The sequence below is a fragment of the Gossypium raimondii genome, chromosome 11 (assembly GCF_025698545.1).
Source record: "Gossypium raimondii isolate GPD5lz chromosome 11, ASM2569854v1, whole genome shotgun sequence".
NCBI lineage: Eukaryota > Viridiplantae > Streptophyta > Magnoliopsida > Malvales > Malvaceae > Gossypium > Gossypium raimondii.
In genome coordinates this window covers 30,749,838-30,821,926 of record NC_068575.1, presented here as the reverse complement: position 1 = coordinate 30,821,926, position 72,089 = coordinate 30,749,838, and the positions used below count along the sequence as shown (strand labels likewise).

Below are 72,089 nucleotides of genomic sequence, written 5' to 3'. Positions count from 1 at the left end.
GAATTCGAATAATGAAACAAAATAGTAAATGACATTATATTGAATTTGGATGTATTATTGATAATATATGGACAATGATACGGAATTGATTAAATGTTGATTGTAAGTGTTTGAGAATATTATATGCTTGAATTACTATACGATGTGGTATATGTTGATACTCACCTTGCTGATATCTGGTTGCCATGTTTAGGCATACTCATAAGCTAGTTTGTTATCGAATTAAGTTGTAATTTGAGGTAAGCTGTTGTTTAAATACCTGTGAACTTACTAAGCATTTGATATGTTTCCCCTCGTTGTTTCTCTTTCCCTCTAGATCACCGACTTACAGAACGTGTCTAGCGGATCGTCGAGTATCTCACACTATTCTGTTACTGATTCGATATTCTTTCTATCGTTCTAAGCTCGGTTCTGTGGCATGTACATAGGTTTATGTGACTATTGAGTTTGAATGTTGAAACTTACTTAATGTTGGATTATTGGTAAGTAAAAATGAATAGGTTGGAATAGTATGTTTTGAATAATGTACATAGGTATTTACATATGTAACATCTTATGGGTGTATGGTTTAGTTGAAATCTTGTTTAATGTTTGTTGGTGGGAAGCTAATATTAATAAATGCACCAATGTACATAACACCCCTTACCTGTCAAACCTGAGTAATGGGATGCTACAGACAAATAGGAAACATTTACATACAATTCATAGTTCAAATTTTCATTGCAATATTAATTAATCACATATAGAAAGTATATCATGTAATACAACCAATTTTGGGTTTAAATCAAACTTACGAAAGCTCTGGAATTAACCCAGTATCAATCAGGGATCAATTTGAAACAATTACAAAAAATAAGAAACTATCGTAAACAGGGGTCACACGGCCATGCCCGTTGACTGTGTGAAAGGTTGAGGCCATGCGAGGATGGGACACATGGTCCTATGGTCAAACCATGTAACAAGATGACCCCGTATGGGCTGGAGTCACACGGCCGTGCGAACAAACTGTGTAACTCACTAAGGCCGTGTGAGTCAAAAGTGTAATTATTCAAAAATTGTCACATGATCGTGTCGTTGGGCTGTGTGACAGGCTACGGCTGTGTGCAACCATGCAGGCACAAACTGGTCACACGGGCTTGTGTTAGCCCGTGTAACATTCTGATGTCGTGTCTTGGAAACGTGTGTGGCATAAAAAATCATCTTTAGGTCTCAAAGCAACCCTAAACATTTTTCCATATACCAACATGATCCAAAACATAATCAAACCTACTTATAATATGCATGTAATTTACTAATATATCAACCAAATGTCACATTGGAACCATTCCAATATGCCTCAAATGACACCTCTACATAATCAACATGGCACACATCATTTAACCATTTACAACACCTTATAATGATTCAATATCAACCATGCAACATACACCAAGACTTACCAAATTCTTTCAAACTTAGCATTTGCATACCAATCATTTTACCAAACCTATTTTAAGGCACATTACCTAATCACCATATAAGCAATTAAGCACACATGTCTAAACTATTCAACAAGATCATCAACAACAAAGATCATTACCAACATTTATTTATATATATACACATATAACATTCAATATGCGAATTTCATCCAAAGCATAACATTATAAAAATGTATGAACCTCCTAGGTACATGCCATTAACAAGTAGAAACATCACGAATACTTCGAGTCTGAAATTGCCTTTGGATGCTTATGTTGGCAATCAAACCAAAAAGAACCTAACTTATGCACGGAAAACAAAATCGTACGTTGAGTATAACTTAGTGGTATTTCTATAATCTAAAAATTAATCATATTATAAATCATAAGAAAACATAGATTAAGTTCATAAGATGCATATTCCAATTAATCTTAACCGACATTATCAATTACTTGTTCAAACACAATTCGATACTTGATAAATTCATCTCATAAATGCTACTTCAATGATTTATTATCATATTTCTCCTTTGAATTTCAAACTTTCTATTTCAATCAACATAGTAAAATTTCATACTGAATCTCTTCATGATTTCATTCATTTCACTTCCATATTTTAATTCTCTATTAAACTGACTTGGACTTAAACAGATACGCGGATCCAACCATCACACCAATTTGGAACATAGTGCATATAGGATAAATCTGAAATAATAAGTTACGCTTAGCGCTGGTCGGTATAATCAACAAATAGGGTGCCCAACACTCCCCGACACGTAGTCGTATAACCCTGAACTTTTCCTATCCTATGACATGCCAATATACCTGACCCTGCCCGAACAATTAATAAGGTAATTATTTCGAAGTTACATTTATAATTCAATCTTAAACCAAATCAGTTCAAAATTTTTTTCTCAAAAACCAATTGACCTTATGATCTTACATGCAAACAATTCATAATGCAACAAAATTAATTAGTTCGGATTATAGAAACACAAACCGCAAACTACAAGTTATTTGTCAATGACTTTTTCTTGTCCTTTCTTTTTCGTGGAATCTGGGTCGACGTTAGCAATTGAAGATTGAAAATTTTGAACCCTAAGGCCGTGTGTTGAGATTTCTTATTCTCTAACTTCGATTGAAAACATGAAAGTTTTCATGTTTTCTCTTTCTCCCCACTTTCATATTTTTAGTACCTAATGTTTTGTTTATTTTATTTATAATTTTATAACATTTTTAACAATTAAAACCTATGTTGCCATCCATTATTACTAGAATAATAGTTTAATTGCCTCATGAGTGCCTTCGCTAAGTTCTACATAATGATTCATTAACAATTTAACTTTTGACACTTTTATGATTTAGTCTTTGTACCCTAATGAAGCACTAATTCGACAAAATTACCTAACAAAAATTCAATTCACTTCTAAAATAACTTTGTAAATATTTAATAAAAATATTTATGGGTTTGGTTTACAAAAATAGGGTCCCAAAACTGCATTTTTCATCATCGATGAATTTCGGGTCGTTACAGTTTTGGACAATTTGATGGGTTATATAAGGGAATCAATATTAATAGCAAGTTGAAAGTTCAATGATATAATTTGACTATGAATAGGGCAAGGTTTTAACTTGGTTGAATGGTTGGAAACATGTTAAATGAGTTTGTACAACTTATTAAGTTGTTTGAATTGATTTGGTGTCAATTTGAGATGTTTTGAATTGGGAATAGTTTTATGGTATGTTTGGTATGCATTTGGAGTGTTTTGTGTAGGCCTTGGTGCTGTATTTAATACACCATTTGAACTCAAATTTTTTTTGGCTTGGAAAGGAACCAAATGGTAGATTTTGACATTTTGGTACTTAAGTATCAATACCTTTACCAGAGTATCGGTAGTTTGCATTTTTAAATCCATTTTCAAACAAACATAATGCAAAAATGGTATTGGCACCAAAAGAAAGTATCGATACCTAAAGGTAAGTATCGGTACTATGAGTTGAGTATCGATGCCTTATGATTTAAATCAATTTTTTTGAAACATAGAAGCTCATATCAGTATCTGTACTTATAAGGGGTATAGATACCTGGTCTGGAAATTTTAAAAACATTGCAATTTGGTCCTAACTCATGCTCGAGTCTATAAAAGACCTTTCATAAGCTCAATTAAGGTTTGAATTTAATTGTGTATCTTAATATCTAGGTATTTATGACATGATTGAGTATTTGAAAGATTGAGTAATTGTGTATCTTAATATCTAGGTATTTTTCATCTCGGGTTGACTTTAAAGCATTCGTATGCTCGTATAAGGCCCAAAAATGAATGTTTATGTATTCAGTGTTGTGTTATTGTTGATTGCTAATTTGATGATGCGAAACGATGATTTTACTATGAATTTGTCAGTAGTTGCTTCGTCAACGAAAATGACTTCCACTAAAGTATAGTGACTGAGCTCTCCCTTATTATATACCATTATGAAAGCTACTTAATAAATGCTCGTCCAATGACCTTGTTATAAGTGTGTTACCCTCATAGGATATACTTAATCTCTTTAGGATAAATTCTTTCTCTCAACGTGATCCTATTTTATCTCATGATAATCATTGCATCTTTCTTCATGAAAAGTCAGTTACTATAAATGGTAATTAAGTCATTTATCACAAAGACATGGCTCGTGACCATTTTTACTTTTCATTTATCATGTAATGTTAATAAGAGAATATCATTTGTGGAATGATGCTACATCCTACAGAAATCATATACCCAACATACCAACTATTGGTTTCTAATCTATTTAAACTCAGGATTTCATTTAAATCAAAGTAAACGAGTCATGCATACATAGTCTATAGTGTATCATCCACTTAGGATTAAGGTATTCCACACTATGAGTGTTACAAGTGAATAAATATGTTAATAGATCTAAGATCAATTCTACTTGGGTCCTGTTCAAAGTACTGTCAATCCAGACATCCACATTTATATCTCTATCTTATGGGAATCATCCGTTCCAATACCCAAGACAAGGTATCTGCCCAATTAGACTTGATAGACGACATATTTTTCTTTGAATCAGTTGTCTCATACTAAGTACATGTTTAGATTATCTACTAATATAATTTGTTTTTTCGTGTTACGATCTGACCACATAATACCGCTCAGTATTAGTTAAACATTATATAATCATTGAGCCAATATTTGTTTTAATTTTGTTTTGCGTGCAAAAACCATTGAGGAAAATGTACAAAGGATATTATTGTAAGTAATGTATATTTTATTAAACCAATTATTCGAAAAGTACAAGTGCATATAGATGAAAATACTACATTAAGGGCACTACATGCCAAGATTAAATTCTTCATTATCCAATCTCTGCATCTCAACTAACTTCAATTTAGGCATTATCATAACTTTGCTCTAAAAAATGTTTCTCTATCAACTTGAAATTAGCTCTTTTGTAACATTCCTCCTCTTTTGTAACACTAATGCTCACTATGAAAGGTTTTTATCTTGTAACATTCCTCCTCTTTATCCCAAGTAGCATATGTAACACCCTCAACCCAATTTGATTCACCGGGTTCGGATCTCGGGTATTACTTTACATTTTACTTAGCAAATTTTCAATACATTAGACTTGTTACAACTTATTACAACAAAAAAATTTGCTAAAGACAGACTTTCTATAGTGTAATCCTACAATACACCACTTTTCCAAATAGTCCACTATATGTATAATATCTTGGGTCGCCACTTCCTTAGCGTATTCCTGGAATCAACCCTTTTGGCGTACTCACTCTTCGACAATACCTGAAACATAAACATAACACTTGTAAGTTACACAGAATTAGTGAGTTTTAATACAGAATACCTTGGAATCTTCTTAGTTGAATTACTTATATCAAAGATTTGATTTTGTCTCTGTTTAGGTGAACACCTTCATCGTCTTGGGCTTGCACCTATACGCCAACTACTATACTTAATGTACCGATTCCTACTTAATTGCCCAACTGACCTCAGATCTTTCCAAACAATATATTAGTGTCTTCTTTCACTTAGAACAATAAAAGTACTTTTCGAAAGAATATCTCTTTAGAGCCCACTTCATACAAACCATCTCTTTACACAAACACTTATTCCAAAACGGTTTTTCACAGATGCTATTCACTGGCGAATACTTACACATTTGGCGGATTCCAACAATGAGTTGAATACCATCAATTTACCAATCAAGTCATATTCTAATTCAAACCCAATACAAGCTTATACTAATAGTGAACTATTCAGATCATACAGAATAATTACACACATCTTTGTTTCGAAACACAAAGTTACCCAAGATTCCAGAGTGAGACATGATACTATTCAGATATGACGGATACCAAATACTCAGGTTTTCGCACTATATAACACAGACAAACTCAAAATGACAATTGCTTATGTCTTTCATAACTATGAATACACCTATTCTAAACTAATAGATTACTATGGTGGATACCCTCTCTGAACATAAATACACACTTCTTTTTATGAAAGTTCTCTTAAGACTTATTCGATTACATCATTAGACTAATTCAACGAAATTAACGTCAAACATATCATAACCTTATCATAAACTTATCTATCAAAGAATTCTCAGAACTTATCCAGAACTTATAACAAGGGCAAATAACAATATTCTACCACATAGATATCATTGAATATGCCAATAAAATGATACAGAACTTGTGACAAAGGCTTAACAGATCACGCCACAAAGAAAGATATATAGAATCACGTTTTTACTATCCTTGTGGACTTTCATAGAAGGTGTCATGGGTTTTTCCCTCATGGACTTATACATAACTTCATGTCGTGATCTACCAGTTCGATCTACACATTACCGAAGGTATCACCATAAATATTCATACAGTCATATCTTGTCATAGGCTTCAACCACATGAACTTGCAAATTCTCATGTCGTGATCTGCCAATCCAGCCTCCATCTTACTGGAGGCATCACCATGAGTGTTTTCATATCATACATTGCCATGGTTATCAACTATATGGTCTTGCAGCTAGTTTCATATCGTGATATGCCAGTTTAGTAAGCAATGTACTTGCCCTACTAAAGCATCACAATGGATATTTTACCTTGAATATACTTACCTAGATTTGCTCACACTTCTGATTTATTCGTATTTTTTCGTACCATACTTTACCTGCATACTTACCACTCAACTTCCTATTCAGTCAATATTTCATACATATCATCATTACACAAGTAGCATCTTTACTTTTCCTTATATTCTTACTATTCAAACGAGATGTCATAATCATTTATATAACTCTACTTGAACAATTTACATGCAAGGAGTCATAATAGAGACTCACCTGGTACTCACCTAAACTGTAGCTCGAAACTCCAAGCTCGGACATGCATCTCAACCCAACAACAACAACTGCTTGAGGAACACAAATTCACCATTAAAACCCATTTACATACAAACTACTAATATCTCAATCGTAAATAACCCTCATACAAGGCCTTGCATTATGACTTACTGTTCATATAACTTTTAACATTCTTACTCTACCAAAACTTAACATGCGGAGCTATAATACTTACCAGGAGGTGGAACAACCACTAATTAAATTAAGGATATTCGCTTCCAGCTTAATGAGGAAGAGATACAATTAAATTTAAGAAAAAATAATCAGAGGGTAATATTGAAGGAAGAAGAAACTTCCCCCACGAACCCTTCTCATACATATATATAACCTCAATTCCCTTTAATGGAAATTGACAAGTGTCAACCATAATCAGTAGCTGTTGGCCTACAATAACCGGAAGAATTATAAATGAGAGTCCTGATCGTAAGCTCTTTGACCAATCAATTTAGTTATAACACCCTAAACCTACCCTAGATGTTATGGATGAAACTCGATAGTCACATTAAAACCATTGAAAACATTTACTTATTGAAAATAACTAGGTTTCAATTGTTTTTATGAAAACTCTAAATTTTAAATACTGAGTTATTTAGTATTCGAAAAACACTTATTAAAACTCAAGTATTTAAAAACTATCATTATTATATCGAAATCTCTTCTTAAATCATAAAACTAAGAATTTGTAATATTTTTAATTATTTCTTAAAATGATTTTGGTAAAAATCTTTCAATGGACTTTTGAAAATACTTAGAAAAATCACAAAGTTTGTTTAAAATCAAGTAAAAATCATAAATAATTTAAATAAACTCAATAATTCAAAATCATTGTAAATCCATCAAGCATGCATGCATGAAAATTTAGAGTTATAAAGTAAAGGAACAACCCAATAAAAAGTCCAATGTCCAATGTCCAAAATAGCATCCCGAATGGTTTATAATCCATTTATTAGAGTTCCATTCGAGAATCTCTTCCGAATGTTGAATCCAAGCCCTAAGTTCTTGAATAACCTAAAACGTTATGAAAGTAAAGGAGTAAGCTTTTAAAGCCCAGTGTGAGTCTTATAACAAGTTAAATAACAATAAGCACATACTTATCACACAACATAATCAATTTTATGCACATGATCATGGTAGTGGAATTTTTGTAAAATAATTATGCATTTTTTTTACAAAATATCCTACCCATCACTACTATACTTCAAAAAGAGTTCCCCAGAACTCACTCATCCAATCACACCAGTATATGTGGTTGAAGCCACCAAATTCGTAGACAAGCTACCATGTAGGTTGTGGACGAAGCCACAAATATTCGCAAACAAGTTGCCATGTAAGTTGTGGATAAACCACCATTATTTGAAGACAATCTACCATGTAGGTTGCGGATAAACCACCAATTTTGCAAACAAGCTGCCATGAGGTAGTGGACGAAGCCACCAATTCTTTCTCCTTACAAAGTCTCACCCCATACATTGATATGGCCACAAATATACATATTTTTCATTTCAAGATATCACTTGTCACATTGGGCATGTTGAAACATGTAAATAAACTTTCTCAATATATATAATATCATGTAAGTCATGTTTAACATGCGTTTCACGTATTGCTTCAAGATATCGAAATATCACAATTTATTTGTCATGTAAATCAATTATGCCATACTATCACATAACATGAGAATGAGAATAACATACTTTTCAAATAGTGAAAATCATAACCACACAACATACTTTTCATAAGCTACTTGATTTGGGTTACTTACTTGGTATAATACATATCGATGAGTTTAGTCTCTTTTTTTTTGGATTACCTTATGTATTCGCATAAAACACAATACAAATAATAATATTTATTTAAATACTAGAGTTAATGTATATATAATTTTATTTAGATTAGACCTATACCTAATAGTAGATCCAAACTTGGATCTAATCAATAGGTTACCTACTTATCAACAAAGGTGATCTTTCATAAAGGAGGTCGTTTTAAACGATTTATGTGATACGTCAATTTAAAAAAAACTCTCATCGCACTTACTTGTATAATAATCAATCAAAAATTGTGATCTCATTTTCAATGTTAAGGGTTTCCCAGGATGGTATCAATCAACCCTTTATCAAAATAGATCATACTCAAAGGAAAATACACCATAATCATCTATAGACATTCAGCCTAAAGGAAGAAATGAAGATAAAATAGTGATTTTCATTCAACCACTATATTTACTCTAACTTGATTGAATTGAAAGGATCAATGGGTCTTGAATCAAAGGGAAAAACGAGTCTAGAGAAAATAATCATTCGGAAAGGAGAGTTAAAAGGTATGATATCAAAATAATTATAGAACTAACTAAAATTAAGAGAAATAAATTTTTGTTTACTAATAGAATGGTAGAGATCGGAAAATGGTGAAGGAATAAGGAAAAATCACCGTTAGTGGTGGTGCAACAGCAATGGTGGTGGTAGTATGGTGAGAGTTTGACGGTGGAAGAAGAGAGGAAATGATGTATTGGCACTTGAGGAAAAAAGAATATCAAAGGGAAAAATATAGAGGAGTGGAGAAAAAAAGAAAGTGCTATCAACGATGGTGCAATGTGGTGGCCACAGTGGTGAATGGTGGTGCAAGGGATGGCGTTGAGCAAAATAAATAAGAGGAGTGGAGGCAAAAAGGAGGTTCGGTGGTGGTTCGGTTGGGAAAGGGTGGTTAAGAAGGGGAGAAAAAATAATGTAAATGTGGTGGTTGGTGGCTAAAACAAAAGAAAAAATGAAGAGAAAGGGAGGAGCAAAAGTGGTGGCGACAATATGGAGAAGGAAAATGAAAGATGAAAACCAAAATGTGTAATTCACATTATCCAAGTTCAATGTACATCACACAAGGTAAGGATAAAAAAAAAGAGGCTTGTTGAGGGGATAAAGGAGTAAAAACGGGATCAAATAAGGAATTTAAAGAAGGTTAACTTGTCAAGAAAAAGATGAAATCCACCTTATGCAAGGCAATTTAGTTGGACGGCAAGGGGGGTTAACCATGCTAAAATTGGCTAAAAAATAAATAAAAATTTTAAGAGTATGGAGACTTAAACTTAGGACCCTTAGGAATTTATTTAAGCTCCTAACCATTAAGCCAACTTACTTCCTTTCTCATACTCCTACAACAATTATTTAAAAACATGGTGTGACATTTACTAAGGTTTGATGCAAATTTGCACCAAATAGAAATTAATTAGAGGGAAGGGATTCGAACTCAGATCATCAAGGACAGCTCCACCACCACTCAATCACTATACTTGATACTTATCTATTGAAAAATGTACTAAGGTCATCTAAAAAATATTTTTGAGTGACACTCTCGGTTCATTAACCCAATTTCTACTAACCTAGTTTTTGGGACGTGATATTAGTTGGCTCTTAACCAGTTCACATTATGAAACCAAACTAGCACAGTGCTTAGAAAAACTAGGTGTACTACACATTTGGCGATATCCCTTACCAGACTTAATCTTTGCTTATAATATACTTTCTTAACTAAGAGAATAACTTGAGATAGAATCTCTGATTATTTAAGCGGTGGGTACTTTACGCCAAAAAATTATAAATGGGTAGACTACACTAGGCCAAACAAATAATTTCACGCTTACATGCCTTTAAATCAGATTCGCCAGATCTGGGGTGTGACATCAGATTCGCCAGATCTGGGGTGTGACAGCATAAACCTTAGATAGACAACCTACTGCCTTATACCTAATTCTAGTCCTCTCCTTTTTATTGGGAATAAACTTAAAGTCAAACCTATGACCAATTGTATAAGAATATAGATCTTCTATAAATTTTTAGGAGCTCTCAAAGATCATCCCCAATTCAAAACTTGGCTCACCACTACAAGCATCGAATAAAACATTCTATGATTTCTTGCAGACAAGCTCACCATCAGAATCACTATCATAGCATCCCACATTTGAACTATCTAAGTAATTAGTCTCTTCCTCTAAACCTTCACCCTCTGCATGGTCTACATTTTTACCCTTAAAAAGGCATACAAACTCTTCATCTTGTTAGATGTTATTTCATCATCAGTTGCCCATCTACCCTCCCATAGCTAATCCAAGTAACTATTATTTGATTCACTATTATAAATATCATTCTACCCTTGCTACCCTCTTACTATCTACCCCTTGAGCCCTACAACTAACAAAAATTATTAGCATCTATAACCCCACCACACTTACCAACATTTAAGAAGGTTGGATAGTACTTGTTTGTCCTTCTAGACCACTAGTTTTATTCATCTTCCATATACAATGGTCACCACAAACAAACAAAAGCAAACATAAAAAAATATCAAGCACAATAACCAATGTTAATATACTATAAAAAAGCTAACCAATATAATATTTGAACAACCTTAAGTAACTACAGTAACACCCCTTACCCGACCCGATCGTCATGTCTGAACTACAGGATGCTAGATTCATTGTTGGAGCAACTAAAAACATTTAACATTTGAATCAAGCCATAATACATGCAAACAAAAGCATTTCAAACAATAGACATTATATATAATCTTTCTCGGGTCGATGTCGCGATGTGAGGGAGTTCCTCATTGCGACGTAACATACTGACTTAGTTGCATCATGACGACAGGGCTCCTCGTCATGTCATGGCTTGAAGTCCAGAGCTTCTCAGAACAACCATTGTTCGACGTTGTAACATGGACTCTGTTTTTGGTACTAATTAAGCCATTTGGTAGCTATTTAATGGTTACCTCACAATTCATTCATTTTGTGCACAATACAAAACTTTACCTACCCAAAGTCACTTCAATTTCATACCCAAACATGTCCAAATAATCACATTCATTATGAATTTAACTTATAATGTCTACAAAGCCTTTAAACATATAATTTCTTTATCAAAGTATACATATCAACCATTAACCATTTATCATCTTTATCATTATCAATACGCATCCAATATTACCATTTCAGAACCCATAATCACAACTCAAACAATTTAACAAAAGCATACCATCTCAACAAGCATTACCATTAGGCAAAGTCATACATAAAATAGATTTTAAGCTAAGCTATCATTCAAGATTAACCAAATACAAACACCTATATACATGCCACAAAAATAAGCTTAAAACGATTCAAAGACTATCGAATCAATAACAGGATAGTGTGAGCTAGTCAACGATGCACTTAACACATTCCACAAGTTGGCAATCTATAAGAAAAAGGAAAACAATGGGGTAAGTATACCAAATGCTTAGTAAGTTCATAGGCATTAAACAATCAGGATGTCATCAATAAATACCACGAAAAAACAATCTAAATATGGCTGAAATACCCGATTCATCAAGTCCATGAATGCCGCAGGAGCATTAGCCAAACCAAATGACATTACTAGAAATTCATAGTGACCATATCTAGATCTTAAGTTGATCTTCAAAAACACTGTAGCTCCTTTTAATTGATCAACCAAATCATCAATACGAGGTAATGGGTATTTATTCTTAATGTGGCTCTATTTAGTTGTCGATACTTTATACATAGTCTTATTGATCCATCTTTCTTCTTCACTAAAAAAAATTAGAGCACCCCAAGGTGACACACGCGGTTGAATAAATCCGCAATCTAACAACTCTTGGAACTGAACTTTTAATTCTTTCAGTTCTGTAGGGGCCATCCTGTATGGTGTTATCAAAATTGGAGCTGTTCTAGGCGGAAATTCGATCATCAATTTTACTTCTCGTGTTGGTGTCAACCCAAACAGTTCTTCAAGAATAATATTAGCATATTCTTTGACTACTGGCCCTTGCTCAATTTTTTATTCAGCCACTTTCGAATCAAGAACGTAGGGTAAATAAGCTTCACATCCCTTTTTAATCAATTTTTAAGTTGACAATGCTGAAACTACATTTGTAATACAATCGGCCCCCTCTGCCCTAACACATATAAATTTACCATTCAGATGCTTCAAACTAACTTGTTTCCTTCGGCAACTCACTATCGCATCATGCTCAGACAGTCAATCCATTCCCAGAATGAGATCGAAATCATCAAAAGGTAACAACATCAAACTAGCTGGAAAATCATAAGCCCTTACTTTCAGTGGACACGATTTACAAATCTAATTAACTAATACACATTGACCCAGTTGATTCATTACTTTGACAGTATATTTAGTGGACTCAACAGGAAAATTATTTTTTTCTACTAATGCAATGCATATATACGAGTGCGTTGATCCAAGATCAATCAATGCATATACATTAATATCAAAGAGAGAAAAGGTACTAGCAATAACATCTGGGGTAGTAGCTTCCTAACGAGCTGTGATTGCATAGGCTCTAGCTCAGTCAGTCCACAATGGAAACAAGCTCCCAACTTTGACTGACACTCACCAAAATGCCTTTTGTTACAATCATCACAAATAGGAACTGTTCTTTCTACATTTCTTACACTTCAAACACTAGTCACTAGAGAATTAACAGACTTAATATTGATTTGCCTCGATTTGTCTCTACCAGTGAACTTTGAAGGGGCAATCGATCAACTTGTGTCATTTTTAAATTTCTTCGATGGAGACGTTTGAGCAAACTTAAACGACTTTCTTTTGTTAGAATATCAAATTTTCAAATCTGTCTATCATTTACTCTTGAAAATTTCTTCTATTTTCTAGGCTCATTCAGAAAGTTCTACAAATTCTCTTAACTTTAACGCTGCCACAGACATATGGATATCATCATTCAACCCGTATTCAAATCTAATACACATTTCCTCTTCATTTGACATTATGTTACGGGCATACTTGCTTAACTGTACAAATTCCTATTCATACTCAGCTACAAACTGATTCCCCTATTTTAATTCAAAAAATTCCTTCTTTTTCTTGCCAATAAACAATGGACTAGCATACTTCTTCTTGAATTCAATCTGAAAGAAATCTCAATTATTGCGATCATTTGATGTCATCATGGTCAAAGTGTCCCACCACAAGTACACTTCATCTTTTAACAACGATACGACACATCTCAAACAATCTTTAGGAGTGCACACCAATTTTGCAAAGACTCTCTTTGTACTCATTAACCAGTACTCGACTTTTGCAGGATCATCATTAACATTGCCTCTAAATTCTTTCGGTCCACATTTTTAGACTTTATCTACGGATACTCGAGCAACTATCATAGGTACAAGATTTTGAGGACCCAGGGGTGCCAGTGGAGGCACAGTAAGGGTGGAGGTGGCGGAGTTGCAAGATTTGTTTGCTTTAACTCATTAAACCACTGGTTCATCATCTCAAGAAACACCTTTCTCATTTCATTACCAAAAGACTGTAGAATCGACGCACTATTACTTGCTTCAGGATTCGAAGCTTGAACATTACTCTCAGCTTCGTTAACTACAGCCTAGTTAGACTGAGCTGACATCTTGAATCAATAAGAAAATACAATATTAGAGCGAATCAAAAGCATCACACTATTACAGGGTATATGCAGCATGTATATACTAAACTCTACTTCACTCTGTTAGTCCTAGAATTGACTAAACCATAGCTCTGATACCACTAAATATAACACCCTTAACCCTTCTCTATCGTCAGATTAGAGTTTCAGAGTATTACCAAGCAATTCCAAACAATTTATATCAAAATATGTCATTCAATATTAATTAACAAAAACTCATTAAGAACCTATAAAAGAATATGCATTTTGGACCTTAAATCAGGCTTTCGAGGCCCTGAAAATAGTTTAGAAACAATTCTGAAGTAATTTGAAAAAGATCAGAGGTTTTAAGAAAAAGTTGCAAAAATGTGAAAACAGGGGTCACACGGCCATGCAAGATAGCCTATGCCATGTAACAAACGAACAAGGGACACACGACCGTGTCCCAACCCGTGTCCCAGGATATGTGCACAAAATTTGACCCAAAAATCATGCCATTTTAAGACCAAACCATACCTATTCCACCACTCCAATTATGCATACATTCAATAGACCTAGGTACTACTCCAACATAACTAAATATGCCAAATCAATCTATATCATCCAACCAATATGCCATTCAAAGGCACCATATTCATATACTAAACATTTAGTCTAAAAAATGCTCAAAAGACCTCCTTTATATGACATTAAGCAAATAAGCATTGCACTATGATTAAAACCATTTCATTCAACAACTAAACATCAAGGTGTTCATCTATGCATTTTATATGTATACTTGTTTCACCAATACAAAACATACCCTAAACAAAGCACACATCTCATTCATGAACTACTTCTATCAACATTTCAAAACATGCCACTACCCAAAAGATACAAAAGCTACCAACTTAGATAGATAGTGTGAATCCACGAAACCGATAAGCTTACATAGCTTAGTAAGGACATAGTATAACGTTTGATCTAAATACAATTAGACACGATTCACATATTATTTGATTACTAAAATAGGGGTACTGAAGTAAAAATAGGGGCACGTATGTGCATTCAAGGGTACCGAAGTATAAATAGGGGCACGAATGTGCATTCATACATTAATTATCTATAAACATATTAACTAAAGAACAATAATATAAGAATACAAGTAGAATTTTATTTATGTATTGAAATACTATGTACTTACCGATGATTTAAGTCCGGTCAACATGCAGGGACTATTCTGCTATTTTCCCTTTTCCTTGATTCTTGTCTTTTTGATTCAAGTATTGATCTATATAATAATTAAATACAATATATTAATCTTATACACATTTCAAATTCCATTCAATGCATATGACCCTTGACTTTTCATTAATTACAAATTTTCCCTAACCTTTTACAGTTTTTGCAATTTAGTCCTCTAACCCGAAATAATCAAATTAACCATTTTATCAAGTTAATAATAGTTGAATAATCTAGGCCTTTAAATAGTCCCAATTTTACTTCTAAATCACCACCAAACCTTAAATTTTGACATTTTAACAATTTAATCCTTAATAAAAAACTAATAAAAATTACTTCTCATAACAACCAAATACCACAATTAAAGCTTCAAACACAAAATTATAATAATAAAAAACCAAGATTCATCAATGGTAGCTTCTAAAATTTTTAACAGATTTAAAAACAAAGGTACAGGCTAGCTGGACTAGTTGCAACGATCTCAAAAACATAAAATTGACTAAAAATAGGGTTCAAAAACATACCATGCATGTAAATATACCTTGACCGAAGCTTTTCTCCTACTCTTCAATGGTGTTTTGATTTTCCTTCTCTCAAATGAAGAAGATGGTGATTTTGGCATATTAATTTTATGTTTTAGTTACTAATTTACCATTTTACCCTTGTTAAAAATTAAAAATTTCAACTAAACCTTGTCCGTAGCTATCCACTAACATATTATATGGTATAATTACCATCTAAGTCCATTAGGTTAAGATTCCACATCCATCTGATCCTTTTAACTAATAGAAATCAACCTTTGCACCTTTTTCAATTTAGTCCTTTTTCTTCAATTAGTTATCTAAACATTAAAATTTCTTAACCAAATTTTAATACAACTCTAATGACTTCGCAAATATTTTATAAATAGTTTTTACGACTTGACATGAAGAAAATTTGTGGTCCTGAAACTATCCTATGGCATCTCAACTATATTTGATTGTACCCGAACAGATAAAAGGGTAACAATTTATTAAATCATCATTTTGTTCAATTCTCATCTCATCAATTCAATTCATTGTTCAAATCATCAATTTATCACGTAGAAAATTCTATTCCAACCCAATTCAAAGTCAATCCCATAATTTCATCTAATTTTACAATATTCAATTCTATTCAATTTAGTCCTCCATCTCAAAAATCAAATATTTACATACCAATTCAATTCAAGTAATTAATCTCAAATTGTAATTCATCATATTCAATTTATCAATCAATTTATCATTTCTTTACAGTTTAGTCTATATCTCATTTTTTGTATCAAATTACATACAATTCAAATTACTATCAAACATACACAAAATCATAACTCATGTAACACCCCAAACCCGACCGAGTAGGTTCCACCATAATTTCGCAAGCTACATTAGCCACCAAAACACAACATGCATTTTTAACATAAAAAGTGCTACGTTATAACATAGCAGTGGAATAATGTCATACATAGAATGTAAACATGCGAACTTATCAAATAGAATAGAGGAAGGGTTCGCATGTCACCTAAGTAGCAAAACTTAAGGGTATGCCTGTAAGATACAAATAGGGTATTTAACGTATGCAGTTTCAAAAATAATTACAAGTACATAAAAGTTAATATTAAGATTCACACCACAACTTAGGTCTACATACATCATACAACATAGGTTCACATCACTAAGTAATATATGACTTTGCATAACAACTTGGAGCATGAGTTTGCACCAAAAACACAGGTTCGCATAATATAGTGGTTCGCATGCTTCCTAAGCTCTCATATCAAATTACAAGATGGGTTCACATACAAACGGCTTCGCAACAATAGAAATCATTCATGGAAGGGTTTTCGATCTTAGGTAGCGTTCGCATGAATATAAGGATAACAAAAAACAATTCTTCACAGTTAAACTAGCATGTATATGATATTAATGCATACTTTAGTAAAGTCGAAAGAAAACAACGTGGTACGCATGCATGGAGAAATAAAGAAACATCAAACTTTTGTTCATGCTGAGAAGAAATTAGTAACAAAAGTTTTACTTCATGGTTCACAAAATATTAAAAGAATAAACTTAAAATTTTAGGGAAATTGTCCCAATAACAGGATCAAATAAATCTAAACCCACAGAAATTAATTTTCAAGCAACCAATCCTAAGTTAACGTCACCTAATCCATTATCACATGTTATAGGTGTATTGAAGAATATAAGCTCATTATTGAACATCACAAGTATAGATTTACTCCTCTTAGGCAAACAATACGTAATAGTTACATTGTTGTGGCAAAGCAGATTCAACTAAACTAAAATGATCATACATACTAAATATAAAATGTAGCATAAATGTACAACATACCCCCAAAACTAAGGGATGCATTGTCCTCAATGCATGACTAGATATATATGAGAACAACCAAAAGAGAAATTTTTACAACAAATGTCATGACAAACGAAAAACGAAATGCAAAATGCATGAAATGCAAAATGCAAAATGCGATCCGTGTGGCCTTAGGTGATCCATTCGTCCAAGCTCGCCTAAGTCAGCCTTTACTCAAGTGAGGATTCCTTAAGAACTCCTCCAAGGTACCAATTGAAGAGAAAAAGTGATTTATGCCAAAAGAAGCTAAACCAAAGAACAATAGAAAGCCACAGAAAAGAATGCACACAAGGTGTTTGAGTAAATGCTCTCAGAATTCTATTACCCTTAAGAATTCAACATACAATTGAATGAGTAAAAATGGGGAGGAGGCTCTCTATTTATAGTTGAGCTCCCCCAAAACCTACGGTCAAGATACATTTACATCGACCATATCCCTTTATTTTAGGGATTTACAAGATATGCCATATCAAATCTAATCTAATCTTTACCAGATATGATTCCCTCTATCTTCTAAGATTAGTTACCATATTAGCCTAAGTTGCCATGTCTTCATTATCAGGCCAACCAGGCTTCAATCTGACAGGTTTCTCTAATAGTTCTCTGAATCGGGCTAGCTCTCATGGGCTAAATGTTCCCCATCTAATCGATAGACCTCTATGGGGCGCATCTTGTGCAACAGTCACGGGCTTTGCACTTTGGCCCATGACATTCTCCCCCACCCATTCCCGCAACGCCCTCGTTGCGACTTCTGAATGGCACTAACTTGATTCGCCTTTGAACCCTCTTGTTGCCTTGGCTTCTTCCTGACTTGCCTTGCGATCAGGTTGGTCCTTCCTTCAGAACCTTTGCCTCGACTTCCGTCGCATCTTCGCTTGAACCATTGCACTCGTTGGTACATCTTGTTGGTAAGAAGTCTCTGCTCTTACTTGCCTCAACTTTGACTTGTTCTCTCTTGAATCATCTCGATTCTGACATCTTGGCTTCGTATTGCCCACAGTCCCTTGGCCTCCTTGCTCACGAACTTTGAAAGGGCCCATACGACCTTGCCAAGCCAACAAGTCAGAATTCAAAACACTATCAAAGTGTTCACAATATACCTTACTCGCAGCATTTACTCGTCCCGACTGTTTTTGCATCGCTCCCCTTTTCTTGAAGCCCGATGCACAACCCATATTTCCCAAAGGTGTCGGACCCACAGTCGAATCTGCAGGCTTCACATCGAATTCTTGCGCCACTAACACTTTCGAAGGAGCTTTCGTAACTACCTATTCTATCGAGTCAATGCTCCTCCCATACGAAACATCCTCGACTAGTTGGATTGACGACAACACCTTTACCCCCACTTTCATATCTCGATGCATCGGCACAACAATCTTTGTTAACGGACCGGTGATAATATGAATTTGATCGATCCATAGATACAGAACTGACTGAATCTGGTCAATGAAGTTTAAACTAAGAACATAATCGTAATCATCTAATTGGATTACCTCAAAGTCTTCCTTGCCCTTCCATTCACTGATTTGTAGCTCCACACCCTGAACTACTCCCACAGTTGGGGCCTCCTCAGAATTTACTGTCTTGATCTTCTTATTCAATTTATTAATCGACAGACCAGGCTTTCTTGCAGCCTTTTCTGATATGAACAAGTCTGATGCTCCCGTATCAATAAGAGCACTCCGCTTCTGACCCGCAATGTTGATGTCTATAAACATCAACCCTTCTTTACCATTCCTCTTCTTAGGAATGAGCACCATCGAATTGACCCTCGATGGCTTTCCCTTAATAGGCTTTGCCTCTTTTGGCTCATCATTTCTCTTGATAGCCAAAACTGAAGATACCTTTGGGCAGTCCCTCTTCATGTGCGGTCCCTTACAAAAGTAGCATCGTAAATTTCCCCTCTTTCTTTCGGGCTATTAGGTCTCCACTTCTCATTTTGTGGTTTCCTATCATCACCATCGCTGCTACTATCATTGCCATCATAAATTTTCCCCTCTTCATCCTCCTTATGGTACCCACCATTGCTCCTCCTGTTGGGCTTGGAAGATTCAAACCTGTCCCTTCTCGGAGCAAGTTCCACTATGTACTCCGCTACCATCATGGCATTGGTAAGTTCCTGAACTCCATGATGTTACAATTCTCACTCAAATCAGAGATCTGGAGCCTGAGTTCACTGAACTCCCGCACATACTCCCTAATCGTGCCTCGTTATGTTAGCCATCGCAACTTTGCTCGAACTTCATCCTCGACATACTCGGGGTAAAACTGTGCTTTAAATTCATTTTGGAACTCTTTCCAAGTCCTAATCTCGGTCCCGCCATGTCTCACATCAGTGGACCTACGTCGCCACCATAACAAAGCAATGTCAGCAAAATACATAGCAACAATGCCTTGATCGACTCGCTTTTCTGGCCCTTCATCAGGTCTCCATTAGCTCACTCTGACCGACAACTTCGTTCAACATCCCAACATTGCCTTCGAACCAAAAGCTTTGATACCAATTGTCATGGAGTTAGAGTTTTCATCTCGTGATCCATTCGGCCTTAGGCAATCTGTTCGTCCAAACTCGCCTAAGTCAACCTCTACTCAAGTGAGGATTCCTTAAGAACTCCTCCAAGGCACCAATTGAAGAGCGAAAGCGATTTATGCCAAAAGAAGCTAAACCAAATAACAATAGAAAGCCACAGAAAAGAATGCACACAAGGTGTTTGAGTAAATGCTCTCAGAATTCTATTACTCTTAAGAATTCAACATACAATGGAATGACTACAAATGAGGGGGAGGCTCTCTATTTATAGTTGAGCTCCCCAAAATCGACTGTCAAAATACATTTACATCGACCATATCCCTTTATTTTAGGGATTTACAAGATATGCGATATCAAATCTAATTTAATCTTTACAAGATATGATTCCCTCTATCTTCGAAGATTAGTTACCATATCAGCCTAAGTTGCCATGTCTTCATTATCGGGCCAACCAGGCTTCAATCTGACAGGCTTCTCCAATAGTTCTCTGAATCGGGCCAGCTCTCGTGGGCTAAATGTTCCCTATCTAATTGATAGACCTCCATGGGGCGCATCTTGTGCAACGGTCACGGGCTTTGCACTTTGGCCCGTGACACTAGCACGTAGATACTTCATTTTTCCCGACGAGTCAACTTTTGGGCACTAACTTTGTATCGCCACTTCCTCTTTTGGAAGGTCATTTCATTCCCTTCTTTGTCAGTTTCTGTGAGTTTATCGATCAAAAGATCAATTTCATGGTCCTGTGCCGACATGGAAGCTGGTGGCGAAGGTTGAACAAGTTCTTTACCCTTCGTGGTGGTGGTAGTAGTGGCAATATCATCATTTTCTCCTTTCTCCTCCTTCTAAGTATTTAGAGATGTTGTCTTTTTCGATTCTTCAGCAACAGTTTGAGTAGGTGTCACAGCAGCAGGTTGAGTGGATGCTTTAGCAGCAGCCTTAATGGGTTCCTTGGCAGTATTAGTAAATGGAAACAAAGTGGCTGAGAAGAGAGGAAATTTTTGCATTGTCTTCGTAAAATTCTTCTGCAAGGATTTTTTAACACCCCTTACCTGAGACCGTTGCCGGAGTCGAGCACGAGGCATTACCTGACTTAACTTACTGATTCAGAGCATAAAAATTTGCTTTTAAAAATTAATTCGCTCACATTCAATCAATATGTCCCTAAAAAGGACCCTCGAGACCCTAAAACATGCAACAAAAACGGTTCGGGTCCAAACCGGGAACATTAAAAATTTTCTAAACACTTAAAAAAATCAAAATATTTTATTTCACTGTTCACAATAAAACTTTCCACTCAGGTGAGAATCACTAATTTAATTATAACTTCAGTTACAAAACTCAAAATTTACATCCATAAATTTTCCCTGAAACTAGACTCAGATATATTATTATCATAAAATTTTTAGAATTTTTGGATAGTCCAAATAGTATAGTTTATTCATTAAATTCTCCCATGTTTCACTGTCTGATGATTCTGCCTCTGTTCACTAAAAGTCAGTTATCTCATTGTACAGAATTCATATAATGTTCTTGTTTATTTCTTTTAAAAATAGACTCACTAAGGAATCTAGAAATATAAATTATGACCCATAATTCTTTCTGTACAATCTTTAATGATTTTCTAAATTCAAAATAGGGGACTTCAAAAACAATTCTGACCTTGTCTCACTAAAATTCAAATATCACAAAATATAAAATTCCTGCCTACACCATTTCATTCATGTGAAAATATAATCAATAACCTTTAATTATATATCTCATTCACTCTCTAGTTTCATTTCTGCTATTTTTGGTGATTTTTCAAAATCACGTCATTGCTGCTGTCCAAAAACTGTTCCATTGCAAATTTTTACTCTTTTATAATTTCTTTGTATTAACCATCATTTAAGCATACATAACACCACAACATGTTCTTAAATAGTCATTTTAATAGCTTTTCATTATCGAATATTTACATGCCTTTCATTAGTCATATCATAAGGACACACACACAAAATGGCTAAGTCTCTATACATGCCATAGCTTAAAACGCTTCAATCACAAAATACCGAGATAGTCTGTTGATAGTGTGAAACAATCTCCGACGCCCTTATGATCGCCGAATTGGCTGGGCAATACTATAAAAAAAAGGAAGAATAAATGGGGTAAGCATAAAGCTTAGTAAGTTTACAAGCAAATAAATGACAACATTTATCATAATTAATTATACTCATAAATTATCATCAAGAATCATGATCTTTACTTTCTTCTTTACTTACTCTCTTACTTGTTTACTTAGTTTCTTACTTAAATAACTCATGAATATCACTTACTCCGCCCTTGCTGAAATTATTTTCTCAACTGATAACTGAGATATTCATAACTCTTATAACTCACCTGAATCTGATTATTATGCTTTTACCTGAACTTTCAGGTTACATAGTCTGTTTACTAGCCCATGCAATACTAAGGATACTCAAGTCTCCTTTCTAAAATGTTGCATTTATTTATCGTAAACTTACCTCGATACAAAATACGATCAAATCTAGCAACTTACTCCTCAACTTTTTTCTTTCCCCGGTCTAACTCTGGATTTTGTTCCTCTTGATCTATAATAGCAAATTTAGCTTATTTAATACTCAAATTCATCACAACAGTCCTTGACTCGAACTTTGGAAAAATTACGAGTTTGCCCCTAAATTTTTGCATATTTACACTTTTACCCCAAAGCTCGAAAATTAAACTTCATTCCTTATTCTTATGTTTTATGATATGCTAAACATCTTTCCCTTCTATGGAAACATCAAATTCCCACTCTAACACTTACTTATGAACATTTGGTATTTTTACCGGTTATGTCGTTACTCGTTTTCACTTAAAATCGCCTAGCAAAAGTTGTTTAACATAATTTCAAACTTCATATTCTACCACAAAACATCAAAATAAACACATTTCACGTATGATTATTTTTCCAAATATGAACCCTAACATGAATTAATAGTAGAATAAGCTAAACCGAGCTACGGGAACTCTAAAAACGTAAAAAAAACATTAAAAACGGAGCTTGGATGCACTTACTATGAGCTTGAGAAAATGAAGAAACCCTAGCTATGCTGTCCTTGAAATTTTCAGCCCTATGGAGAAGATGAGCACATTTTTGCCATCTTTTTCCCTTTTAATTCTTTTTATTACAAAATGACTAAAATGCCATTCATTAAAACTTTAGTTATTTTTATCTATGCATGCCCATTTTTTTCCATGAAAATCTAGTGGTCTAATTACCATTTAAGGACCTCTACTTCAATTATGCACTTCTATTAAATCCTTTATCATCTAAAACTCATATTTACCTACTTTTGCAAATAAACACCAATATGCAATTCAGACATGCAATCACCGAAATTTCTTATCGTTATTCTAACACATGCATCCAATCAATCGGTAAATCATAAAAATTAATCGTAATAAACTTTTCTATCTCGAATTCATGGTTTCGCAACTACTGTTCTATTTAGGCCCTATTTTGGGATGTTACAGATTTCCTCAAAGCCAAATCCCTACTTCTTACATAAGCTCAATATTCAGCTTGTTGTTGCTGGGCCTGTGCTATCTCCTCAGCCAGGTGAAACTGATGGATTTCAAAAAGTGACATCCTCTGCTCTAACTGCTTCAAGGAATGCAATATTTTCTATTCAAGGGAGCTATAAGAAACTAAAGGTACTGTCGCAGAGGTATGCGCGCAGAAGAAGTGGAGGCATGACTCTGCTAAGTTGCCCTGGCAGGATCAATGCCTTGGATCTTGGCAAAGATGGTCCTGGTCAGCCTAACCTTCATTGGGGGTGATATCCTCCTCCACATTAAGATCAACCTGGACAATTAGACATAGGGTAGTAATAAGTAGGGGAAATTTAAACTACCCACATTCTTCTTAGCACAGCGGTGTACTTCTTGAAAAACGATCCTCCCGACAATAATCTTTCTCCCTTTTATAATGCAGCGCAGCAAAAGCATTCTCTCTTTCGAAACAATTGTGTTGTGCATCAATGGCATAAGTCGACTTCTTAGAAAATGATACCAAATTTCCAACGGCCCTCTCGACAATACAACATTCTTTCTGGAAACAATCCATCGTGTTCTCTCAATACATAAATCCTCCAATACTTGACTTAAACCCTCAACAGTGATACTTTTACAAAACAACGTGTGTTCGTCTTGTATACCTGCAAGACCAAATTGAGCTTTAATATGGTCTTCATCAAAAGGAACAAAAGTACCTCTTACGTAGATAAAAGGGGAATCTGGAGAGTTGACATGGGCATAAAACTCTAGAACAATTTTTCCTAAAACATCTTTGGAGTGCAAATAAAAAAATTTCACCCATGCTTTTCCACTATTGAAGACATCGATTCATCGTATCCCATATATGGTTCATCTTTAAATAAGAACCCTTGCTCAAAATAGAAAGTTCATTTCACAATGTTACTGTTATATCTTGTGGCTGCAGCAACGTTAAAGAATGTCTTTGCCTGAGTTGCACCAGCCCTTGATGATTTAGCAATTTTTGAAGCAGTTTTGACACGAGCCATTGGTGAAAACTAGAATAAATTTTGGAGTATGTACTGAAAAAATCAAAGAGATTGAAGAGAAAAAATAATAATAATAAAAACTTTAAAATAAACTTAAGAGACGTAAACGGTTGAGAAGAGGGAAATACGGGGATAGTGATGACAGTTCATCCAAAGTGAAACGTGCTAGGGAAGTTGTATGACGTGGAGGACGAAAGAAGAAAATTAAGAGTGACTTTCTGAGGGAAAAATGTGAAATGCCCTCATCCCAAAAAGTCTAACTTCCCTTCTATGAGCTCGCCCAATAATAGAATTGGCCCAACTAAAAAAAATTTCCCCTTGGACTTATTTGCCTGATCAACCTCATATTGTCCACTACCCAGTTCGTCGTAATGCTACAACAACCTTCTCTTAATATCACCACTGTTTAGTTCACATTTTTTTATTCTGCATTTGAAAATCATAGAAAAATTTTCAAAAATAAAAACAGAAATGAAAACAATATTAAATAAGTACTAAAAATAAAATTAAAGTAAATCAATTAAAGAAAAGAAAGATAAAAGAAATTGTTAGCTCAAATATCTCAGAGATCAATGGAATTCTTATACCGGCCCACATGGGCACCCCAGTAGTGTTTTAAGCATTTTCCATTAACTTTAAATGTGACCCTCGTTTTCAAGTCTTTGATATTAACAGCTCCATGAGGATACACTTGGGCTATTTCAAAAGGACCTGCTCAAAACTCATCCATTTCATTCAATTCTAATAACGTTTTGTGGCCAGCAGTGACCCAATCCATGTTTAGTTTCTTAATAACCCAAAATGTTTTGTGCTCTAGTTCAACATGAAGGTGACAAGGCTTACCATAGATAAGTTTAAAAGGTGACATCCCTAGCAGAGTTTTGTATGTGGTACGATACACCCACAAAGCTTCATCCAATTTAGTAGACCAGTCCTTAAGAGAATGATTCACCACTTTTTCTAAAAAAACTTAATTTCTCTGTTGGAAATTTAAGCTTGTCTATTTGTTTGGGTGTGATATGACGTAGCAATCTTATGTGTTACCCCATACCAATGTAGATGCAAAGCATTGGCTACCAATTTGCAATCAAAATGAGACACTCATCACTAATAATGGCTCTAACTGTACCAAATCTTGTAAAAATATTCTTGTGTAAAAACATCATTACTGACCTTGCATCATTAGTAGGAAGAGCAACAGCCTTGACCCACTTAGATACATAGTCCACTACTAACAGTATGTACACCTTGCCAACTAACGATGGAAATGGACCTATAAAGTCTATTCCCCATACATCAAACAACTCAATCTCTAGTATACTTTGCAATGACATTTTGTGTCTCCTAGATAGATTCCATGTTCTTTGACAACGGTCGCATGAAAAATAGAATTCATGAGCATACTTGAACAAGCTTGGCCAATAAAATCCTGACGGAAGTACTTTGGCAGCAGTTCACATTCCTCCAAAATGTTGGAGGTGGCAAACTTCTATAAAAACCTATATGACCTAACTGAAGGGAGGTGGCAATTTTCCTATCATTTCAATTTTTGCTCTATCCACTTCAATTCCTCTCTGTGATATCCTATGCCCCAAGACAATTCCTTCACGAACCATGAAGTGACATTGCTCCCAATTTAAAAGATTTGTTTCTTCAGAATGACACAAAACCAATTCCAAAATTTCCAAACAATCTTCAAAATCATTCCCCAATACAGAAAAATCGTCCATAAAGACTTCAAGAAAATTTTTCACCATGTCAGAGAATATGACCATCATATAATGTTGAAAAGTTGTTGGGGTATTACATAACCCGAACGACATCCGTCTGAACGCAAAAGTGCCATATGGACATGTGAAAGTTATCTTCTCTTGGTCATTGGGGGATATGGCAATCTAATTATATTGTAGACAGCTTTCTACAATAACCATCTAAAAAATAGTAGAAAGCTTTCTCAGCTAACCTATTCAACATCTGATCAATAAATGGTAAGGGAAAATGGTATTTCCTCGTTGCCTTGTTAAGCTTGCGGTAATCCATACATACTCTCTATCTTGTGACAGTGTGAGTTCGTATGAGCTCATTTTTTGTCATTACTTACCACTGTGACACCTTCTTTCTTGGGTACACATTGTACAGGACTCACCCATGAGCTGTTCAAAATCAAATAATGATGCCAGCATCAAGCCCTTTAATGATCTTTTTCTTGACAACTTCTTTCATGATCGAATCTATTCTTTGCTAATGTTCAATGGAATTACTACGGCAATCCTCCAACAAGATCTTATGAATGAAGAATGCTGGGCTAATTCCCTTCATATCAGCCAGAGTCCAACCCGATGCCTTCTTAAATCGCCAAAGAACTTCTAATAACCTTGCCTCTTGCTCGGGTGTTAACTCTGTAAAAATTTATTACCAGTAAAGTACTATTGTTGCCCAAATATGCATACTTCAAATGTTGCAGAAAAGGTTTTAACTCTGGTGTTGGAGGTTCCTCTATAGAAGGTTTAAGAGGATTGAAAGGTCGATTTGAAAAATCCAAAGGTTCAAACCTCTTTCTTGGTCTATCCACTATCTGTTTGTTTGTCATAAATTCACTGAATTCTTCAAAACTTACTGTATCACTCTGTTCAAGTGAGTCTTTATCACTGTCAAAATTGTTGTGGCAACATCTAGTGAACTCCCCCACTACTGTTTCTATTAACCTAATGACGTAACATTCGTCATTAACATCAGCACATTTCAATTCATTAAATACATTGAAGGTAATTTGTTGATCATGTACCCTTATAGTTAGCTTGTCTTTCTGTACATCAATTAAAGTCCTGCCAGTCGTAAGAAAAGGTCTTCCAAGACTAATCAGCATATCTTAGTCAGCTTCATATTCTGAAATAAGGAAATTCATAGGAAAGATAAATTTATCTACTCTTACCAGCACATCTTTAATTTTACCTTTCGGATGTACATAGGATCAATCAGCCAGTTGCAATTAGGTCTTGCTTTTCCAATTCTTAGCTTCCTAAAAATAGACATTGGCATTAGATTTCTATTTGCTCTTAGATCACAAAATGCCTTACCAACATAATGATTTCCAATTGAACATGGGATAGTGAAACTCCCTAGGTCCTTTAACTTAGGAGGTAATTTATTCGTCAACATTACTGTGCACGCTTCAATGAGAGCAGCAATCTTAAATTCTCCTCATCAGGGCTTCTTTGACAATATATTTTCATAAATTTCACGTTGTTGGGCATTTTCTCCAAAGCTTCTACTAGCGATATATTGATATGGAGTTGCTTCAAAACCTTCAAAAATCATTTGAACTGAATATCCTACTTGGAATTGTGAAATCAATGAGGAAAAGGTAAAGGTGGTCATCCTTCATGTTGCTGATATTGTTTTGTCATGATATTTCTGTTGACAACTTGATTTGATTCTACAACAGCATTTTGATACTTACCCTTTTTAGGTTTTGTTTGTTTGTCAGATGACTCTAGGATCTTTACATGGTTGTTATTCAAGTTATCCTCTCCTGCCGTGGCATATTGAGCAACGTCATCAAGCTAAGTTCCACTTCTAATATTGATGGCCTTGCACTGTTCTTTCCTTTGTGATCTTGAATTCTGAGTATCGTTTGGCAATGCTCCTTATGGTCTCGAATTTAAAGCATTTGCTATTTACCCCACTTAATTCTCAAGAGCTCGGAGAAACGTGACCTGACTCTAAATTATAGCATCATTCTTGGCCATACATTCCTCCATCAAGGCTTCAACAAATGATGATCCCGATGCCTGACCTTGCTAGACATTTTACCTCGGCATAGGTTGATTATAACCAAGTGGCGCATTACTGGCATTCTGTCTTACCACATTATTAAAATTCTTCGCACCTTGTTTATTCCAACTAAAGTTCGGATCTAGGTGTTGGAATAGGGATTACTATTCTGATTAAAATTACCAATGTAGCACACAAATGCTAGGTTTGATGGGCATTCATTGAACACATGATCTTCACCACAATAAACAGACGATAGCTCGGTTGATTTCATCTCCTGAACTGCAGTAGGCCTTTTCATTATTTTAATCATATTAGCTAAAGAAGATACATGGGCTATCAATGAGGTGATTGCATCCAACTCCTTTGTACTGGTAGCTCTCTCGCTCGTCCTAGCTCTTGTGGTAGGATTTCATAGTCATTGCTGGCAATCTTTTTCAAAATCTCATATACTTCATTATAGGATTTATCCAAAAAAGTACCATTGGCAGAAGCATCAACTATCATCCTCGTATGTGTATTCAGCCCATTGTAGAATATTTTTATCTGAGTCTAGTGTTGAAATCCATGCATCAAACACTTCCAAATTAAGTCTTTAAATCGTTCCCAAGTTTCATATAGCTGTTCATCATCTGATTGATGAAAAGATATGATGTCATTTCTAAGCTTGACATTCATATTTGGAGGATAATACCGTAACAAAAACCTTTGGCAAAGATCATTCCATGATGCAACTATTCTCAACGGCAAAGTATTCAGCCATGCTCTTGCACGATCTCTTAAAGAATATGGAAACAGTTTAAGTCGTAGAGCATCTTCAGACACACATTGTTGTCTAAATAAGTCGCAGACTTCTAGAAAAAGTCTTAAATGCAATCTTGGATCTTCAGTGGGTAATCCACCAAATTGTCCTATTGTTTGTAACATCTGAAACATTATCGGTTTTAGTTCAAACTACTGAACCTATATTTGTGGTCTGACTATCCCTAGATTCAGGTCATCCAAGATTAACACAACATGCTCTTGGATTGGTCTATCTCGGTCATCTATCACCCTACAAACATGAGGATTAGCGCCCTGACCATTCAACCTATCATTCATACCAGGTATCACCCTACAAACAAGAGGATTAGAATCTTGACCATTCAGATAATCATTGAGACCAGGATCATTCCTATTTCTAGTTATTTTCCATAACTCTTTCTGCCTTCTTCGTAAAGTTCTTTCAATCTCTAGGTCAAAAGGATATTCTTTGTTAGCAGGAATGCCTTTTCTCATATACTGATGGCAAACCTGTAAGAATTAAAGTAAACTAAATAAACTAATGAAATTAAGTAAAATAACCAAACAAAATTACACCAAATTGTCAATCCCCAACAACAGTGCCAAAAAATTTTCACATGTGAATATGATATGCAAATTGTGCAAGTATACACATTGAATCAAGTAATTAAATGATAAGTGAGATAGTCCCCAAAGGGATCGAATTAGGTCTAGAAATGGTTAAGTTATGATAACTATTAATGTTATGGCAAAATCAAATTAAGTATGCAGTGATAGATTAAAATAATAAGGACGAGTGCGAATTGTATACGGATTGATATGGGAAAATGCTAAGGCAAAGTAAGAGTAAAAATATGTAATGGTAATGATGAGAATAATTACGTGAATAATATGCGAACGAATAAATAAATAACTAAGGATGCTAAGGCAAAGATATTGTGGTAATGGATAGAAGGTCTACGATGTTTATTTGGATGGTTGGGATTACTAAGAATCTGCCCTTACTTTCAGTAATGCCTCAACAAAATCATACTCAATCTACTTCTCAGAAGAGACCTAAAGTGACACGCTTCTTTCGAGAACAAAATCTCAAACTACTTGGCCTGTGTCTAAAGGCCTTAGCGCGATACCTTACACTATTTTATCTTCTTTTTGTATGAAATTTTCTCTATGTATAGAGTTTACTACAAGTATTTTTTTGAGTAATTGCTCATATCATTCAATTACGGTCCAACTAATCCAACCTTTTCAGAATTAGATTTAGTTTTATGGGCATACTGCACATTTATCTATGTCTAAGGAATGTATACATTCACTTAGAAAATAAGAAAAATTGAATGAAATAGTAGATTAAATCAAACACATGCACCAACTATTAAAGAAATTAAAAATTTTATCCTGTAATCCTAACCCTATGAGATTTAGCTTATGAGTCGGTGATTAAAATTCAAGTTTGAAATAAAACCCAGCATCATTGTGATCAATTCAATTCACGGAGAATGGAATAAGAAATAATGGAAGAACTTAGGAAGATGTTTGTCACCAAATCAATCCTCAATCCAGTAGCACAATGTCCTGTGATGGCTAAGAGGGACTACCTTCAGTCTCCTCTTTTCGTCTTTATCCAGACGCTACCCTCTATTCTTGCCTCCAAATCTCCACACTTAGGGCTTCCTCCTTTGGCTTTTTATAAGATTTTTCCTTCTAGAATAGCTCCAACAACCCACGATATCTTCTCCACTTTTCTAGTACAAGTAGAGTTGGGCTGAAACTAGTCTGCGATGAGTATTGACTCGGCCATCTCCCAGAATTGCCACGGCATACAAGGTGGCAAACTGTCCAACCTTTTGCCCTAGCAAACCTTAACTCTTTTATTTCTTTCTCCATATCCTGCACCTGCCAATCCACCAAACACAACCTTTCTACATGAAATTAAAAGTTTTTAACATGTAAACACATTCCAAAGACCTGCAACTGATAAATATACTGATAAAATTTCCTAAAATACCACTAAATGTACCCAAGTATAAGAAATTAGCTAGGACTAAAGGTATGAAATATAACTCTTTTCAAGAGTTATCAAAAACCCCATAGCCTATTTCCTAAGTTTGTTGATCTATATTCAGGGATGAGCCTCACCAAGTCATCTAACTCGCCATTGCCATCTACGACCTACTTACCTACGAAGTAAGAAAGGAGTAAATGAGTTCACTGTGAACTTAATGAGTAATCAAGAATCATCAGCGTATGCTCAAAATACAGACTTTAAGACAGAAAGAAGACTTAGTTTGAAAATTTGTATCTCGTGCTAGATTCGTTGTGAAGGTGCAAGACCCAGTTTGCAAAACTTGCTTGTCATAAAATCATATAAGTTTAAAAAAAGTTTTGCATGTACTTACTGAAAATCATACTTAAAAGCTTAGCTTGTTCTTGTTTGAAAACAAATCTTATATAGCATGAAACATACTCACATACTTGTCTTATCGGAATGGTTAAGGAACATAAAATATGTTCTCGCACTTGTCTTAACTTACTTATTTTATCTTTTGGATATGTGGATCTCCTTATCACACCTCAGGAGGACTCAAAGAATCCTTAACATGTCCCATAAATGTAGCATGAGCTAAACACTCTCCTTTACGCCAACATGTCCCATTGAATGGAGCATAGCTCAACATTCTTTTATCTCTCCACATGTCCCAGGGCCTCAATGCACAATTCACATAGCTTATAGGTGAGTACTCACAATCATTTGGTATACCAATATTTCCAACGTATAAGCTCGTAAAGGAGCTCCCAAAAACATAGCTTATAAAACCATACTTTTAAAACATGCTTTAAAACATAGGCTCACATAAGAGCACGCATAAAACATATTTTTTAAAAACATATCTTGAAAATTGAGTATTAGAACTTTAAAAATAGCATTTTATAGGAAAAGTTTACTCTCGGAACTTAGTTTAGAAACAAGGTTCATGAAAAACATAATAGTTCGCACACAAGTTTCAGGCCCTGAGCATTCATACTGAAAAACATGATAATCAACACACTTATAGCAATTCTTAACCAGTAACCAATAAAGCTAAAAATTTAAATAAATTTTACTTTGCCTTTATCCTTACTAGTAGATGGTTTAGCTGGTTCGCAACATACATAAACACACAAATTACTTAAACAAAAAAAAACTTACGGAATATACACATGCAAGCAAACCTAGCTTTCTAGACAATCAACCCTAACAGAATAGAGACTTACCTTAGTTGCTACAAATTTGATTTAGAATAGAGACTTGATGACAGAATAGCGATGAGAGAATTTTCATGGAATAAGGGTTGTATTTATAGGCACTAAGTGTCCTAGCGATCCTAGGATACCTTACTTAATTTACAAAACCCTAGTTAGTTTACAAGTGTAACAGCTTTTTTCAGTAAAATTGGAATATTTTTTTAAGACAATAAATTCGACGAGTAAATTATAATTTTCTTATTATTTTAATGTTTATGGGATGGTAGTAAGGTCGTATTAAATTTTCATTAAGAAATTTTGATGTTTGCTTGATCAATTAAGTGAAAAGGACTAAATCATAAAAAGTGTAGAAGTGGAGTTCTATTAATTAAAAGGGCCAAAAAGCTATGGAAATGAAACAAAGTGGACTTAAATGGTAATTAGACCATTTTTTTGGTTAGTGGAGGTTCATGATGTGGTTTTGATGAAATTTTGATATTAATTAAAGGTTAAAAGGTAAATGTGTAATTAAGGTTAAAATAAATAAAACTAAAATTACTTCATCTTCTTCCATTTTCTTCCACCAAATTTAAAGAACCAAAATAGCCATTTTTAAGGTTGAAGTTCGGCTAAGCTTAGATTGCTGCATGATGAGTGTTTTTCATCCCGTTTTTAAAGATTTCTATGTTTTTGAGGTTGTTTTAGCTTAATCTAACTAACCCGAGGGTCAATTTGTAAAACTATTAAAGGTTGAGGGACTTTCCATGAATTTTTTTTGAATACTTTTTTATGTTAAATGATAGATTGTGAACCTTTTTTGAGAAATAAATAAGTTTTGTAAAGTGATTTTTGATGAAATTTACATATAGGGATTAAATTGTAAAAATTGTAAAAATAGTAAAATTTCAAGAGAAATTTATGAAATGATGATTGGTATGGGTTGGTTTAAGTCCCTATATAAATTGGTTAGCTTGAAAGGGGGATTAAAATGCTTAGATTTCAATTTGTGGGCTTAAGGACTAAATTGTAAAAAGTTAAAATATTGGGGGTAAAATGGTAAATTTTCATAAATATGAATTGTGGAATAAATTAAATAATAGAGGTATTAAATGGATTGAAATCGTCTACTTTGATCAAGATAGACCACATACAAATCTAGATCGGGGAAAAGCCAAAGCCTTAGATTAGTTCGACTTCGTTTCTACGCCCTAGTTGTTAAGGTAAGTTCATATGAAAGGTTGTTATATTCATGTTATTTAAATATAGGTTATAATGTTAATTATAATTTCAAAAGATCGATGTGTAATTAAATCAATGCTATGACGGCTATCGAGTCCTGGTTGAACCTTTGGAATTCGTAGGATACAAATGACATGTCATTAGGGATTTCATGTTTTGGGTGCTGGTCTTGAATGTCCTACCGATGGCTGAGGTCTTACATTTGTTTCAGATACTCCATAACTTGTGTGAGCAGCATCGTGTAGCTTACATTTTGACCCACAGCTCGTGTGAGTAGGCCCATTTCACAGCTAAAGTGTGAGCAATGATGTAAAGGAAAGGTTACAGTTATATGTTTAAGCACACTTCGTGTGAGCTTTCCCATGTACTTGATGATTTTCTAGATGGTTAAACGGGTATAAAAAGGAAAGGAAATGGTAAGTGTTCAAATGGAATGTATCATGTACTTATGAAAAGGAAATGGTGACCTAAATGAGATGACCAAATGTGTAAGTTATTTATTATGGATGAATTCATTTGAACCATGTATAAATGCACTAACTTGTGTATTTGGTCATGTTGTATAGGCATTGTGTCAAGCTTATGGTATTAGTTGGTGTTATAATTATGCTATTTAGATTATGCAAATGAAATGGTAAGATGTGTTTATGTTATACGAACTTACTAAGCATTATGTACTTACGTAGTTCCTTTCTAATGTTTTATAGATTATCAAAAGCTTGATCGGTTTGGAAGCTCGTCGGAGATCTATCACACTATCCAGCATAAATATCGATAGTTTTTGAATGTTTTGGCCAAGGTTATAATGGCATGTATAGGTTGAATTGTAATGTCGTTGTGATGAATGTTTAGTTGGTGGACTGGCTTGTATAAGTTGTGAATGTTATCTTGGTTTAGTACCTTTGATTCTTTGATGGTTTGTGTCATTAAGCTATCTCTTGTTACATGTTTTGAATGGCTCAAATGGCATGTTTTCTGATGGAGTAGTAATGGTCAAGTTGATACATGGTTGGTAAGTTTTTGGAACTAGTAATTGATGAATGGTAAGTGGTAAAATATGCATGTTTAAGTAAGTCTTGAGGATTGCATTTGAGGTGCATTTGAATGGCATATTGGTTAGTTGAATTAGGACTTTGGAATTGCATATATATGTGTATGTTTAGGTATGGTTTGATGCTTTGCAGGTGTGCATATGATTCAAATGTTTATGCATGAATTGGTATAGGAAATGGCTTGCTTTTAGGCAAATTTATGTCCACGCAGCTTGAGCCATGGGCGTGTGACTCAGCCGTCTGTGACACAAGACCTGGCAACACAGTCGTGTGTCATCTAAGGGTTCCTTTGTATGCAATTCAGTGAATTACACGGCCTGGCATATAGGCATGTGTCTCAGCCGTCTGAGGCACACGATTGTGTGACCTCTGTTTCTAAAATTTTAAGAATTTTTCTTAGACTTTTCAAATGATTTCAAATTGGTCCCGATTTGTTTCTAAAGTATTTTTAGGGCCTCAAGGGCTCAAATTAGGGAAGATATGTATGTGAATGATTAGTTTATAATATGTTTATGATAGTGTATAAAATGAATGTTTAAATGTTTCGTTTGTATGGTAATGCTTTGTAACCCTAATTCAGCAACGGATATGAGTTAGGGGTGTTACAAGAAGAAATTACTTCACGGAAAGTATCCTAGATACACAATATCTTAATTTCCTAATTTAAGCCTAACTTGACTTTGACTGGCGAACCCTTAGTTCACGAAAATAACATATACAATAATATCACCAATCACCGTTTTGTCAAAGTATACGAAATCACAGAATTTATGCAGATGTACATGAATTTTAATGCACTTTCCTTACCCATCCATCTGCTACACACCATATCCAACCATACACACCATATTAGAAAAAGTCGTAGCCCATTGTGGTTAAACCACCGGAATAATGTTGCGGACAAACCGCCAGAACAATATGTGACCAAATCTCCAGAACAATACGCAAACAAATCGCGAGAACATGAAATAGAACTCCAAAATTATGGATCTACCACCAGAACTCCAGTAATTGCAGAAATACCACCAGAACTCCATAGATCTACTCTATCTCTGATCAACCTAATACCCGATACAATGCATAATGTCATTATATCATAATAGAACAATCAGATACGGTACAATACAGAAGCATGTCATAAGCACGTGATCAATAATCAGAACAATGGCATGTTTTGTAGTCATACAAACAAAAGATATAGAAAATAACAACATGCTTAACATGTATTCAATGAAATAGGCATGCACTTAGGCAATTGACAGCTATAATTAAGGGTTTATCAGAAAACACACAGCAAGCTAAAATAGCAAGAAATTGAAGCTAATCGGCACCCAAACAATAGGCAGCACATTTATATGGCAAACGGTGCAAGGTTGAGCAACAAAATTGAAGCAAACTAAATAGCAAGTCAGTAACGAAAGTAACCAGTAGCAGCTAATTGCAGGTTGATTAATAAGTATTTGGTTCAACAAAATTAGTTGACCAACATGCAAAATAGTACACACACATACAAAATTCACAATTGATTTCAATTTCACACCTCGATTACAATCCGTAGAACACTAACAATTGACCAAAGCACCACTACAACTCAAATTCATCTCGATTCCTTCCTAATCTGTAACTTGGACATGATAAACATACAACAAGATGATTAAAACCAGCCAATGGCATTCAGCTAACAGAGAACAAGAAGGAAAACAAAATCTAATTGACTGGATCAACTTACGCTACACCGGTTTGAAGATCTATGTTAACAGTCGATCAATGAAAATGAATGCTCACTAACCATGCTAAAAGGTTTTGGCCAAGGGGTGAGAATATGTACAAAATCAACAACAAAATAAGAGAAATAATGATGACAATATGAGACTTTGATAAGGTGGAAGTGCATAAATCATGAGAGCAACAAGAGCTTCAATGTGCAACAATAGGAGATGGAGAAATGAACAGCAATGGAGAATAGAAAAATGGCAACAACTTATGAACAAAGTATTGATAATAAAAAGGCAAGGATTCAGCCAAATAAAGCAAATAAGTGATAGGCAAAGGGAAAACACAAATAGAAAATAAAAATTAGTATTTAAGGTTCTCAACAATGGTGAAAAAAGGAAGAAAAATGAGAGAAAAAGAGAGGGAAAATGAAAGCGAAGGCAAAGAGAGGAAAATAGTGAAAAAGAAAATAAAAAAAAGTCAACAAAATTTTAGTTTAATGTTAAAAAAAACTGATAGACTTTTTGATAAATTAGATAAAATCTTTGAATATTTAAGTTAATCAGACTTTCCAGTGTTTGAGTCAAACTGAAATCTAACAACTTGTTAGGGGTGGAAAACACAAGCTTAAAAGAAAAAGAATTTACGAGTGAGAGGAATCAAACTCAAGTCTCAAGGATAACTTCACTAACTCTTTACCACTAGGTTAAATACTCATTCTTACTATAATTTTACAATATTTATTTTTGAAACAAGGCGTGACAGATACTAGGGTTTGAAGTAAAATTTGCAAAACAATAAAAATGATGCAATGGAAGGGACTCGGTCTTGGGCTTCAAGGATAATTCACTAACACTTAACTATCAGACCAGTAACAATAAAAATGATGCAATGGAAAGGACTCGGACTTGGGTTTCAAGGATAAATTCACTAACACTTAACCATCAGACCAGTAACTTATTTTATTTTTCAAACGCACAAAGATAATCCTAAAAACGGGGTGTGACCACTCTCAATTCTACTAACCCAGTTTTTAGGGTGTGACATACTCGTTACCATCAAGATGAAATTTTGAGGACGAACTTTTCTTAAGTAGGGAAGAGTTGTAACACCCTAAAAATCTTTTATAAGATACATGACACTATTTCGAGATTGGATACAATAATTTACCAAAAATTTGAAATAGAAGTCAGACAGATAATTTTTATGAGGGAAATTTTTATTAGAAATAGAAATCAATTAAAAGTATTTTGGATGTGGAATGAGGCATAAAGGACCAAATTACAAATTTTGAAAAGTTTGATGATTAAAGTGCAAATTTTGACCAAGATATGAAATGTGAGTTGTATTGATCAATCAGCGTAAGAATGAGTTGAAATATGTTGGTGTGATGAAAATCACTTTTTGGACCAAAAATGAAAGATTGGAAAGTTTAAGGATTAAATAGTAAATTTTTTCATGTTTCTTAAAAAGAGGTTAAAAGTGTAATTTTACCATCCAAGTATTTATTTATAAGACTTAAATGTGAATTATGATATTTGGATTTGATAAGCACCTATTGTTGTGAAGAGTTTGAGCAAAATGACAAAATAGGCAAAATAGTAATTTTGACACGAAAGGGTATTTTGGTCATTTCTAAAGTATTATATGTTGAAAATATTGTTTTAATGAGATATTTGATAATTGGAGTAAGTTTTGAACCATGAATTAGGGAAATGAGTCACAAATTTTAAAATCTTGAACTTAGGGGCCTTTGGCCCACTTGGGTGATTTTAAAGCAAAAGAAAAGGGAAGAAACCCCATCCTCTCCTTCAATTTTTATTTTTGTAGTAGCTTGAGAAGAAGAGGGAGGTCCTCCCATGTTCTTTTCTCTTTACCTTTCTCAGTTTTTTGGTTGGATTCACCACCCACTTTGTTTTCCTTGTTGCGATCACATAGAAAACAACCTTCAAGCTTGTATTCCACCATCATCTTCTCCATTTTTCAATTAAGGTTCATGGGCTTTTGAGAGATAAAATAGAAGTTAGAGAGAGGAAGCATTATCAAGGTAAGAAATGGTGTTTTCTACCTCTCTTAGCTTGATATTTGTTATTGGCTGCTATAAGAAAGCTTATAAATCTCTTGTACTAATTTTAGTTGTATTTTTTATGTATAGGAGAGGAAATTATATATATTGATGTTTCAAGCTAGAATGAAGATGGAATCATGTGGTTAGAAGTTTAGTTCTGAGTTAATGTGCCCTTAGATACTCCTATACTAACCAATTTAGGAAAATGATGGGATTGAGTAATAAATATGAAATTAACTAAGCAATGAATATGTGTAACTTTCATGGCTTAAAATGTTAAAATAAGCGGTTTGCGTGATTGTTGCTTGGTGAGATTTAGCTACATGTGCCTTACAAACTAATAATGTGCTATAAACTTTGGTTGCCATGAAATGAGTGATAAATATGACATGGTAATTGTAAATTATTTGAAAAAGTGTTAAGGATGAGAATTGTGTATAATGCCACCTTAGCCAATTCAAAGTTTAATAAGTTGTCATAACTAATTTACTTATTAAATGGTTTTGGTATGTGACAATATGTGTATTTCATTTAAATGGAAATTTGGTTTCATGTGAAGCCTTAAAGACTTTTCTCAGATTTTGTTATGAGAACTTTAGTAAATGAAAGAAATTGTTATGAATGATTCATTGAAAACATAATGAGAACCGTGAATATGAATATAAGGCCTAAGATGATAATTTCTCTGTTTGCTTTATAAAAATGTTAATGGTCTTAACTGAAATAAGTTACTTCTGAATTTAATATGCCTTAGTAAACTTAGTGGAATAGATAGTATACAATTGACATGCCAATGGGGATTAAATATGGATTCTATTCTATTAGAGTTCTGTTTAGATTTGTTGTGTTTGGGCCCTGCACCTTTTATTTGCACTCTTTATTGCCTTCGGGCTATGCAATCACATGCATAATTTGATGCCTTCAGGCTTAGAACTTCAATGCCCTTTGGTGTTTTCAAGAGGCTTAGCACTACGGTGCTCTTTGGTATGTTTAAAGGGTGCGATATGATGCCTTACGATGAAACACTTATGTGCCCACTAGTGTGTTTTGAATGGTTCTTGTGTATCTAAGTCTCTTTTGACTAGAGTTTATTAAAAGACAAATTAATTAAAATCTTAATTATGAGATCTACTTATGGAAATAAATAAATATATGTAAATGGTTGTAACACCCCAAAATAGGGCCTATGAGTTTTAGGGGTAATTTAGGAATTTTAGCCTTAAAGCGTTCAGAATTTTGCGACATGGTATATCGTTAATGTTTTTTTATTATGGTTTTTTAGAAAATTAAATCATTTTCTGAAAATGAGTTTTAAATACCTTCAATTTTGAAAATAGGACTGATTTGTAAAAGCGTCAAAATTTAGAGTTTTTAAGAGGAAATTAGACCAGATTTTAAATTCACCTTATATACTCCCCCACCTAGTTTTATTTTCAGGTTAACTTGTCCTTTTTATTTGCTCTTGCCGTCCTATGCTCTCCCAACTCCTCCCATACAATTTTTTTTGTCAAACATAAATTCCTTTGATTCCTATCACTTTCAAAATCATTAAACCTCCATAAAATCCAAGAACAACACTCAAAAACACCATAGATTCCTCCATTGTTCTTGTGGGTTTTTTGGGTTTTTGATCAAATGTTCAATTTTTCATCAACTAAGGTAACAGTTCGATTTCTTATTAATTTTTTTATGTTATTTGATCATTTAAATTGAGTTTTTAGTATTTCATGTTTTAAATAAAAGCCGAAAATTGGGTCGTTAATGGTGGATTTCAAGATTTTGGGTAAAAATGTGGTTTCAAAGTGTTTTTCACCTTGTTTTAACATGATTAGAAGGCTTCTAACTTACTTTAAAATTTCGTTAAGGATTTCTAAAGACTTCATGAATTTTCGTGCAAATAGCCATAAACATGTCAAAAATTTTGATACCATGAATTGAGTAGTTTTGTATAGTTTAAAGGTTGAGAATTAGTCATAGGTGAATAATTAGATGAACGGAATCAGTTTTAGGCAAAAAGATTAAGTATAGAGGAAGATATTTGAGTTTCAAGTTTGTTAGTCAAAATTTCAATTTCATAAGGAATATAGCTTAGACTTGCGTTTTTTGTTGGTTTACGTGAGTCTTTGGCTAAATATTGATTGTGTAAATTGTGTGGTTATTATGTGTGAAGCGTCGGAACCGTTGGAACCTTCTTCAAGCAAGACAAAAGGCAAGGAAAAGCTAGTTTAAGCTTTTGGCTTTTCGGCAAAAGCATAATCGATTAGTGTTTGGAGTTGCTACTAGTAGACACGATTCATAGTGCTAATTGAGAGCTTAGGAATAGCTTAAACCCCTATCCTAAGTTTCGAGTGTAAGCTTTCTATTTCTCTTGTTTTATTTTTGATAAATTATGTGATTATGAAAATATTTATGGATTGATTATTATGATGCAATATTGTGATATGAGACATGTGCGATTACTATTGTGAATTGTATTGTATTGTGGGCATATTAAATATGTCAAATAATAGTGATGATGTTGTGTTAGCAATATAAATGTGTAGTGAAAGTGTGTAAAAATCAGTAAGTACGTATGTGTTGAATTATGGAATGTGATGCTAATGTAACAAGTTATGTATATGATAAACTGATTTTAATGCACTCATATGTAGTTGGCTACATACTGGCTCAATGAGCATTATTGTGGCACTTTGAGTATAATTAAATGTGAATTCGATAAGCATGTATTTTGTACAAGTTTGTGATGTGAAATGATGAATATGAATAGAGATGATGTGCATTAAATCAGTAATTAAAATCGTGTAATTGTGGATATTTGAGCCTTGTGATTCTTAAGACCATTGGATATAGTTGGCATGTCATATGATTGTAAGTACTCACCTATATGAACATGTTATTTGGGTGTTAAGACCCTGGGACATGTTGGAGAGATTAGGGAATGTGAGCTAAGCTCCATTCAACGGGACATGTTTGGTGTGTTGGAGAGTGTTTGCTTTACGATTCACTTTTGGGACATGTTTGACTCTACGAGTCTATGTGGTGTGTTAGATATCCGTGTATCCAATGAGTGGTGATAATGCCCACTTTTATGTTTCATAGCTCAAGTGCCAAATTATCATTTAAATGCGATCTTATATGTTGTAATAATACGATGTGAGATGGATGCAAAAATATATGAATAATATGCTAAATGAGTCAATTTAAGTTTCATGAAAATGTTAGTATGTTCTTATAGTAAATTGTGTATGTAATTGTGGTTTAGATCGTTTCCATTTAATTTGTAAATGCATGTAAATATATCAACTAGACTTGTGGGTTATTAAAGCACATAGACATTGTTTAGTCTTGATGAATTATTCTTAAATGAATTATATATAAGCGAGTTGAGTGTAATTGCATATAGGAGTATATATTAGTTTTATGACTTAATGAAACGTGAATATGTTATTTTGACTTGATTAGAATATGGTTGTAAACGTGCCGTAGTATGCTTTTATTTAACCTTTGATATTATATGTAAATTGTGGTTATTCTGAGCACTCACTGAGCTGGTTAAGCTCACCCACTCCTTTTAAACCATTGCAAATTAGTTGTGTGCTGGTGTGGTTCCGAAGGGTGATTCCAAACAAGTCCATTTCCGTGATTTCGTAGGTGTTATTGTTATTTGTTTATGTTTAGGGAATAAGGCAATGTGGTAGACTTTTATTGATATTTGTCATGATGTTTTGGATGCTTCCATAGATTATTTGTTCCTAAGTTTATGAGAATCATATTACGTTGATTATTGCTCGGACTTACTTTCGATGTTTAAGACTATTACTATAGTTGTTTTGATATTTTTTTATGATGATATGATAACATGATGAATTGGTACAAGTTGGAATGACTTATATGCTTAGAAATGTGGTATTTTTCTGGTCTGAAGCAGAGGTATCGATATTCGTGTTGTAAAAACAATACCTCTATGATTTTGAAATGTGCAGGAAGTCAGAATCGTAAATTGGTATCGATACCCTATCACAAGTATCGATACTCAGGGTAATTTTATCAATACTTTTTCAATTGTACCGATATTCTCTTATGTTTTGATTTTATACAAGAAACAGAATGCAAGTTTGGTACCGATTTTCCAGGTGGTATCGATACCATTTAAAGAAAATATCGATACTCATGTTCTAGTATCGATACCTACGTGATTGGCTTGAAAATTTTGCTTAGTGATCCTAATGCATGTTCAATTATTATTATAAGTTTACTTGAAGTATGTTTGACATGTTTTAATGATGATTGATATATGTTTTACTAAAAATTTATAAGATCACCGATAAAGAAGATTATTTCTTAATAATGTGACAATTTACTATGAGTATGACATGAGACAGTGATGTGGCATCTTGATATATGGGCTTGGCGACCAGGCCGAGTATAGGGTGTTACATTTGACGATGTCATGTGCTAAAGGCTAAAAGATAGGAAAGTCTTAAAGGAATTGAATTAATGAATATGCTAATAATGGATGTGGCATGAGAATATATCATATGGCATAATGTATAAGGGAATTAAGAGTCCATAAGTGAAATTACATGAAATTGTGTTAAGTGAATTTGCTTAAAAAGATGCATATATATAGTTTAATGCTCATCCAAAGTCATATGTTTAAGATCCATAAAGAGAATAATTAATAAACCATTAACATGTAATTTGAGCCTCATGATTTGATAATTAATTTTAATATGTTAGAAAAGTTAATTATGATAGTAATGAATTCTGAAAAATTTGTGCTAAAGAGGTTCAACACTATTAATGGGATAGGATAAGTAGGTTTATCCTTGTGTATTTACAAAGCTCTTCGAGCTTGTGTGTTAGTTGTTTAAACGCTTAGGTATTGGGTTTTTCGGGAAGTTGTGATTTTGGCTTTGGAGCTTCACGTCATCCTTCAATTGAGGCAGTAATATATGTCTATTAATTGTCATTTGTATAAGAATTTTTCCCAAATTATAATTGTAAATTTTGAATTGTATTTCAAGTCATTTTGATGTTCTATATCAAGCTTATTTCAGTATTTGATTTGAATGCATTCATGATTTGTAGTTTGAACCAAAATGGGTTTAGATTGTGATTTATAATGTTTTGAAGTTTGTTGAACTGTTTTGAGATTATCCAGGCATGATTACGAGCATTTTTAGGCTACTTGCTACAAAATCACGACATTGTAACTCAAATGGCGAAGTCACAACATTATTTTTCGCAATATCACAATATTCCTCTACAATATCACGACGTTTGAAGGACTGTAACTCAAAGGGTGAAGTCGCGACATTGTCGTTCGTAATTTTGCAACATTCCTCTACAACATCACAATGTCATCCTTTGCAACATTACCAAGAAGAACATGGTGCCACGAGATCAGATGTACAACATCGCAACATGTCACAACATTGTTCCCCCATTGCACCATTTTGATTCGTTTTAGCTTCAATGGCTATTTTTTTCTTCAAACACTTCCAATCACCTCAAAATTATTCTAAATCATTTCTAAAGCCCTCAAATTATTTTTAATATAAATTTTTATGATTTTATAAAACTGTTAAAACTCAAAACTTTAAAAAACTCCGAGATGTTCATTTCATCTATATTTCTATAATGTCTCCAGTTCATACCATACGCTAAGCTTAGCGGGTAAGAGATGTTATAATAAGTTCTTACAATAATTGATATCTTACCTTTATCTTACCTTTATTTTTTAGCACAAACGTTAGTATGTCTTTTTTTTTTTACCACACTAGAATTATAATTAATGATTTGAAAATATAGCAAAGGAGAAAATAAAGATGTTGTAGGGTGATTAAAGTTTGTTGGATGAGAATTTTGTACTTAAAATTATTGGGCTGCAAATAATTTTAGTTTTAATTTACTTTATTTTTAAAATTGAACTATATTGCGATTATCAATTTTAAACATACTATTTTAGATTCCGTATTCAAATTATGATTGAAATCATGAAATAAATAATACAAATACTAAATTATAAATATAACAATGTAAAATCACAATTATTCATAATGCAAACTAATATAAACATACATATGTCTGCAGTAAAAACATGAAGTACTGAACTCCCTTCAATTTTATTCGTTAGGGCAAGAATAAATAGGTAACAATTCTTAAAGTACAACATGAAGGGCCACTCATTTTTTACCCGTTAAAAAAGGGAAAAACTGAAAAACCTGTACATGGAATTCTTCCTTGTGCTTACATAGATTCAGAATGATATACTTGGCTGGCTGTTCTCATTTTATAATAATTCCTAACTACCAATTTTTGCAATAATCTGATCTAATTTGGGCATCGAGTTTTTGGTATAAAACAAAAAATAATGAATTTTCCTTGAAAAAGAGAAATCAAAATATTATTGGCACCTGGCATCACCTTTGCTCTAGTCTATGTTCCGGCCATCATAAAGAATCTGGCATGTAATTACGGTTAACTGATCCGGGAAACAGCAGTCAGGTTTGAGTTGCCCTCAGTCCTTGTATATAAATCTAAGTCAAGAAGAGCACGAACAGAATGCTGATCATTGCACCAAACTCACTGCCTGATTGAACGAAGCTCCCACTGACCCTCACCATCAACCAGTCTTAATTCCAAAGCATGGAATGGTATTAGAGCAGGCCGCTGAAAAAGTACAATAACAAATAAATAAATAAATAAAGCGACAGAAAAATTACAGTCGAAAAGTGCAACAGTTGCTGCTAGCTTTGTTGCCATCAGATAATCATCCCAAGCATCCCTAATATTGTATTATCCACCGAATTAAAGTTCTGGAAATAATTATTTCAATATTTCATTAATCACTACCCGGTGAAACTACTTGCCTGTGATGAGGTAATGACAGTTATACCCAGATCTTTTGCCACTCTGTAAAGTTGTTCCTCAACGTCGACACTTGTGGCACTGCCGTGGGGAAAATTTGCAGGTAAATTAGATAACTAGTTAGCTTTCTAATGAAATAAGGATTATGTACAAAAAATCGGTATGGATTGTTTACGTACTTTGTGCACTCGTCAAGGATACCAAATTTAGGCTTGTGGAAGAATAAACGTGCCTGGTAAAACAGAAAGTTTGATATCAAACAAGAGAACTCTGGTATGAATAGTAAAATATTGTTGCCATAAATGGCTTTAAGGTGCTGTAAATTAGCTGAACTCACCATGCCTAATCTTTGCTGTTCTCCAAGCGAGAGTGTGTCTTCCCAATTAAGATTGGAATCCCAACCACCATCCTCTCTTTGCAAAAGATAATTCAACCGGACATTTTCAAGAATAGTTTTCAATCGAGCATCAAGAATGTTTATGGCATCTGCAGATTTTTTACCAGAAACTTTGCATGTTCACAATCCAGAAAATATAAACTAATTCAATACATTTTTTCTGGAGAAATCATTGAAGAAATATGAAAAGTAACTAACACCATAGAGACAAGAAAGGATACCGTGCTTCTTAAACTGTTATGTCATTCTAAATGAAAATGACATATCAGATACACTATCATGTGAAACCCCTAGACAGATATCTGCACACTTTGAACTTAATTATAGTTCATTTCCCTTGATAACTCTATCCCAAGAGAGAAAAAATGAAAATATCACTTGCCCAAGTTCCAGAAGATTCTATGTTTCTGGTACATGAAAACTTAATCTAATTTTGGCGAACTATATCTTGGGGGGAGAGATACCACAGGAATCTTTGCTGAGCTCCCTGAGAATTGATCTTTTTAACAGAGCACGACAAAAATATGATCCTTACAGTCACCCTAAATAGAGGGGACAAGCACAGTTTCTTGTTGTAACTAATCTTTAATAGACCACATCTAAATGGTACCTATTTTTGTAACATATAACTTGAAAGTCTGCAATGTGTTTTCTCATGAGAAAAAAATTACCATTCCATGATAAAGTAAATAGTAGACTTCAAAATAGAAACTCAAAGGATAAGGAAAACAATAGAAGTTACGCAAGTAGGTTACCTTTTCCATAAAACTTTAATTCCCTCATCTCAGCTTCCTCACGAGAGAGAGGATATATGATTTGATCCCTTAAAGTTCCCAGGCATGTATATGGTCGCTGAGGAACATAGAAGATGCCACAACTCGATCCAGCCTCTTCATCAAAATAGTGGATAGGTTTATAAAGTCTTCCAGTCACAATGGGCCAGAGACCTCGAAGTACTCTGAAGAGAGAACTTTTTCCGCTACCATTTGGACCTTAAGAGATTAAAAGCACATCAGATGTAAATCTTTTATCAAGACAGAAGATAATACTTCCTATACTAACCAGTAACAAGCAGGCTCTTTCCTGGTACAACATTACATGTCAACTGCTTAGCCAACAGTTTCTGTGCTGGAGAAATTATATCCACATTGGCAAAAGAAATGACATCCTCTGCATAGAGACTAGTGCTCCGAGACTGTGACAACTTGTCGATGTTTAAATCCCCTGGTTAGATGATGATCTTGTTAGATTAATGTGGAACATTTAGGCAATTAAGTCCTAAAATAAATAAATAAACAGAAGAGTTGGAAAAGAAGTTGATCCTAATCGATAGACATGCAGCAAAGGCAGATCAACAAAACATTTATGATGGCCAAAACAGACCTGCTTCATGCAGAAGCAATACGCCATATGGAAGACTTCCTCACATAATACGTATTATGAGCAACAGTACATCAAATTGAAACACAACCAACATTTCAAATTTCCTGTTCTGATAAGGTACAACAAGTGCATGTATTTTGGTTTTTGTTAAAAATGAACCAAAGATACAATGTACTCAGTGTCACATTGTAAGAAGCTTACATACAGACCTAACGGTTAGACGGAACATACTTCAGTTTAAACCAAATCAACTCAGATAAGAACTTCATTAATCAACTGGTACCTCATCAAAGAGGCAAAATAACTTCTTATTAATTTATGTTGTTATAATTTATGAATTACTTCTTAACCTCTAAACATGTTATATTCATATTAAGTTTCTTCACACTCAATACCAGCATGCTGGCCAAAGAAAAACAAGCACTCACCACCGACAGATAGAAAAGAAAGCTCATAAAAGAAATGATAGCAACTAGGAGAATAAGACTAGATATTCATGCAATTGTACCAGAAAAAATAATGAAAATACACATAAAAATGAAATGCAGGGTATAAACAACCACTAGAAAAGTGAAAACTAGATGTACCAGACTGTGCAGCTTCGAGAAGCTCTTCAAGCTCAAAAATCCGGTTGATGCTCCCAGATAGCTCCAGGAACTTTTTATGCAATTCCAGGATGTCACCAAAAGCTAAAAAGCTTTGAGACACAACAGATGCCAGGAACCGCAGCGCATGCGCAAGCTCACCTAAAAAATAGTTCAAGTATTTTCAGAGAGAGAGAGGCAGGAGAAACCCCAAAGTACAAGAAAAATAAGTCAAATATCTCACCTTGAGTAGAAACTAAGGCTCGGTCCCCCTTGTGTTCCAAGGCATATAATAAGCTCAAACCCCAGGTAACATTATGTGGAAGCTGTTTCGTTACAAAATCATCAAGAATACCAAACAACCATTTCTTCTTCAAAAGTAACAAAGAGTGATCAAGAAGCTCCCTAAATCTTGACTCAACCATCTGCAAATAGAACAAACATAGAATTAGGGATAGGGAAAGGAAATTAGGGGGGAACCATGGAAAAGGGAGAGGCAGAAGACCGTGATTCATGCAAAAATTGCTAAAATTGGCTTTCATGCTTAAAATAAATTTTCAGGTCATGTACTGTCTAGACAAGGCTATAAAACATATATAATATATTAACAAGAGAAGGGAGGGAGGAATCAAACAGTATCCTTCTGAGAGAATTAGTTACACATGGAATCTGCAACAGGCATGTTTCTTACCAAGGATTGTCATTTTAAACGATTCTTGTTGCAAAATTCAAGCCCATAAAAAACCAACAATTGTAGGGTCAATACAAAAAAGAATTAATTTTATTGGGTTCAGCCTAGGCATATAAAATGTAAACTATGGTTGATTGGTTTAAACATAAGGATGCATTTAAACTTCCAGTTTCTAGCCAATTGTGAGCTTAAATAAACTTTGATTTCAGTCTACTTTTCCGCAAGGAAATTTTGCGTTGGTATCACATAAGTGGATAGAACAGCTGATATTCCAATGCTTCAAACAGAACAATGAATTCAATTATCTTACAGCTTTTTCTCGAGCACCACCTCCAAAGAAAGCAATAGACTCAGCATGAGTGCGCAGTCTTTCATGCATGAACCTAATTAACATAATAGTTAAAGTTATTAGAATATACGCAGCAACATTCAGATATTGAACAAATAAAAAACAAGTTCCCAGAGGAGAACATGTATTTGTATCACATCAATCAATACTTTAAAAACTAAACAGGTAATGAACTGCAATAATATGAGAACACCTAAAATTGGAAAGTTTAACCAACGCAAAACTGATCTTAAGACATGATCACATAAAAAAGCTAAAAATAAATAATTAAAATATAAAAATAAGATGGCAGCATATTCTTATCACGATCTTCTGATTAGTCCGTCGCGTCATTTAGGCAAGTTTACTCGAAGCAAATATTCATTCATCTTCAACAATTCCCTTCTTTTTTTTTTTCCATTCTTCCACGTATCTTTACAATCTAATCTAACTTCTAATAAAGCCCAAATAAAATAACCATCTATGCCACGTATCTTCAATTCCCTTTTTCCCCTCTTCTTTTTCTGAGAGGGGTAGCTATATGATTGCATGCTCTAAAATTAGATTGGATGACGGTATCATTTATTATAAAAGGGTAAAACAAACACTTCGAAACACCAGACAGTATCTGAAAGCAGCGAGGTTTTATTGTTATTCTAGATTTACTTTTTGTTTGTGATTATCCAGCTCAGTTCCTGAGTTTCCTACCCAATAGCAGACCATCTGGATTTGGAAACACCAGTTTATTTAAGTGCTTTAGCATTATACACGTTCATACAAGTATTTCATATGTGTAAGTACATCTAGCATTCTTAGTATTGAAGCATGGATCATAAACCAAGGTTGAATTACCTAAAGGTTCCCTCAAGTTGTTGTTCTCGACTTGTCAAATCACCAAAATCAGGAGTAACAGTCCTTAGAAAACCCAGACCAAGCAACATATAAGCATACAAAATGGTGACACCCCTTTGTCCAGTTAAAAGCTTCATTCTCCAGGTGAACCTAAAAAATTTTGCATTTGTCAAGAAATTGTCTTAGGAAGAGAGCTAAGGGAGAGAGGAAAGGAGCAAATAATTTCAAAGCCTAGAATCAAGATTAATCAGGAAACAAATAGTTGTACCACAATGGATCAAGATAGTTTACTCACCACAAAATGTCAACAAATGGCTTTACCATTCCAGTAACAAGCCCCGATAAATCAGTAGTTAACTTTTCAAGATCATGAGTTATTCTTTGATCCGCATCAATATTTTTGCTTGACATGTGAAAGACCTACAAGAAGATGCATTTGATGTGAATTTACCAATGCTGAATTCTATGCAATAGTAGTGACAAATATGAACACTGTGCGATGCTTGCCCAAGTTCTTTGCCATCATTGTTTCTGAGATGATCAAACTACCTGGTAAAATGCATTATTTCTTAAGTAGTTCTTCAGCAAATGTTGAGTCAATCTGATCCTCCATCCAAGGGCCAGCCTTGCAGTCAAGTGCCTGTAAACCAAGAAGGCATGCTAGATGTGAGATAAAGCTAGGGATGAGAATGAAATTTCTTTGGTGAAATTCATACCACCAAGAATCAAGTATAATCAAAGTCTTCTGAAGCACTAAAAAACAACACAAGTTATAAAAATCTTATTAGAAAAATGTTATTAGAAAAATGGCTGGGGTTTATCCACAAAATTGTCAATGCATGACCTACATTCATTGTCCTCGTATGATCCAGAAACCCACTCAGAAGTTTACCAGAATGGCATAAGTAATGGAAATATAATAAGAATAGATGACAAGCACAGATTATGAACCATGACATTGTTTATCACAAAAAAAATAATTAATATTTAACAGTTAAGGCAAATACAAACCACCAAGTTGGGCAAACAGCCTTCTGCATATAAAATAAGCTACTAAATCTGCATGTACAACACAAAGAACATACCGAAGCGCAGAATTAAGTAGTTTCAAAGAGCATTTTTTTTTTTCTTTTTTTACAGAGGAGGAAAAGCATACTAATATAAATGGCACAATCCTCTTGATTGATGCTGCAATCTTTCTTCAGGAAAATTTTAGAAGTCAGAACTTACCATGGCTTCATTAACACATTTGGAAGTAGAGCTAGATAAATTTCTTTTCAGAGAATTCTTTCTTCTTCTTCTTCTTTCTTTTTTTTTTTTCTTAATTGCAGAGAAAGCAATTTCAAGACCTTTATAAAAAAAACAGTAGAGCCTTCTTTAGACTTCAAGAACTTATAGACCCTAGAGAGAGGGTTCACATTCATACTATGGTATCAGTTGTCTTTGGGGGTACATTACACTAGCACTAAATGATGATAACACAATATACCCTAGAGTAATTAGGAAGAAATTGTGTATGTTTACATATACATATACATATACATATACATATATGCCTTTATTGGAGAGAGATAAAATATCACAAAAATTAAAATAAGTAAAATAACAAAATATAGCATTAGAACTGATTCAATCGACAATTTAACTGAGATCTTTCTCTATTTGTATCTCCTTTTTGGTTATTTGATATAGAGGTTAATACATCATAATTAATAGAAAAATTACCTCAAGGAAGGTGCAATGAAAGAAGATGCAGAGCTTTGAAGAACACTTATCCCAATTAATCGGATAAAAGCTGCCTTATCCTGCTCCAAAACATGCTTCACAGTCGTTCCTGAGAATTGATGCATTAAAAATGAAAATAAACAATCTAACAGATTTTAAAATGGATAAAAGGTAAAAATATATATATATTTCTAATACCATTTAATGATGCAATCCGATCTGATACCCAAGTTCTCGAGACAACAAGTAAAGCAACTGCAAGCAGTTGAGCCCCTTGTTTGTCAAATAAGGTAGGTACCTGAAACACAAATTTACGGTCATAGATAGAAGAATTAAAAAGTTTTGTAAGTGGATGAAAAAACGATTTACTCATTGCTCACATTAAGTACTCCTTGTACCATGATTACTTGAATTCAAACATTGAAGATAAGTACAATATCATAAAAATTAATGCTCCATATGCTAAACAAATATTTACACAACAATATTTAAGCTACTAGTTGAGAACATTTAGTCAAAGGTAGTCAACTCCATCAATATTAATCCATAATGGAACTTTCAAAATAGACAATATATAACTTCAAGCACTTATTTCTTAGGATTAAAACTCTATGGTACAAGCCAGTTAAATCAAATCTACTACTACTACTACTAAAGAATTATGTACAGGATCTGAAACACTAATGAAAACTCAAATGAGGAAGGAGCAAAGTTATAACAGCTTCCCAAATCTCCTATTTAATGACCTAGCTAAACAAGATAAGCTATGTCTTTTGGGAAATTCATCATACAAGATCCAATAAATTTAGCACTTCACAAAGTCAATGACTGATATGCGAATGAAAAAAGGCTCTTCCAGAACATACCAGTACTTTAAACATGGCGGCAACTCTTAATGGAAGTACTCTTGGATCCCTCTGGAGTTGAGGAACAACAGGTAACTTAACATCATGATTCACAGAGGGAGATGCTGCTATGACGTCTGATACATATGATTGAGTCTTTGGATTTGAGAATGCAGAATCCTAGAAAATTCAGTCAAAATTTTGTAGTGAGATAATAATAATAATAATAATAATAATAATAATAATAGTAAAGATGCACACACAATATTAAGCATCCAACTTACTATAAGACCACAAAAAACCCAAGGCTTAATAGATATCAGATGCCACTACTTAAAACTCCTCCGACAACTCAGTAAGAGTCTACACGTGGACAGCCTTATTATGGGTAACATGCAAGACAAACAAAAAACACACGAGCTCTAATTTGATGTTAAGCACCCTATCTTAATAGGGGCTACATGTGGACAACCTCACATGGTGACAAGGGGTAACAGGCAGGAAGAATAGAACAAACTGGGCTTTGATACTTAAAGAGATGTGGGGAAACAGAACCTAACACAACAAACACAAAAGAAAACCAAGTTTCAAAATTTCTAAGACCTGTTTAGCTGCTGTGAATGCTCGTTGAACTGCAATTGCATCAGTTTGGCGGTTTGTCTCAGAAACTTCAGTCAATTCAATCCCATTTTCACTTTGTACAGGAGAATCCTCACTACAGGTTTTATAAGAGTTCAATTAAGTCACCAAAAGGAAAAGGTATACATGCAAAAACCATAAATTTATATTTGGTACCTTTTATAATGAACTGTCCAACCTCCTTCTCCATTCAAAGACAAAACCACATCATGAAATGCAACTAGCGCTGGACGATGTGATATGGTTATACATGATGTACCCATAGCTCTAACTTTAGCACAAAACCGCTCCTCCATATCAGTTGTCACAGCACTAGTGCACTCATCAAGAATTGCAAATTTAGGCTTATGGTAGAACAGTCTAGCCATCCCCAATCTCTGTTGCTCCCCAAGAGACAGTTCATCACCCCAGTTAACCTCTTTATCGGGTTGGTAGCGATTTAATAGGTATTCAAGGTCAACCTGAATGGACAACGAATATAAGAATTATATTGAAAACTCGGAAGAAATAGAATGTGTCAATACAATTTCAAGAATGAGAAAATATGGAAAATATTATGAGATGAAACTCGTACATTTTTCAGTAGCTCTACCATTCCATCGTGTGTAAGAGGTTCAACCTCCTGATCTGCCGTAAGAGGATAAATTAACTGGTCGCGAAGGGTTCCAACAGCTGTATATGGTCTTTGTGGCACGTAAAATATTTCCTTATTAAGATCAGAACCAACCCCAGGTTTCACAATATGGCCAGATACCAGTGGCCAAAGACCACCTAAAACCCGGAAAAGGGAACTCTTTCCACTGCCATTTGGACCTTCAGCAAAGAAAAAACAAAAATTTACAATCACCTAAAATTCACACTTTTCTTTCAAGGAGGATTAAGCATTGCCTTTCCAAAATTTTCTAATCAAAGATTTTTTAAACACCACAGGACAGATTAGAATATTGAAACACGAACATAAAAGAAGGGCAGCAGATAAAAATAAATATAGAAACATGAACCCACACATGCAAAACACATACACGGGCAAAAAGAACAACCAAGACTTTTCACTATTCAGTGAAAAAGCACAGGTTTAAGGGTATTAATACTTTTCAAAAAATAGAAGCATGTCTAAGGGATTGATGAGTAGGTGAGAGAGGGGCTTCATTCCTTACCTTCAACTCATCCTTGTTCCAGCACTAAAGCATAAATCCAAGCCTACACCTATCTCAAGTACTCTTATTCAGTTTTTCTTATCTTTTTAATATCTCAGAGAAAACATGGTTTTGAAGTTTTAACAGAGTAATATCAAATTAAGCAAAATTATAAATATCTGCAAAAAGGTGAACCCTTTTTTGCTTTTATTTAAATGCTAAAGCATTTTACTTACTCTCATATAAAACTACTTATCTACTTAAATTTATGCTACAAAGTAATATTGTTGTTAAAATAGAACTGTTACCAGATATTTAATTAAGCCACACTCTTTGGTAAGTATATCATAACAAGAATTAAACTCCATGAACAAATATCCATGCAGCCATCCAAAACTTGCTATAAATCATCACATACAAAACCTAAAACTTGTTTATGGTAACTAATTCCAGTAAAATCTCATTAACTTCTTAGACAATAATAGAGATGATTGAAGAAAGCAAAATAGAAGAATGTCTAGAAGATGAGGAGATTGCAACATAGAGCATATTACTGGTAAATATGTAAATTACAATTTTCAAGGGGAAAACAACCTGTAATCAAAAGATTAGATCCCGATTCAACCCTCAGAGAGAGATCCTTCACCAAAACATTCCCAGATGGAGTAACAACCTGGATAACATTTCAACTATTAGACCAAAAAATCTGGTAAAGGAATACTAAGAATCATAAATCGTTCAATATCAACTCAAATACCTTTACATTGGAAAACTCAACATAATTAGCTTCAGTTAAGTAATTCCTACTTGCTGCTCTTTGAAAGGACGGTTTTTTATCAACAGCACTTAGCTCTCTTGATATGAGCATTAACTCATGAATGCGATCAGCATAACCACTGGAAGATATTAACAGAAATGGCAGTAAGAATAAAACTTAAGTTATTAGAGGAACCAGACATCTGTGTCTCCGTAACATTCCTTCTAGTAATAATTAACAACCATACTGAATGTGCATTAATCATGGATTTTAAGTATGTGTATGGTAAGATTTCAGGGGTTGGTTATAAAGCGTTTAATGTTTTCTCTCTGCCTCACTCAAATCCTCTCTTGTTACAAACTTATAAGCGACAAATATAACAGAATATGCAACATATATCGGAGGATGCTTAGAAAGTGCTTAGTGTTCCTCCATATGTTGTTCTTCTTCTAAATGTTATATCTCTTAACACCTCTTGAAAGCCAGAAATCAACAGAGGAATACCTGAGGCGATTTAGCCGTCTTGAACTTATAGAAAGGGTTCCTAGGGCCTGAAATAGTGAAATTACAACACTGGTATGATATCTTAGATTGCTTAACATCTCTGCCCGTCCCAATGTTGAAGTGTCCGGTCTAAGATTTCCAGCAAAGAAAGGCTCAATAATCAACACGACAGCAACAGTGGCACCAAGGTATTTCAATAAGAAGTCTTGAATCATGCCAAACCACCAATGGTCATGAAGTACGACCCTCAAGTGCCTAACAAGATTCTTAAACTTCTGCTGGATGTGAGATTCTTCTCTACTTTCTCCACCATAAAATGCAATACTTTCTGCATGGGTCCTTAACCTCGAATGGAGCTGTCTGTATTCTCCTTCCAACTGTTGTTCTTTGGACATTAGTTTTCCAAAAGCTGGAGAGAAATTTCTTATTGCAGCTCCTGCTCCCAAAACATAAGCCTGCAAAACAATACCACTTGCTAATGTGACCAGTGACCACTAATAACTTCATTACCAGAGCAATTGCCAGAAATTTATCTAAGCCTGCAACAGATACAAATGATAGGACAAAGAATTACCAATATCCAGAAAATGTATTTTGGGCTAGCATAAGAACAAAGACGCCAAGTATAAAGCAGACCATCAGTAACTGCTGTCAAATCATCTTGTACAAGCTCACTCAACTCTGAACAGAATCTTGGTACATCACTTGCAATCCGTTGTTCAGGATTCCTAATCCATCCATCAACGTGTGATATTTTGTAATATGCCATATTCTGAAATTACATATTTTACCGATAAACAATAGAGAAAACATAATAAAAATAAAATTACTAAAAAGAAAAGTAGAATGCATGTAAATCAGAGAGGTAAGTGTTTCTTATATATAACAAACAACATAAAGCTGTCATCCTCAGTTATGGAGGATGGAGGTTAAATTTTCCATGTACTAGTCCACAATCCTGCATTTCATTGCATGCTTTAACTTTTCAAAGACTGTTAAAGGATACTTAATGAATCCATACATAAGAAAAATATATTGAGTTCAATACTTTACCTTAATGTATAACATAAAACAGAAAAAGGTTATTAACATAAATACTTAACCGGTGTTTAACTAGTAGGGCTTAAAATTAGTACATCAATAAATTATTTAAAAATTACAAATTAAGGATCATAACAAATGTAAACGATAATTAATTAAAATAGCAAGCTTTCAAAACTTTCACAAATTCGATCAATTATTAGACTTCTACATATACTAAGGCCTATTAAAATTATAGGATAAAACAATTACAAAGAAACAATATCTGTAATTATATAATCTTATATAGTTACAATTCTTTTTAACTTGTATTTTCATCTATTAAAATAATCAAAATACAATTTTGAACTCTTTTTTTTTTTTGAATATGCATGTAAAGAATCAAGAAAAATAAAGTAAAAGAATGACCGAAATTAGGCTAAACCCAAGTCAAACAGGTTCAAAATTGCGATATTTTGATTAATCTGAATCCAAATATCAACTTGGCCATATTAAAAAAAAAAAAAAAAGAAAACCATTGTGTGACACAACACAAACTTGAAAAAGTATGTGAAGAATGCCAATCTAAAGATAATTTCAATTTATTGTAATAAGATATTATTATTTATTTATTTATTTCTCTTTTTTTTTCTTTGCCTCTTTGCCAGTCTTTCTTTCCTTCTTTTTTTCTTTTCCTTGCTTCCCCTAACTCCTTTCTCTTTCTCTTTTTTCCTTTCTTCTCTCTTTGAAAAAGGAAAAAAAATGATGAAGAAAGACAATTATCTTTCACATTGTTGGCAATAAACTTAATAGATAGTATATAGATATATTAGACAGATAAGTCTCATCGCTATTGAAAGGGAGGGAAAAATTCATTGGGAGGAAAGCATAAATGACAAGATCTCTGGATTGTAAAACAAAATCCTCAGAATTTTCACCAATCATAGAAAATTTACTCAGTGCTATAACCCTTCAAATGCCTGCCGTATTACAACACCATGAGTAGGATTTTTTTCCACAATAAAGAAAATTGTATGTAGTTCTGAGAACATACCTTTAAGGTACAATAAATAATGCTTTGTTTTAAGATATAATAAAAATTAAAAAATAGAATAAAAAAAAAAGGAAAATAGGTATTCACATATAAAGATTATTAGACAACTAAACATAAAACATGAATGCCACCTGCCACTGATAAAGATGTGCAAAGAAGACACTCTCACTTATGCAGGAAGAAATGAACAACAAAGTATGAATCATGAACTGATTTATCCAGATTAAAAAGTGCAACATAACAAAAGAGAAAAACAAATCAGCTATATACAGATTACTACATCATCAAAGGCAGAAAACTACCTCAAAGTAATGTGTATGGATGAGCTTTGTCAGAATTTTCCTGAAACTCAGACTTAGGGTACCAGTTATGTACTTCGAAGTAGAATGAAAGGTTGACAGAAGAAAACACAGCAAAATGTTTTCGGATATTAGCAGGAAAAATGATGGTACACGCTGAAGGAAAGCAGCACGGAATAGAAACCCCTGAACTTTTGCTAATCTATTGGTCAAAGCGGTTCTCAGGACCTGCAAAAAAGGTATAGAGTAGATGCTTTACATAAAAAGAACACAAAACCCTTAAAGTCCAAGTTAGAAAAGTCACTTATGTCACATCCCTTTGAAGGAAAATAAATTTCCATTAAACTTTTTAAAGGTTTTCCGTACCAACTGCTATATCTGATACATTTCACAAGGGAATGCAAGCTAAAATCATAGGTCTACAAGTATATCTTCACACAGATGCATGCATAAAAAAAGCAGATAGAAAAAGTGCCTTAGTTTCCAAATCCTTCTCATATTACTATATGATCAAATACCCTAAATAATTGTTAAAAATAAAATACAATAACTGAAGAGAGCAGTCAAGCAACTAGGCTGTGGTAACTTATTTTAGTTTTTTGTACTTTCCTGTTCTGGATAATAATAATAATAATACCCTAAAGTATATCTGATACAGAATGTTTAGGCTTGGTAATGAGGTAACAAATTGCCATTGTCTAGCATAAATATGGATTTGAACCAGTGCCTCATTTAATCTGCCACTTAAACCAGATCAAACAGCATCTCTACACCAAAATTTCAACTTTGTGAAAAAGCTAAATACCCACTCTTAAGGAGCTAAAAACAAATAAAATCTCCAACTTTCCTGTCTGGTCTATTTTCTCAACAACAATTGCAATTTCAATGAAAAAGATTGTGGTGCCACAAATAAAATAAGAAGAACAATAGGAACTTAGAATGCAAGCACAATATTGAACCAGCATGTTGTCAATACACAAAAAGGAAGGCTTACCACTATGCCCACCAAAGCCAAAAGATCTCGCGCGCCAGTTTGGCCCATCTTAGACAGAAGAATTGCTGTTAAAACCTGAAGGGACTTTATTCCACCTCTCTTTCGTGTAGTTCCCTTTACATTATTATTCCTTTTAAGAACCTCATCTGAATTTTCTCTATCATCTTGCACCCCATTGGAATGACCATAAGAATAGGGCTTCTTACTACTAAACCGCGATTGCAGATAGGCAGCAGTGCCACCAGCAACCACGATACCAGAAGCAAGCAGTACTGCTTTCCTGTAAAACCATAAAAGTAGTAAAATTAAAGACAGACACCAGGGAAGGAGAGAAGACAAATGTTGTGTCTTGCAACTTTCATGGCATGGTCATCTGACAGAGCTCCACCAGGAAGGTGGTGTGAGGAATAATATCATGCCACATAACATATTGACCTCGAAATGATGGTAAACCGAAGGATAAAAACTGCAGTTATAGTGAAGAAATACTAAAGCTCCAGATCAAAGATGTTCAATTAAAAGTTAAAATCAAGCATTTCACCCTTTAGAAAAAAGAAGTCCTATCTTTGATACTATCTTTTAGTACATCTATAGTAAGACATATAGGGCCTAGCTTAAAATCACAAGTGCCCTACTAAACAGTGGTATTTCTCCTACATTTTCACAACAGAATATTCCTAAGTCATACTTACTCTGCTACCTATATTAAACATTTTCCAGCTTCCCTCATTTTGTGTGTGTGTGTATAACTCAGGAAAATATTTTCATTCCAGGTAGTTAACCTATTTAAGAACCTTCAAGATTACTTATAAAGTTTATTGTTTTTTGGCTAAGGCAATTGAGGCATAAACCCCCAGTGATAAATAAGATGTGAGATTAGATCCTAGGCCTACAGCAAATCACTTCCTCTTAAAGAGGGAAAGGTAACCACAAGGCGGAAACTCCAAGGTTATTTATGGTCAACCTGATCAAAAATGCATCACTCAAGGCCAATTCTTATATGGATACATTCACCCCATCAACAATGAGTATCTCAATCTCTTTCACTGCTTCTCTGAAATAAAAATAAAATGCATTGTGCTTTTCCTTCTCTACATTATTCACCCTCTGAAAGAAGTCTAGAAAATTTTTAATAATCATCAAAGGAACAACTTTCAAGAATTTTCTAATTGATAAAATGACGTCTGGATACAATAATTGTTTCCAAAATGCACTAGATGCACGCATTCAGATGGTCGAAAACAAGCATGGTTTTCATGAATTAAACCTACAATGCAAGAAAACCCCTAGAAAATTTTAATAAATAATCAAAGGCATGTCTTGATACAAATTGTTCCCAAGATGCACTATATACATGCAAACAGAGTCGAAAACATGCAAGGGTCTTCAAGAACTAAACCTACAATGCAGGAAAATCCCCACAAAATTATCATGTGGTGTATTATTCTTCTAACATTTTATAGTTTCTAACAAGTGTAGAGCATGGTCCGTTTTATCCATAGGGTCACCACCAGTATATGTTGCTCATCAGCAACACCAAACAAATAAAAAATCGTAAGAGACATTTTTCTCTATTACTCAAATTCATCAAGAAGAAGATACGAGGACAAAGTAAGGAGAATGGCGAGACGACATCATACTTGCGCTAGCAGACATTTAAATTATCGGTGTTATCATTATCAAACTATCAGAAAAGCAAAAACTCTTATAATTTATACGAATAAATTGAATCAACTAAGATATAGAAGTGTCAAACTAATAATTTAAATTTAGTATCACCAATATAATACATCAATACCTCCTAGAGGCCAAAAGATTTCGTCCACGATCAGTTAACTGCAACAGTTGAAGAGAAGGCATTGTTGAAGGTGGACCTCTGCACAGTAGCAAAGTTAAATACCAAACAAGGAGGAAAGAATACTAATTACTTTCTAAGCATAAATGAAGAACCTTCACAAGAAATTCACACAGAAATACCTATTTTTGTATAACATGATATGCATACCCCTATTAAATGATTTGTTATACATAACAGTAGGATACAAAGAAACAAGAGGAGTTGATATAAATCCTAGAAGTAAATTTTCAAAGTAGAGAAATTTTGTTATCAATTCTCTAAAATATCCCAAAATCTTCCCACCCTGCCACCATAGAAAAAAACTCCCAGAATTTTATGGCCAATGCTCAAACACTTGGAACCAAATAAGCAGGGTAGTTGCTATATCCTCTGAAATGCAATCGATGGCAAAAGATAATGCTTTGCATGAGGAATGACCATTGTAACAAATTCACATTATAAGGACATAAGATGGTTCCCCAAAGTCTGATCTTGCTGTTTAACAAGATAAACCATATGTATAGAAAACAGGAAAAAAGTTTCTTACTATTGTCTTGAGTTGAGCTCTCGCGATTCCAGTTCAAAAGCCGATAGTGTTAACCATGCTCCATACAAGTCAACGTTGGCAAGAGAACATATGCCAATTTTTCTTAATATGAGAGCTTCTAAGCAGTAAATATTCTGGTATTTGCTTCTTATCAAATGAATTCTCAACAAATATCAGGATAATGCATCTGTGAGGTAAATCAGCTAAGCACCATCAGCATGCCAAAATGTATAATGGAGTATTTTGTATAACTACTAGGAAAAACCGAAAAGAAGGCAGCAACGTGCATATAAAAATCATATACCAAGAACGCTGATGGAAGGCAGTAATATGTTCATTGCAGAGATAAGAGAACATGGAAGCGCATATATTGACAAATTAAATATTGAGACATTCTCAGGAGCTATATTTATTTAATCTGGATCTATCATTAACAAGCAATTAGAAATTGAAATGAACAAAATGCTGAAAAAAGCTACTCAAAGTGATAAACCAAAGATGTGCAGCTGATGTGTGGTGCAAATGTAGAATGCTTATACAAGTTGACACAGGCAAATTGAGTGTTTAGAATAAAATGAATGAAAGGAGTATTCTCTTTTAGTTTCATTATTTGAGAAATGATTACCTTTTCCAAGTATGCCCAGATCAAAGATTCCTTTTCTAAAGATTTTATTTTGAACTTTATTAATTGCAAACTCCAACGTTTGAATACACAAATATACACAAATAATATACGTTTGACAAATGTGCAACAATCGATTCTAAGCAACCCCCCCCCCTCTTTCCTTCTTAACAAGTAAAACAAATACATTATACAATCCCTTTCATTAAATGAGGTGTTAAATTAATTTTTGTGCTTCACACTCAACTTGCTACCTACTTCAAGTTCTAACACCTGGTTGCCACACTTCGGGGGCATCCAAGCCTCTGCTACAAACCAGACAAACTGGTCTCAAATACCAATATCACATAAAAAATTACCATTCCTTACAACAAAAATAGCCATAAGAAAAGTCAGAATCGCAGAGAACATTAGGCAAATCAATGTTGTTCAATTTAACAATAATAGTAACTATACTATATCCAATCTATGCATGTTAGTCCTCGACAGAGCTATTTTTCATACTTCCTTTCCTCTATCACACTCTTAGTTCAAACCTCCGAAAATCATCAAAGAAAAGCTTCTTACTACCGGATTAAATTTTAAAAACTTCTTCAACACTCGACTTCAATTCAATTTTCGGTGCTCCAAACAACAGAACAAAATAAACAAAGCAGCCTTTTCCTTATTTCTCAAATAATTTCGTTTTTTAAAAGAAAGAGTTATTAAATCGAAGCATCAACACTTACCTTGAACTAATCAAAGCCGTAAATTTCAAAAAATAAAAGATGAAAAATTAAGCTAAAAGCATAAGCATCAAACCTGGAGTGTAGCTTTTCAACATACCTAAGCAGCAGCAGCAGACAGACATCACATCAGAGACAATAAAATGCGACCTCTCTCTCTCCCCCTTTCGTTATTCTGTGGAACAGAAATTTACAACGATTTTTATTCTTTAGATATTGATAACAGAAATAGCCAGACCTTCAAAGTTCAAACGCTGAACCCAAAATTCAACCCTAGATTTTTTTTTTTCTTTTTTGGTGGGGTTGCCGATTCGAAGACTAAACCAGATTAACAAAACTCCCAAGGAAAGAGGGGAGAGAAAAAACATATATGTTCGTTTCTAATGGAGAAGAGAAAACTGACATATGATTAAATTACATTAATGAGCTCTTCCTGGAGCTTAATTATGTGGATTTACTTATATTTTTTAGTTATTATAAAATATAAAAAGATATGTATGCATAATAAAATTTTAGGTGAAAGTACTTAAAAGAGATTCTTGTATTATATGACGGTATTAAATTAATTTTTATTAAATAAATTAATTTAATTTATGTACTACTAAAAAGAAATAACCTCGTTACACATAAAAAATAAAGTATATGGATTGTAAATAAAATCTTTTATTTGGAACTAAAATATAATTGAAATTTTTAATTTTCAAGATTTTTTATACAACAAATGTTAATTCTATTGTAATTTAAACTAATTTGATTTGATTCTTTTTAATAGGGACTAAATTATTTTTTTAATAACAGAGATACTAATTTGATATAATCTCTATAGGTCATTTGACCCGATCGGACTAACCCATTGCTTAAAGAGATTGAAGGCCTATCTACAAGCTTGATACATATGGAAACATAATCATCGAGGGTATGCAATCATAAATATGACATGTAATATTAGAAGATATGATTTTATAATCTTAGAGATTTGATTTGTAGATACCTTTTTATCTTAGCTATTGATGTACTTGATCTGTACCGTTGGATTTGGGGAGGCTCAACTATAAATAAGGACCTCTCCCATCATTGTAAATCACTTGAGTTTTGAATAGCAATAAGAATTCTTGAGATTATTCACTCAAACTTCTCTCTCTCTCTCTTGTGTTCTTGATATTCTGTGGTTTGTTCTTATTTCGTTCTTCGTTCATCTTTGTTTGGCTTTGAGTTGCTTTCGTTTGTGTTGGTTTTGAAGATGAATTCTATTGAATCCTTATATTGTGGGAGTTAGGCTGACTTAGGCGTTTGTAGAAGCAAGAAACTACCTAAGGCCGCACGGATTGTGAGGCAAAAATTCTAAGTCCGTGACAGTTGGTATATCAAGTATTTAACCTAAGGCCATGTTTGGTTTAATGTAATGGCATAGCCATTACAACCCTATTCCGTGAGCCCACCCTAAACACCTGTTTGGTTCAATGGAATGCCCTATTATGGGCCTATGCCATAAAATTGTTTAATTTCTATTCTGTTTCCTCACCACCGATTACTGATTCGGTGTTTAAGGAGACCATCACCACAAAAACTCTCCCCACTTTGCCCTCTCCCACTTTCTCACCTGAAAAAAGTGAATGGACAATCACCTTCATCGCATCGTCAAGTAAAACACTTTCTCCCTCCGTTCCTTCTATATTTCTCTCTTCCAATTTTTCTGCCCTCTTTTTCTGCTTTCTTTTTCTTTCTCTGAGTTTTTCTTTTCCTCTTTTCCGTTTGTTGTAATGGTAAGTTTTCATTACTTTCTTTTTTTTTGGCCGAGGGGGGTTAAAAATATGTTTTTGAACTTTAAATTTTGGTTTAGTGGATTTTGCCCAATGATGGAAAACTCAGTGAATGGAGCAGTTCGACTGATTTTTGTTTTAAAGCATTTACTATCATCATCTATTGTTCAATTTTTTTTCCTCTTCCTCTTCCTCCCCTTCTGTTTCTCTATCCTTTCTGGTTCCTGTCGATAACTCTTTCCTCTTTCCCTGTTCTCTTTCTCTATTCTTTCTATCTATAATTCTATTTATCTTTTTATTGACACAGATGATGGTTGATAAATTCTCTTAATGAAAACCAGTTTGTCAATACTATGAATGACCAGATATAGCTATGAGATCTGAGGGCTTTGTTGAACATTTTGATTGTAGGATTATCATTCTGTTTTTTTTTCTCATGTGATTTACATCTTGATTATACTCATGCGTACCCTTAGCTGAATGCATTATTATTAGCGGTTTTCTGCAATGGGATTGTAATTTTGGCTATTAATTGGCCCTTAGTAACTCCAGTACAGTATAGAATTGTAATGCTATCGAATAGTTGTATGATCTCATTGGATATGTTGTATGAGTCATTAGTTTCATTAATCTTATGAACTATGTCAATCTCACTGGCAATGTCATACTTGAAATTAGTCTTTTGTTGCTAGATGAAGCTTCATTTCCTTCTTGATGCTCTTATTGCGTCTATTTCATCAATTATTGTATCCGTTTCTTCTTTAGTTGCTAATTTGAAACCATTAAACATTCAATTGTCTGAGAAAATATTGTGAACCCTTTTTCTGGTTTAATCCCAACTGGTATTTGTAAGTATGTTACCTTCCTAGTGATTCACTATAGTTCTAGTCAATATTTCACTGCTTTTGATACCATCTGTGTGACATATGCTTAATAAATTTCAAAGGTTTTGGCATGTGCCCAATGGCGAGAAGAAGCTGATACATTGGGTAGTTCTTTTGCTACTTAGTCTTGTTGTTGTTTACCTTTTTCACCAAGCTCTGAAATAATTGATTGGAATAAAAGTCATGAGCATCACTATTGTTGAATTATGTTACTAAAGTTATATTTCTTTTTTTGAAATATATCTTCATTTATTGTTGTTATAGGACTTTTAGGGTATCTAAAGCTTGATTAGAGCCTTGGTGACCATTGTACCTTTTGCTGGGTATTTTTTTTGTCTTGGTTTTGGTTTTAATGCCCTTTGGCTTGCTTAGAAACTCCGTTTGGTGTCTACTAACTTAAACTTACTATCATTATGGATTCACATGATCTTCGTTTTAGTTTAATGTATGGTATGGCGTCGAATTATGTAATTTTAGCTAAAGTTGTTAATGCTTTAATGGACCTTGTGTGCTTAAAACAGTAATTTGTTCTCTATAAATTATTGATTCTAAACTCTATTGATCTTTCTAAGGTTTGATATGTATAATATTTTTTTACCATATGTTTCATTTATACCATTGATTGCATCTATAGAATTGATGTTTCATAGTATACATGTTTCCTGGTGTTGGAATCTTGGGTGTTTATTTATACCATTGATTGCATCTGATTTTTTTTTAATTTCCACTAGTTCAGTTAATTTCTTGTAAGAATGGCTGTCGCCAAAATGCAGAGAACAGAATATTAAAACAAGGGTATTTAGTTGCTTTTATTTTACCACTAACTCTACATAATTTCATAATATCTAACCAATGGCATTTATGTAACACCTCTTACCCGTGTTCATCGCCGAAACAGGGTAAAAAGTATTATCAAACATAAAATACATATTTTCATACAATCGGAGTTTTTTTTTATATATATAAAATTTTTGACATAATCCCTTTTACAAATGTCTAATCCCTCCTGCAAATTTTCAAAACGCAATCTCTAACCAATTCAATATTTCAACTAATACAGCTATATACTTAAACATAATTAAATCATTCACGACATTCAAAGTAACCTCGCTAGCATTTTAAAAAAAAACCTATCAATTAATATACATTAACATCTTAAGTTAAGTTGTAATTAGTATATATATACATCACATTAGCATTAAGTCTTCTATACATGCCATAATTCAGAAATATTGGTTTCAAAATACCAAAAGATGTAGATAGTGTGGATGATCCCCGACTTTGTCTGAATTTCGAGATGATTTATAACACTATAAAACAAGAAAAAAGAAAGAGAATTAAGCATATAGCTTAGTAAGTACGTATGTAATTGATAAACAAATTTAAAACATGTTTCCATAGATAACATAATTTTAATCAACCATAAATTTGATATTTATTAAAATTCCAGCAAACTATTTTTCTGCATCGCAGTCACTAAATTATTTTTGTCCTGAGCTACGGACCTCCAAATTAAGTTCTGTAAATTTTCCCTTAAACTAGACTCATATACCGTCTTATCATAAAATTTTAAGAATTTTTTACTTGGCCAATTAGTACATTTTATTCTTTAAAGTTACCCCTATTTCACTGCTCAACATCTCTGACCTCTCTTCACTAAAAATAAATTATCTCACTGTACAGAATTCAGATGATATTTTCGTTTGTTTCTTTTGAAAATAGACTCATTAAGGATTCTAAACATATAAATTATATCTCATAATTATTTTTTAAAAATTTTTAATAATTTTTCCAAGTCAGAACAGGGGATTTTGAAATCAATCCAACCCTGCCTCACTAAAATTCAAATATCTCAAAATATAAAACTCTTTTGCTTGATCTGCTTCTTTTATATGAAAGTAGACTCATTAATATTTAATTTCATATCTCATTCAACCAATAAATCAATTTCTAAAATTTTTGGTAATTTTTCAAACTAACATTACTTCCACCGTTCGAATCTGTTCTGTTTCAATTTCACTCATTTACATAACATTACAACAAATTATTTTGTAAGCACAGTACGAAACTTCATCACTCCAGTTACTCTTTAGCAAATTTTCACACTTCAATCACATAGTCATATTTGTTTATCAATACTCATATCCCGTTGAACACGTCGGTATAATAGCGAATATTCGGTGGTTTGCACATAGTACCACCTGTGTAATTATTATCATTCGATACACGTAGTAACCTTCACATAGTACTACACACGTGATCAAACTTTCCGGTTCACGTAGTAGCCTGCACATAGTACTACACACGTGACCAAAGCCTTCCGTTACACATAGTAGCCTGCACTTAGTACTACACACGTGTTTATAGGCACTTTATTCAAGCCTTTCTTATTCCGACAGTCCCACAGAGATTCTTACTTTTCAAGAATTTACAATTTATCCATACACAAATCACAATTTCAATATTTTAGTCCAATCCCATAACAAATTTAATAATTCAATTCAACTACTTCACTTATTACTTGTCAATGATATATCCACAATTCAAGCAAATTTTAATCGATTCAATAATAAATTCTAAATTTCTAATTGTTATATAATTATTTCATATCCAACCATTTCTCATATATTATAACAAAATATCAGAAATAGTTATAAACAATGTATTAATTACATATTACTTACCTCGGTGCAAAATATAGGAATTTTGCAATTCAATCCACAATCTTTTCCTTTCTCTTATCGAGGTTGATTCCACATCTTTCTTGATCTATAATAGCAAATTTAGCTTGTTTAATATTCACATTTATCAAAATAATCCTCGACTCAACTTTTGACAAAATTACAGTTTTGTCCCTAAACTTTTGCATATTTACATTTTTCCCCAAAGTTCGGAAATTAAATTTTATTCCTTATTCTTATGTTTTATAACATGCTGCACTTTTCCCTTCTATGGCAACACGAAATTCTCACTCTAACTCTTACTTATGAACATTAAATATTTTTACCGATTATGTTATTTTGCTCGGTTTCACTTAAAATCGACTAGCAAAAGTTGTTTAACATAAATTCTAGCTTCATATTCTTCTATAAAACATCAAAATACATACATTTCACATATGGGTAATTTTTCAAATTTCAACCCTAGCTCAAAATAACAATAGAAATAGATAAACCAAGCTACTGGAATCTTAAAAATACAAAGAACATTAAAAACGGGGCTAAAATGCACTTACAATCAAGCTTGAAAGTTGCCAAAACCCTAGATATGGAGTCCTTCACGTTTCAACAGCAAGCAAATATGATAACACCATTTTTTACATCTTTTTCCCATTTTAATTTTATTTATTTACTAAATGACCAAAATGCCCTTACTTAAAAAAAATCCTATTTCACTTATTTATTATCCATTTTTTCCATCACTAACTAATGGTCTAATTCCACATAAGGACCCCTAATTTATAATTCCATAACAATTAAATACCTTTAACAAATAAAACTCAACTTTTGCACTTTTTACAATTTAGTTCTTTTGACTAAATTGAGTGCCCAAACGTCAATTTTCGAACGAAATTTTCACGAAATCTTTCCGTGAAATTGTAGACCATAAAAAATAGTAAAAATAAATTTTTTCTCTTCGAATTTGTGGTCTCGAAACCACTGTTCCGACTAAGCCCTAAATTGGGCTGTTACAATTTAGTTACTTTTATTTTAGTTTGTGCAGTCCATAAGTCTGAAGTAGAGTTTTAACTTCATTTTTCCAAGGTATTTAGTTACTATCCTTATCAGAAAGGCGTGCGGCTTGTGAAGTTTCTACATAATGTGCTTAATCTAAAGACCCTTATTCTAGATCTGGTATGAAGAATTCTCTAAGTGTTCTTATTAATTTATCGATAATTACATCAAAAATTGCAGCATACAAACCAACTAACATTTCTTTTTAATTTTGTGTGGGAGTTTAGGCTGATGGTAAAGAAGTATTGAGGTCGCTACTTATACTTTCTTGTTTATCATTTCATGTCAAGGAGACCAAAATTTCTGGAGTTGATGAAAACAAATATGCGTTTTGAAATGATTAGTTATTTCTTGAACTATGCAATGGTTCTAAAGAAGCTCATATTAAGAATGATTAACCTGCTTGAAAAAGATGAATTGTGTATCTTGAAAAAACTATTGAGGTTACCAATGAATTTAAAGAAATGTGAAGTTATCGTACAATAGTATTTCTTATGTTATGGTTGGAACTATTCACTATCTCTATAGGTTTGGTTTTGTGTAGCACTTTTGAGAAATTAAATGCCATATGGTGTTGTGGTTAGAATTGTTCATTGTCTGCTATTTGTGTATTTGGTTTATGTAACAGGTTAGAATAGTTTGTTGAATGTAGTGGGTTTGATTTTGAGTAGCCCTTTTTGTTGGGTTCAGATAGAAGCAGCTGCTTCGCATGATAATAGGATCATTATTTTGTGGTTTTGATTTTTCCTCTATCATTTGTCATTTCACTCAATCATAAAAACATCATATTATGCTTGGTTTTTTGATCATTTTGTAATCATGGAACACCATTGATGTATAATAAGTCACATTGGAATGGTATCCCAAATCATAGAGCAACAACGCTTACTCTTGGATTCTTTGGTACATTGTTTATCAGCAGATTGAACATTCACATATTACCCTACAATGGTGTAATCAAATCATTCAAAAGAATGTCAATGATGTTAAAATCATTGTAATTCAGTGGAAGTTCATAACAAAGATTAATTTCTTGTCGGCTATGTGTTTGCTCTTCTTAGATTTTTTTGACCTGTAATAATCATTGATCCCAGGGGTGTTTTTACCATTTAGTATAATGGTTTTTTTTGGTGATAAGAAAACATAACATAGGAATCACATAATCCTAAACCAAAACCTTCTTGGAGGTTGTTCAAACAATTGTAAAGCATCTTCATTGCTACAAGCCATTTTCGCAAGATAATTCGCAACTGGATGTAAAATATTATGTTTGGATAATCCACAAGATAATTCACAAGTTAATGTATGAACATTATATTTAGATGTAAAATATAATTCTCAAGCTATTTATTACTTCTAATCTTTGACTTTTTAGTTTAGAAGATAATTAAATTATTTGTTTCACTAATGATATTTTAGCACATTAAATATGCATTGCGCTTTTAAAATGATAAAGTAGCTTATATTATTTTTCTAATATTATATATTATGATTTTATTAATTCATATTTTAAAAATAATTATATTAAGAATGTTATTAAATTATATATTATTTTATAAAATTGCATTTAATAATAATTATGTTAAAATATTATTAAATTATATTTAGTAATAATCTTATTAAAATTTAATAACAATAACAATAATCATCTAACTAAAAAATTCTACTAAGGGTAATTTGGTCATTTAAGTCCTTTTCCTTATGTTATTACAACATCCATTCCATTCAACCAAACATAAGAATACTATTACAGCTCTATTCCATTCCATTGAACCAAACAATTGAATTACTGATTACAACTCTATTTCATTATAGCTATATTCCATTACATCTCTATTCCATTACAACCCTATTCCATTCACCCCAACCAAACGTGCCCTAAAATTTTAACTCAAGAGATTTTAAATTTTTTAGAATATTAAAAGAAAAAGTACTATTGAAAATTTTTATTTTGATTAGACTTTAAATTTAATTGAAAGTTAAAAGGGTAAATTATTTCAAATGTCACTAAACTTTGATTAATTTTTAACTTTTTGTTACTGAACTTTTGAAATTTACAAATATGACACTAACATTATCGCGTCATTACAAAAATGACTTTCAACTCTCCATTTGTTATCAATTTTCTTTATTGTTCAAAAGAAACGAGAGAAGATATTCTTCTTGCAACCTCTTTACATATCATGTTGTCATAGGTATCCCATATCAGATCAATTAACAATCCATCAACAAATGTCTTATGGTTTCCTCTAAATTCCATTGCAGCATCTTGTAATGAATACGCAAGGTAAAGCCTTTAGAAATGAGAAAATATTTTATAGAGTTAGCCAATATAGTCAAAGAGGTGAAGCTGAAGTTGAATAAGTAAATTGAGAGGGCACAAGGAACCGAGCTAAAGAATAAGAATAAGCCAAATGATTACGAATTTGGAGGCAAGAACAAGAACGATGAGCTAGCCTGACTATGATAACTTTTAGTGGATATTTGTTAATAAATAATTATTGTATTGAGACTTTTTTTTAGCTGATATAGAAATTATATACAATGGGTGTAATTTTTCTATGAGATAGGAATGAGAAATCACTCAAAACTTCTTCAGTCTATTTCTTCTTCTTAAATTTTCGATCTTTATTCTCTCATCACAACTTAAAGAAAATTTAGGTAATAACAAAATTGATTCAACTTATTAATGCTGAGGTTTTGCTCATCTTTCATCTCACTCTTCACTGCTCCTTTGTCTTCTTGATGAAATAAGGAAATCTGACAAGAATAGGGTAATCTCTTGAATTTTATTGATAGACCTCAAGGTATATATATATCTATACAGTAGTAGTTGTGTAGGAATAAAATTGCTAAAAGATTATATCTAATAATAATATCCTATTAAAAATCAAATTTCTAAAAGATAATATCTAATAAAAATATCTTATTAGAAATCAAATTACTAAAAGATAATGTCTAATAATAATATCCTAACACCCCTATCAAGTTGGAGCATGCAG

The 72,089-nt window shown here is 33.5% G+C and overlaps 1 protein-coding gene and 1 non-coding gene across 3 annotated transcripts; one reads left to right on the top strand and one right to left on the bottom strand.

The window, feature by feature from the left end:
* Nucleotides 1–29,379: 29,379 nt before the first annotated feature.
* LOC128035153 (small nucleolar RNA R71) lies at nucleotides 29,380–29,486 on the top strand. Its single transcript, XR_008191554.1, has one exon. It is a non-coding gene; the product is annotated as a small nucleolar RNA R71 (small nucleolar RNA).
* Nucleotides 29,487–45,006: 15,520 nt separating this feature from the next.
* Nucleotides 45,007–63,113, bottom strand: LOC105804220 (ABC transporter D family member 1). 2 transcript variants are annotated; one of them, XM_012636727.2, is made up of 27 exons: nucleotides 62,786–63,113; nucleotides 61,363–61,549; nucleotides 60,777–60,854; nucleotides 58,979–59,258; nucleotides 57,988–58,212; nucleotides 56,186–56,383; nucleotides 55,612–56,066; nucleotides 55,108–55,246; nucleotides 54,945–55,023; nucleotides 53,789–54,027; nucleotides 53,371–53,675; nucleotides 53,179–53,290; nucleotides 52,597–52,755; nucleotides 51,929–52,028; nucleotides 51,731–51,839; nucleotides 50,555–50,645; nucleotides 50,301–50,425; nucleotides 50,006–50,155; nucleotides 49,136–49,208; nucleotides 48,379–48,559; nucleotides 48,138–48,296; nucleotides 47,230–47,391; nucleotides 46,923–47,159; nucleotides 46,108–46,256; nucleotides 45,950–46,002; nucleotides 45,773–45,851; nucleotides 45,007–45,572 (listed from the first exon to the last, which is right to left on the bottom strand). In XM_012636727.2, exons 3-27 carry the CDS (start codon nucleotides 60,836–60,838, stop codon nucleotides 45,486–45,488), a joined length of 4,008 nt encoding a protein of 1,335 aa, XP_012492181.1. In that variant the 5' UTR covers nucleotides 60,839–60,854; nucleotides 61,363–61,549; nucleotides 62,786–63,113; the 3' UTR covers nucleotides 45,007–45,485. The 2 variants fall into 2 exon arrangements, with proteins under 2 accessions (XP_012492181.1, XP_052479039.1); XM_052623079.1 differs by having other exon boundaries at nucleotides 62,810–63,113.
* Nucleotides 63,114–72,089: the final 8,976 nt, after the last annotated feature.

What these genes read in the sequence shown, in the direction of transcription:
- LOC105804220 (XM_012636727.2), bottom strand. Translation starts at nt 60,838, where the DNA reads ATGCCTTCTCTTCAACTGTTGCAGTTAACTGATCGTGGACGAAATCTT. An exon ending in TCTCGAAGCTGCACAGTCTG is followed by an intron (nt 47,392 to 48,137) that starts GTACATCTAGTT and finishes TCATCTAACCAG; the next exon opens with GGGATTTAAACATCGACAAG. An exon ending in AAAGAGCCTGCTTGTTACTG is followed by an intron (nt 47,160 to 47,229) that starts GTTAGTATAGGA and finishes TAATCTCTTAAG; the next exon opens with GTCCAAATGGTAGCGGAAAA.